The following is a 70,684-nucleotide window of genomic DNA, read 5'->3' on the forward strand; positions in this document are numbered from 1 at the left end:
AAATTAAAAGACAAATGTATTCAATACAATTCATGAATCTGAGCTATATCCCATGTCTGGACTACACAAGGTCCCATTTATGGGCTATGCCTGCTGTGATACATTTACATCAGATGACTGTGGCCACCTTCACTGACCATATTTCCCATGTGTGGGACTTCCCAGGCTATCAGCCTGAAAGGACATCTGAGAGGGAAGGATAAGGCTCCCAGCCAGTTCTTTTTCCCTGGCAGGAACTTCTGCACAACATTTTGCCCATCTAGGCTTTTATGTATTATCAAATTCATGTACTTGACTTGTTGAAAGAAGCACAGTGTCAGAGTGAACACCCTAAGGATACAACATACATGAGGACAGCTATTCTAGAAAAAAATTGGCTCCACTCTGGGGGATGCCTTCAAGAACCAGGTCCCTTTAACCAGTGACAATTTGGTTCAGAGCTGCTGTATGGTGAACGCAGTGTAGAGGTTTGGCATTTTTTTTCCAAACACTGCCTAAACACTGAGCTTACTGCCGGCTGGTTACAACAGTAAATCATTAACTGGGGCACCCAAAAGCAAGTTTTAGCTCACTGGACTGTTTGTAGCCAAAATGTGGTCAGTTCTTTTAAATTGTTTGTTGTAATTTTTTTGATTAAAAAAACCCAGAGGGGCTGTTGTGATTTTTTCATCTGGTTTCCTTATAACACAGCTTGTAAGACTTTGCTTAATTAATTCCTGCTAGAGCTGGGGCTTGTGTTTTAGACAAACATCTGGACCTGATTACTGTGTTGTGCATGTTTTGATCTCTTCCCTTAAAGACCAGCTGTTGATCAAATTCAGCAACCTGTATATAAAACCTCTTGGTTCAATGCCTGATCAGCAAATTCAGACCCAGGGTAGAGATAAAATTTGACTCTTACTCACATGTAAAATTACTGAGTTGAGGAGACACTTCTGAAATGGCTGTGAAAAAGAACCAATGTAAGTAGTCAGCCCCAGTTCATAACAGTTTCATGGATCAGGCCTTAAAATGTCGGCCAGCAGCATTTCAACTGGTCAGCCCCCACCTATATTTAGGCTGGAATTTTTTTAATTGCGTTGCTTTGACAGTTAATAGGATTTTCTTGGACTGTTTTATAAGGCAAAGCACAGTAATACAATAAATAACACTAACCACAAGTCATCTATTATTTCACCCAAACTTGATTTCTGCAAAATGTTCTATAACCTTAGTACTATAAATCCTGAAGAATTGCATTTGAATTTGTACACTGCATTTACCATGGCAGTAATGGTAATAATAAATACTTCATCTGTACCAATTAATTTGCAGCAGTAGATGTCAAATTGAACCACAATTTCCATTTTGCAGATGTGGAAAGTGAGACACAGAACAGATGGCTATTTTAAGCCTGGGGCCCACTTTGTGCTCATGCCATTGGCTGAAAGGTGGAAGGAATTGCCCAAGGACATAAGAAAACCACTGCTGACCCTGGGCCCAGACCTCAGCACCTCACCACCCCCTGTACCCACCTTACAGAACTATGCACCCCTGTTCTGCTCCAGGCAGCATGCTCAAAAGTGTGCTTTGGGTTGGCTCACACTTCCCTGGAGTAAAGGCAACATGACTTCTACTCCATCTGCTGAGATACAGTGGCTTCTCCACCCACCTCAGTTCTGCTGTCTGTCCTGGTGTGAGAAGGAGACTTTGGAGGCACAGGCCAGCTCTCTCCACCTCCTTTACGGTGTCCCATTTAAAGTGGTTTGCTCCTCAGAAGGGAGCAGGAGCCAACAGATATTGTAGTCCTCTCTTTACAGACAGAGTCTGTGAATGTTGAAGACCTTTCTGCTCCACCTCCTTCTCCGTGAACGAATCTGCAGAACAACTTGTTCAGCATTGGATTTCCTTCTTTATCTAGAGAGCCTGAGGTCTGACAAAGGCCAACTGCAGCTGATCAGTATGCACTGGGGAAGTTTCTCATACCACATATTTCTTTTATACAGCCAGCTCACAGAGAATTGGGTCATTTTGGTATGTGTCAATGGTCTTAGCAGTGCACTTGAGAAACAAAACCCTGTGAGGTGTGTTCCCACATGCTGAGCAGAGCACATTTGACAGGGCTTAGAATGCTGTGAGTCTGATGGTCAGTGCTTGAGCTTGTCTCCAGACACGCCTCAGCTAGGCTGGTCCGGGGCTGGCCATGAGGCAGCCATCTGCAAGAAGAGGGAAAAATTCCCAAACACAGGTAGGTAGCTACCCCTGTGGCCTCCCACCAAAGGCTGTACAAACCAGTCTGCTCATGAGAATGTGCTCATCTTAACCCTTCATGTCAGAACATAAAGTTCTCCAAGTGTTAGGGCTGTGTCTCAAGAGAACCAGGACTGAACCGTGTCCTTCTTTGCTGCCACTGGAAGAAGTATGATTTCCTCAGTCATAATTTGTTTCAATCTGAGTTTGTCCACTCTCATAAAAAAAAGATATATAGGATAGAGGGTCAGGCATCGCTTTTTATTATCATCTGCTTTACTGACAATATCCTTCCTGTCTATATCCTGTGTGAATTCCCCAGACAGGAAGATATTTCTCTCTCAAGACGTATACTTTGAACCAATGTGCTTCATTTGTACCACATCATCATTGTAGATAGTAAATATATTATGATTTAATCAGTTTAGGATTATGTCTGAGGCTCTGGATGCTCCTTTCTTGCTGTGCACAGCTCAGCTCAGTGAACAGCAGTGAGGGAGCTCCATGCTGCATCTGCTCTTGCTGTGCATGTGCATTGTTTCAGCACCAGTGGAAGTTCCATTGCTGATCAGGTCTTCTATGTCTTTTCAGTTTTCATATTTGCAACACTTTCTTCAACAATGTAAGATTGTTTTAAATTGTATTCTAGCCTTTGAAAAAGAAAGCCTTCTACTAATCCTGTTGAGAACATAATGTTTGCCCTCTGATGCAGGCGTTGGTCTGTCAGCCTGGAAACCACCAGCCTTCTAATGACTGGAGGGTTATGAATCTACTGCTGAGCATTTTCAGAAGTGCTCTTGTGGTTATAAAAGTGCCTCTTCATTCACCCATGGTGCCAGAAGGGCTCAGCATGGCTTTGTGAGTCTCTTGCCTCACAAGGGAGAATCTCACAGTAGTCAAAAACCTGCTGACCACCCCCAGCCTCCTCCTTTGCATGCACTGGGAGCTTCTTCCTTTGAAGAGAAGCACTCTCAGGTGGTTCAGCCCAACAAATAAGGACTGTTCCATTTTAAGTTTGCACAAATTTGATTTTAATATAATTTATCTGTCTATTAAAGTTAATAAGAGCCTCACCAATGACTTCAGCACAGTCAGGACTTTGCAAACTATCTTTAAGTAATGTATTAGCCGTAAGTTATTAGAATTTAAAATGTTTTAAATAAACTCTGTATTAAATAAGATTGTTGATGTATGATACCTTACACTCTATATATCTTATGGAAATCTTGGCGCTACTGAAGCAGACAGCAGAACTCACATTGATGCCCATGGGGCCAACATTTCACCAACAATTTCTTTTCCCAAATCTGCCAAGAGTTTTCAGTGACTCTGAAAAAATCAGAGTCTCAGCATTACCTACTGTGTAAGCCTGGGAATCATTTTTCTCTAGGTTACAGCAGTATTGTAGCACCCTTGATATCTCGAAAATGCAGGTTCAAACTGCTGTATCTGAACTAATTAATGACTATTGCTTATCATTTTCATGCTACAAATGCCTTATTCTGAAGGCAGGAATGGCAATGCCTACAAGGATAGTTACTCAACAGTTTCTGCTGTAAAATCTTATTTTCCATTGTGTTGCCAGAACTTAGCCATTCAAGTAGCACATACCAGACAACTGCCTTAATTTTAACTGCTGTGGTTTTTTATTTATTTTGAAGTTTCCAACACTGAGATAAGAACTCATAGTAAAATAACCAGACCTCTGAAGACTGGTGCCTGTGAGCAGCTCCAGCTTTCATGTAGACTGAAATTTGGCAGAGAACAGACTAAATCAAGTTAAATCTTTCACTTTTCTCAAGACAACCTGTCCAGATTTCTTTCACATTATAAACCTTAAACAGCTGTACACGGATAGTGTTTACTAGCACACGGTGTTTACTAGTGCATGGTATTTGATAACCGAAACGTCCAAAAATTCATTGAGCACACAGCAGAGCCTGAGAGGGCTTGGACTCCACCTGCTTCGTGCCAACAGGAGCAGGAGAAGCCACCGTGTCCCTGTAAATGCTCCTTTTGTCGGTCAGGGAGAGAGAGGACATTGAACGCAACCACAGCCTGGAGGGGAAAAGCTGCATGTTTCGAACACAGAAAAAGCAAAATGTGGGCAGAGGTGAAGACCTGAAGGGGCCAAAGGAAGGAAGAAGAAGCAACAAGAGAGATCTACAAGGATGCGTGTAGGCACACAGGAGTTTGCCCCCGCTGGCAGCACACACGCTGTGCCCGGCTGGGAGGTGCTGCCACACACACCTACGAGCACGGGGTGGTTTGGGTTGGAAGGGATCCTACAGACCATCTCGACTCAACCTCCCTGCCAGGGGCAGGGACACCTTCTCCAGCGCGCCCTCACCCGACCCCCACCATTCCCGGAGCTCGGGGGCCGGCCCCGCTCCGTGAGGCACCGCCCCGAACCCGCGCCTGCGCCCGCGGCCGGACTGCGGCTCCCGGCGTGCGCGCGGCGCAGGCGCGGGTCGGGCTGAGGGAGCTGCTCCGGCCGCCGCCCGGGTGAGCGGGGAGCGGCCGCGGGCACGGGACGGGACGGGGCGGTGGGTGCTGGCGGCCGCAGGGTGCCGGGGAGGGCCCGGGTGAGCGCTGCCCTCCGCCCGCTGCCGCGGCGCGGTGGGAACCCGGCGGGAGGGGCCGCGCCCGCGGCGGGAGGAGGAAAGACGGGGCTTTGTGGGCGCCCGGCCGGAGCCCGGCGGCCCCGGAGCCCCGCTGGTGTCTCGGAGGTCCGGGCTGTGGCAGGGCTTGGCAGCTGCACTATCGGTGGGCTCGGGTCTGAGAGGGGCCGGGCGGGGGGCGTGCCGGGGAGGGGGTGAGTGGTTGTTTAGCCGGCTCCCGACTTTGCCGCGGAACCCGAAAATGTGGCTTTGAGAGCTTTCGCCCGTGGGTCTGGTCAGCGTAACCCTTTGCGGTTCGCTCCGTGTGTTTTGCCCCGGTTGCCCGGCGCTCGGTGACGGAGGGATGCCTTTCCGGGGCGGGGTGCGCTCCCTGCACCGGCAGCGGGCCCCGGGCGGGGGGTGCCGCTCCCGGCGGCGCTCGGCCCGTCCCGCAGCGGGCACGGAGCTCTCGGGGGGCTGTTCCCAGCGCCTGTCAGCCCGTCTCTTTGTGGGTAGGCGCAGGTCCTGTTGAAAGTAATCGATGTTCTAGAGAGGTTGCTGTGTGCTTGGAGTTTGCTATAATGTACTGAATCAGTTAAAGTTTGGGGACTGTGTCAGGTGTACAGACCATGATGTAAGGGAGAACCTGAAACTGGCTCGTACTCAGAAGTTTTCCTGAAGTAACATAATGGGAATTAAATTAATTTCTTCTGCTGTCCTGTTCCAGGCTTGCAAGTTTCTCCACTTTTCTTCAATAGATAGAAATATCTGAATGTTTCTATAAACTTTCAGATAGCTTGCACCTGATGTTTCTTTTTGACTAAAACACCTGCAGGCAGTTCCTCCAGGAGGAGATACTGTGTATTAATGTCCATGGGCAGTAGATCTCTAATGAACATCCAGGTATTGTCTGAAAAAAAATGATGCCAAAACATCCTTCATCCTGGTTGGTCAGTAACTCCTGACTCAGTGGTGCTGCCCTGCATGTTGGGAGAGGGAATGGACAGCTGGAGTGGTGATTTCTGCCAGAGGAACTTCTCAGGGCGGGCAGTATCTGTGGTATCTGGGGTTTTTACCTTATCCTGGCCTTGTGTTTATTTGGGATCATAACAGCTGCCCTGCAGCAAGTTTGATGAGCGTGCCTGGAAGTGTCATGGAGATGGGTGTGCTGAACTGCTGCCACTTCTGTGCCCTGTGCAGCTTGCCAAGTACAGGCTTCAGGGCTCCTGGCCCTGTTTCCCTCGCCACTGCCTGGGCTGGGTGGGCATGTTCATGTAGCCCTGCAATGTGGGTGACTGCTTTTCAAAAACAGGCACACAGGAGTAAGTTTTTATTGGACAATGCCAGCTTGACAGCTTAGCCATGACTCAGAGCACCCTGCCTGCAAGACAGCTGTGCCTTAGTTCAGTGTCGTTGTATACAGGACATATAGAAGAGCAAAGTGGGCCTTGTCTGGTTCCAGGTGCCCTCTGATACAGAGGAGCTGGCAGGAAGTGCAAACACAGATGTGTTCAGATTTCCTTCATCATGAAAGCATCTTTGTGGTCCATGTAGCTCCTCTGCAGTAGCTGTCTGTCCCCATCCACTCCTTGGGTCACCTTGAGGACAAATGTGAAGTTGGGGAAGCCCCGTTTTCCGTGTGTAAAACTTTGTGAATTGTCTCTGTGAGCAGCATGAAGCCTCAGGCTTGCTTTTCTAGGAAAATAGCCCAGAATAGCTCTTCCTTTCTGCCTGGAAAATACAATTTACCCTGACGAAAAGCTTAGGCAAAGATGAGCTGCCACCTGCTGGCTCCATAAGGCTTTGGGCTGGGGGTTGTTTGCTGGTTCCCTGGGCAGGAGAACCTGGATCCTGTGCCCTACCCCAGGCTGGAGTTTTGGGAGGCTCAGGTGGGTTTTTGAGAGCTTTCTGCTAAGAAAAGCAGCATTGAGCTGTTCAACAGAGTTATCATAAGGCATTAGAAAAACATCCTAAGGAACCTTCTGGGATTACGGTAATATTTATATTTACTAATTGTTCTCCTAGCTCTGGTAAGTAAAGATAGCTCTTTCAAGTGCAGCACATTCTTCATGAACAGTTCTGTATAATCTCGCACACTGGAAAATAAAATTGTTGCCATCGTCGGGGTTCCCTGGGGAAATGCTCAGATTAGGCTCCTCCAAGGAGCTGGGATGGTCTGGGGCCCTGAGTGGTGCAGGAATGCTGACAGCCCTGTGGACCCCCCTGCTCTGGGCAGGGTTCATGCAGAGGCTGGGGGGAAGGAGGCTCGGGAGGAACAAATGAGATTAAAGTGAACTCTGTGAATGTGCTGGCCAAAACCAGCTCGGTTTGTTTTTCGTGATGTCGCTTCTATTTTAAAATCCAAGTCACGGAAACCATTTGCAGTGGACTTTAACAACCCTAGAGTTTCCTGTGGGCAGTTTGTTTCTAAAGAGTTTCTCCTGTTAGGGTCCAAAGAAATTGTGTTCTTAAATATCATAGAAATTGGGGGGAGTGGGAGTTTTTAAAAGATAATTGGAAGCTTGCTATTTTTAGAATCTTTTGGTTTTTAAAAATATACTTTCAGAGAGGAGAGGAGAAAACAAAAATATTTTAACTTAAGAGGTGTATGGAAGTTGCTTGACAGTCTTTCAGGGGATGATTCAGGTAATTATAAAATGGCCTAAATTAAAGTTACTGCTGTTTTCTCATTTCTTTAGTTCTTCATTAATTTCTCAGGTGAAGGAATCATGACAAGATTTTTGTCTCTGTGATGTCCAGCAGAATTTCTTCATTTTTGGTTTTTCAAGTTGTCTTCTGCATAACAAACAGAGAATTGAAATTTGATGGACTGGAAGTGATGGCTTTGTTTCCATTTCCCTAAATGTTTCTTATGTGTCTATGAAGTTGCTGAAGAACTTCCCCTTATGCTTATATCTCTGAAAAAGCCCTTTGGACTTTTAATATATGTAATGTTTTCATGGTAAAGCTAAGAAGGATACTTAGAAGAAAACTAGCTTGGCTCATCAAAAAAGGGCAAAGTATTTGCAAAGCCAAAATTGAGGGTTACAGTTTTGCCTGTGACTCTGCAGTAAGATCACACACATATATATATAATGTGCCACAAATATTCACAGGCTAAGTAAGTGCTCTTTCTAAAAGCTTGTAGTTTGTTCCCCATGTCTCTGTGCAGAACTGCTGCAGTGAGTGGTGAAGAACAAATAGAGTACCAAGTGTGTTTAATGGGAGGTGAAGGGCTTGTTTGATTAGATTAGGGCTTCAGCTGGCCTTTATGCCCTTTTATGCAATGAGAATTCCTAACACCATGTTTTAAAACCTGATTTTTAGTATGTTATATGCTAGTGTTTTATATGCTGTGATTTCTTTTGTAGGGAATGTTTCTGAAAGTCATTACCAAGCAACCTCTGTGTAGTATAGATGTGCTAGTCAGTTTTAAAGGTTTGTCACATTGTATGCTTTCATATTTTTTAAGAAAATTACCTTTGATAGGTATTAAAAAATATGTCCAAAACATAAATTTATATTTGGCAGGCCACATGTGGTTCTCTTCTTCTTGATGAAGTGAAGACTCAGCTACAGAGAGATAGGGCTTTTTGTTCTGCTTCTTTATGTTTCATTTTGTGTGTGTGTGTGTGTCTGAACACTGTAACTAAGGATTTGAAATGGCTACTTTGGTCTTATTGTAGAAACAGTGAGACCAAGGGCTGTGACCTGAACATTAATTACTGTATTACAAAAGATGAGTAGTTTTCCCATATGAAACATACCAGTGCAATAAATAAAAGGTAATTAATTCTGGATGGCAGCATTTTACAACAATTAATGGAGAGGAAATACAGCCTACGTGAAGTAATGTATGGTTATGCAGTGCTGCTCTCTGTCAGAGTAAGGGCAGCATTATTCTGCAGCCTGCTAACCATTCTGCTCCTTGTAATTACCTGTTAAAACTACACCTTTTAATATTTGAATGCAAATGGACATGCAGAAATGTGGTAAATAGCAGAGTCTTGATGTAGGGCTCAGGCAGTGCAGCCTGGTCACAAACAATGCCGTGTAATCAGCTGCAGGAAATGTTTTCTCTTATGATAGTGTGTAATGGCTTGAACTGTCAGGAAGGGCAAAACATTAAGGCTCTAGGAATGAGAAGTTCTCATGCAGATTGTGTGGCATCTGCTGTCATCAGCAAATTGTCCATCAGCTGCTGTGCACCTGAAGAAACAAAGGCATTAGACTATTACCACTAGACTATGGAGAATTGTGGGAGGTGGCTCTCGGCCACAGAGACACTCCTGAGTTACTTTTGGAACTTAGGAAAACATAGGTGTGCTGCTCTCTGCATTTTCTGCAGCCACCAAACTCGGATGCTCCTACCTCTGTAGCCTCTTGCAAAAGGTCCAGGCTCTTCCAACATGATTGGGTTTAGTTTGGAGGAGGCCAGACTGTGTTCTTTTTGATGGAATTTACCATGAAATTGGGAGTTCCTCCTGGTTTTTGTTATGTTCAAGAGAACTCTGTCTCAGCTGGTAGTTCAGCTTTGGAATTGTGTTCCATCGATGTCAGCTGTAGTTTACAAGTAAGCTCTAGTATTTATATCAGCAATATTTTTTAAAAAGAAGACATGCTGAAAATAGCTGTAAATATATTCCTCATTCAGCTGTAGGTGTTGGTAGGGACTGAAAATTCACCGTTCTGGCAATGGCAATTGTTAAAACTAGATTTACTTTACAGGTACACTTGACTGAATGGTATGGATGAAGCTTTATGTGCTCATGTCTGTTTAGTGTCTCTGAATTAAAATGTCACTGTATGTAACTGTGGCAGCCAGGGAGACCTTCCTTGGTGTAAACAACTGAGGTGAAGGAATCCTCTAAGCAGGATTCCATGGTACAGTGTGTATGTATATACAGTCCTTCTTTTCATTTTACTTAAGAGACAAAAGCTACATTGATCTGTTTTTGAAGGACATTGTAAGTGCAGGTTTGAAGTAATGCAGTTGTGTATGTGGTGTGAGCATCTGACCTGGAATGGGGCTGCTGGAGAAGAAATAACATTTGCTGTGTGTCTGGTCTGTGTTGAGTATTTCTGTAGAGCCAAGAAAGGATTTAAGGAGACTAATGAGTCTGAATGTATGGATTTAGCTTTTGCTCCCCAAATACCTTATGGACTCTCTTGCTTACCTACAGAGAGTCATTCAAGTTACCTTTTTTTGTCTGTGTGCTCAATCAACTTGAAGCAGGAATTTGGCTGAACAAAATGAGAATCCTGGAACTTCTTTCAGGAAAACGAGAGGAAACAACTTGTCTGCTTCAACACTGCTGTGATTAACTGGTTTTTTTCCAAGACAAATGCTAAAAAATTCTGAGCATTAGAAAAAAGGTTCCCTGCACTCTGCTTGTCCATGAGAAGTGCTATATAGACTGTACATCTTTTGAAGGACCCTGATTTTGTCCAAGTGTAATATTTAGAGAGCAGTTGCACAGTCCGTTCTTTACTTTTAATTTTTTAAAAAAATTTTAAATTTTTTTTTCATAGGATTGACTGGAGTGCTGCTGCTTAGGAGCTGTATTTCCTACGCTTTTCATCAAGGTATTTTGATTTTCCTTGTACAGAACAGAATGTTGCTTCAATGGTAGTTCTATAATTAACTCGGAGGCAAACTTCCTCTGTTTCTTCTGTAGGTAAAATGCAGGGATATGAGTCAGTAATCACCAATTAGCTTGTTTATAGAGTTCTCCTTAACTGCCCTCGAACTGCAGCAGCAGCAATAAATGAGGAGCATCTTAACTCTTCTTTTGGCTGCATTATCTGCAGTCAAAATAACCATCTGCATAAAAGCCACTGGTGTTAACTGGACTCATAAATACTAGGTATAGTTGGTATCTCCTCCCTCCTGTCCTACAACCTGCCCTGCTCTGTGGGAATTATGGCCTTGGAGTTCTCGTTGGGAAGACTGGGAACTGACTTTCATCTGGCAATAGATGTGGCTTAGTTACTGATGGAAAAGGGCATGGCAGGACAGGATTCTTGTCAGTGGAGAAGGAAGGTGTACACAGCTTCCATGTGCTCCTTGGCTGCTCTAGGGTAACAGATATGACTACTGGATGAAAAGCTTTCCTTTCAGAGATGTTTTTGGAGGTTGAAGATGCATTGCAGCTGGCATATTTACCTTAACTATGGTTATTTGTTTTTAAAAAATTTTTTTCATAGATCTGGTTAAGAATTAAGAGTTGGACTTTGAAGTATTTGAGCAACTTGCTACTGCCCAAGTCATGACGCTCCCATTTCGAAAGGACTTGGACAAGTACAAAGATCTCGATGAGGATGAAATTCTTGGCAAACTTTCAGAAGAAGAACTGAAACAACTGGAAACTGTTTTGGATGATCTTGACCCTGAGGTAGGCATTAGCCAAAAGAAGTTTTATTTTTTTCATTTGTTCCATAACTTGGGTAAAATAAGTTGAGACTTTGTATGATAAACTTTTGGACAGAGCTTTTAGCTAGTCTGCTGGTGATCTTACATATATATACATGTGTATAATGTTTATTTCCTGTTTACAGGGAACTGCAATAGAGGAGAATGGAAGAAAGGATAGTCAGGAGGAGCTTTCTGGGATTTATTTATAAATAAAAATTGCTCTTTGTCACGTTCTTGAAAAGAAAGTTTATTTAGAAAGGCTTGTTTAACTTTCCTGTTTCTAATAAACAGCCCTTTTCCATCCATTTTTATTTTACTGCTTCTGCTGTTAGAGTTTGATGGGAGAGGCAGGGTGCTAACCTCTTCTGAGGATTCCTGGTCCTGTATCTGGTAGTCTGTATTTGTCACTGTCCTCATGCTGACTTTGTAAAGAGAAGGTAAATAATTACTGAGCTCCTGAATGATTATGTCAGCATGGGGTATTGGAATATTGGGATATTAGAGCTTTCTGCTATAAAGAGCTGAGTTGTCCTCTGCTGATACTGCAGCTGATGTCAGACTCCAAGACTTGTGTTTTCACCTAGTGGTTCTCTGTTTTTCCTTTAAGATTAAGTTCAATCTTAATGTGTAGGGATCAGTTAAGAATATTATGATCACCTATTTTGTTGCACTGCAGGATATTATTGATATTTTAATTGCCTTTGGCTTTATGGGCATTTTAACAGGGGAGAACTGGCAAAAGAGATCGGTTGTCTTTTAAAAGAGTGTGAATTCCTATACATTCTGTTCTTTCCTTACTGATATCCTCTTTTTTTTCTCTTTAGTTAAAATACGTTGATCATATCAAAGAAACACCCCACTTTGAGTCAGGTCAAAAGGTAGCAATACTCTGTGTTAAATGCCAAACAATAGCAGAGTCAGTTGTCCTAAAGACTTAGAAACATATAAATAAATGATAGAGGAAGTAGGCTTTTACTGAATGTCTAAACTGGAAATAGCTGAGTTTTATTTCTTACTACTACTCATTTAAACAGTGCTCATTCTAGAAATGAAGTTCAAATTAACTAGCAAATCGAGTGCTGGGAGCTATTGTACTTAAAGAATTGCTTCAGTGCTATTCAGAGGGCAGTGTGCTGTATTTTACATTGCATTCTCTGTGTCTAAAGAACAGGTTACTTTGTGTCCTCCCGTGCCCCAAAAAACGGAAGTTGGCAAGGGATCAGAGTTTGCCTGAAAAGGATGATGTCTCAGGTTTGAACCTTGCGGAGAGGGAGAAGGAAGAGGGAAATGAAACTAAGCAGGTGTTCCCCCAGACTTTCTAAGCTGTCCTTGTTTGCTCCATTTGTTTTGCAGAACGCTCTCCTGCCCGCAGGCTTCCGGCAGAAGGACCAGACTGCAAAGAAGGCCTCAGGCCCCTTCGACCGGGAGCGGCTCCTGGCCTACTTGGAGAAGCAGGCGCTGGAGCACAAAGACAGGGAGGACTATGTGCCTTTTACGAGAGAAAAGAAAGGTAACACCACCCTTTCCGGTGCAAGTGGTTATGAAATCCCTGAAGTGGACCAGCCAGAACTGCTGTGAACCAAATTTTATTGGAGCACTGGCAGCTCTAATGCTTTTTAACTCGCGGCGTTCCCAAGTGAGTGCTGCTGTGCAGAGGCAGGAGGCTTCCTGTTCAGGCATTCTGTGCCTCTGGAGCTGGTGTGCTGTTTGTACGTAGCACAGGAAGGAAATAAGACTCAAAAATTTTATCATGAATTGCCAAGTTCTGATGGGGATGGGATCCTCAAAGTAAGAGCTAACCCTGATTTGCGTCAATAATAACAAATACTGTCACTGTGCCTGTGGCTTGTGCCTTGTGCTAAACACACACAGCAACCTTTGTAATACTGTGTTGAATTAGAAAAATAGCAGTTGAGAGGTGTCATGGGAGACACTCAGTAATGTTCAAAGATGCTGTAGGCTGACAAGGCCAGACAAGTGGTGTATGCAGTCATGTTGTTTTTCTAGTGTCCTTACTGAAAGGTTTAATAAGATTGCATAGTTAGTACTAACTAATTACACAGTTAACATCACAACAGGTTTTGAAATCTGGCAGTGGTTTGTGGTCTAAAAACCATGGACATGTTATTAAAGCCAGGGATTAGAAATTTTTACTTTAGATCTGGTATTCTCATTGACTTGATGGGAGCATTTGCCTTTTCAAGAGAAAATTAAATAATAATGTGCTTCTTAAATATTGTAAGAATAACTTCATATTTTTCCCATAAAACAAGAGTTCCCAAATCTGCTGTGCCTTACAAAGCAGTATTGGTAAGGACAGAAACTCCCAGAGCTGTGCTGGGTACATGTGCATAGGAGGAGGCCTTTAGGTGTCACCACAAGTGTTTGAGTGCTTATGAATCCGGGCTTGTCTGAACCTTCCCTAGCAGCAGGGGCAGATCTGCTGCACTAAGACTTCAGCAAATTGTTGCTAAGCTGTATTCCAGCTGCCCAAGATGAACAGGCTCCTCTTTTCTTAAGGGTTTGAAACCCTTTAATTCTACTTAATTCTCTGGCGTGAATCATAGCTTATTTCAGATTTGAGTCTTCATTCATCTGCTGAGTTTGTCTATAGATAGTGGTGTATATTTGGTGAAAATTTTCTTGGGCATATTTGCATTTTCTCTGCCTGTGCCAGGTACTTGACAATGCTGGTGTCTTCCTACTTTTTCCTTGAAGTAATAGAGGGATTATGACTTTACAATGTGCTGCACTCTGTGTATGATGTACTGTGTTTCATACACTGTGTTTTACCTTAGTTTGAAGTTTAACACCACTTAGGTTGAGATAACTTTGACACTTCTTTGCTGACAGGATCTGTAAGAGTAACTGAGATAAGGACATTGCAATGTATTGAATGCAGAAGGTACCCATAGCAGCAGGTGTGGTGCCTTATGGTTCAGATAGGTGGTTCTCTACAGTCAGCTTACATATACATGCACACAGCACAAGTATTTGTTTGGGTAGATAAAATCTGTGAGAATCGTGTAGAAAAACAGAAGGGACCAGCTGTAACGTAGATCTTGGTTAAGAAAGATCAAATGTCATTTCCTCTATGTAATAAAGTATTACTAAACAGCAGCGTGTCTGCATGTTGCAATGAGTCATACCAGTTTAGTTAGTAAAATTTCCTGTATCTCTTGGAAAAAAAAAAAAAAAGTTGCTGTTTAATAACTTTTTCCACCATTTATTTTAATGCCATAGAAGAAGAGAAAACAATACGAAACATGGAATGGAGCTTACTTTCATTAAAACTAAAAATGTGGAAACAAATGTTTTGTGTGGAAATTCATGCTCTGGTAAATGGGCAGGAGGCAAGAAGGCCAAGCTCATTTTGTAGTAGGTGATGGATAATCTTTTCTTTTCCCCTCATGGAAATATTATGGTTCAGCTGTGACTTGCTGCCATGTTTGTATCATTTTGCACAAATATGGCAAATCTATGTAACTTAATCTTTTAAATCAAGAAACCATTATATTTATCTAGATTTAGAACTTGGAAAGGGTATGAAGTAAAACTTAATACATGTGTAGGTCTTTTTTATCTAGAGGGAGCTTGTATCCTAATGTGCTTTTCTTTAATACTAAAAGAAAAAAATAACAACCAACTAGGCTGGATAATAATTTTTCTCTTTGGCTAGAAAAATGTATTATGGAAAAATGCTAAAAACATTGTAGAATAGGGGTAGGTGAAAATCTTGCCTGAGTCTCCTGTTAATTCAGAAGAAAACTGACAAATGCAACCTTCAGTTCCAGAGGTTTGGGGAGGAGAGAGATGGATTTGAACTGCAGCTGTTTTCTTGGTGCCATATTTTGGGTCAGGATTTGCTAAAACATTTCTGTGTGCCTGGCTGGTCTTGTTGCTCTAACTTGGCCTAATTATTCATTTCATGGAGTAAGAAGGGGCAAATCTATCCTTCTCTCTCCCTATTCTATTTTAGTAGAACTGATGTCCTGCATGGTGATTTGACCAGCAGATTTATCCAAGAAGCTTATCCTGGGTTAATTTTAGCCATCCTGGCTTGCTGCCGATCCTGGTAACCTTGTTTTCCTACTACAGTGTAAAGGAAAATCCTCTCTTCCAGGTGTTCCAAGTACCTCATTTTGGGGTAAGCATGTTATTAAAACACTGTTGCATCTCTTTCAGTGATAGAGGATGTGATTTCTCCCAAGTCTTTGGAACCTCTCTTTTATTTTGTGCTATGAAATGCAGAAGATCTGAAATAATGTACGGTGTCCTCCTGTAGTGAGATGAACAGTGCTAAAGTAATGTGAAGTTTAACAATCCCTAAATTATATCCTATTCCATTTTTCCAGTGCCTGATTTTGTTTCTAAAAGCATCAGTAAAGACTTACTTTGTTTTTAAACATGATTTAACAATTTAAGTCACATTCTGTTCCAATTAAGTGTTGAACCATACAGTAAAGCATTGTTCAACAGATTCATGAGAGCAATGTGGTAATAATTGCAACAAAACTAGCTTTGTCTTAATCTGTGCATGGAAGTATGTCATAAAGATTTTACAAGGCATACTGCAAGCAGAAGGATCTCTCCTGCAAACAGTAAAGGCTTTAGTGCTTTCCACTTGTCTGACCAATGCTCCCCACTTCTCTGGGAACAGCAAAAGAACTGAATTATTGCACCTGAGATAAAAACATATCTAAGATCAGTAATGTACTTTGTGCTGTATAACGGAAGGCATTAGCAAAGTATTATGTAAACTAAACTTTGCATTTCTAGCCTTTGCACTTTACTAATTGTAGCCTATTCTTCCAGCTTTCCCATTTCATTCCTGCTGGGCATGTTTGTTCTGGGTAAATTTGCAGGATTCGATGATCTCAGAGGTTTTTTCCAACCTAGCTGATTCTGTGATTCTCTGATTCTGCTTTAATGCTTGGGGCTTGTTGAAGTTTGAGGGGTTTGTTTGTTTGTTTTTTGTTTTGTTTTGATTTGTCTGTATCACCCAGAAAGTGTTGTTAGGCTCAAACTGGAGCTGGCCAGAGCTCTTTTGTTGCCACCCTGCTCAGTTTGTTGCTCAGGATCACCACTGCCTTCTGCTGCAGCAGGATTTGGGATGCTGTGTTCTCTGTTTGCCATTGAATCCCTGGTCTTTAAAGGAGTGTGTTACATGTTGTGAAGTGAAGCTAATATCCTGTAGGAGCTTTGCAGAAAGAGCTTGTGGGATTGACATTCTCCATACAAGAGCACTAGAACAAAGTAACATATGATACTCCAGCCTTAATGTAAACCAGTTTTTTTAACTCACTGCTCTGTGGTCTGTAATCAGATAACGAATAACAGTTCTGTTTCTGCAGTAAGGCACTGAGGAAGTCACTTGTATGTTGAATTTAAAAAAATTAGTATTAAATTGTGCTTACAAGTGAATTGATGAACTTTAGTCTCTCACATAGTAACAACTGGAGATGGATGAAGTGTGGATTATACAGATTTCTGAACTGAGGAGACTTTAAGGAACATAAGATGTAAGGAATATATCAGATGTTGCTCACTTTTCTTTGTGAAACCACTGATGAGAAAAACTTGTATTCAGTTGTCCTGAGGTAACACTTGATTCATTTCCACAAGTGGAGTACTGTAAAAGAGGATTTTAGACTTTCTTCTGCTGTGTAAAGTGTGGCTGCCTGCTGGAATGGGGGTAGGACTGTGGGATGTGTGAGAATAGTACCAGCAATATGCAGTACTGAACAGTCCTGATTTCTGCAACATGTTGAGCCCCACCTTGGATACTGTGAGTCTGTGTATGAAACATCCAGGGCACTTCAACAAACAGCATCCAGTGTTCCTGCCTTTTGAGCAATACAGTTGTGTTGGACTTGGGACTGCAAATTCATTCTGTAGCAGATAAAGCCTGTGACTTAATCCTGGGATGTGCATCATCTAACATTTTAGCTTAAAGGCATAGAAGACCTGAATATATAATTATTACAAAAATGATGTGAACATCCCTGAAATTTGCCTCTTTGTGTTGTATTGCTTAATCTTTGCAATATCCTTGTCGGCTGAGAAGGAGGATGTCATGTTCCTTCATGTAATCAAATCCCTGCTATTTGGAAATGTTCCACTTGAGGGCCAGGAAAGCTGTACATCTCATGGGCTGCACAGATGTGTAGTGGTTTCTGGTTTTTTTTTTTTTATTTAAAGCTTGCATTACTGAGGGAGGAAGGGAATTGCCAAACTATCTTGGCAGCAGGCCTTGAGTTAGATCATTGTCCCCAGAGACACAGGGGTCTTATCCCTTTTGAAGTAAGTTCATTACTAGAAGTGGGGAGTGGGGAAGGACCTGCTTTTGTGTGTGCATTGTAAACCTCTGAATTCTGGGCTAGGATGACATGAAGCCAAGAATGAGAGATTATGTACACAAGGGTGTGACCTGTTTTATAACAAAAACTGCTCCTGACTCAGTTCATATGACTGGAGTTGGCTGCAGTGATCATTTCTGGAGGGCAGTGGCTTTTAACAATTTTGCTTTATTAAAAACTGAATATACTTCTCACTCTTTTTAGATTTTCTTAAGAGTCAGGCACATATGTATAAATTTAGTCTTACTCTTAGAAAGCAAATGTTTAGAACCAGATGTTCCTAACCTATGAATTTAAGAATTACTTAAAAGCAACATCAGGAAAAGTAGCTCTTTTTTTGTGAGTACTGTGTGATGAAGCAGACAGAAAGCTGATCTAGGTTGAAATACATTTTTGCAAAGATGCTTTTAATTGAGATTGATTTCCTTCTTCTGCTCTCTGCCTGCTCCACTGATGCTGCAGAGAGGATGGCTGTTTATGGGTTAATGAAAACCTTGTCAAACATTCTTGTATCTCTTCTGAAAATTACAATTTAAGTTGAAAGTTATTTTCTCCTCAGTAGGTGATGCTGGTAAAATAAAATGGTAGAAACATACTGTATCAATTATATTAAAATAACCTGCAACATCTACTACCTAAGCCTTTACTTTATGAAAGTTTTCTTTTAATCCTGAATCACCACAAACAGTTTCTTTTGCACTGTCCATCAAAGCTGAGATATGGGTGGTAATACATGTCAGCTGCATTCAGCTACTGTTTGGAGTCATTACAGTTATGTAAGGAGTTTTATTTTCTGCTTCTAAATATGGATAATGACCATTTATACAAGTTTCCAAAGAGATAGCAACCCAGGAACAAAAATACTGTGTTGCTAGCAACAGATCTTGATCATCAGACTGTGTTGTCAGAGAAAAACCTGATGTACTTCTCTGTAATCTGTGCTAGAGGTAATGCATTAACTTCCTTTAAAAAGAAAATGAACCACAACTACTTTACTCTAGGATGGGAACTTGAAGAGAAAGAGAGGAGATGGATGGGTTTTGTGATGTCTGTGTCTACTGTGGGACACAGGACCTGGCTTCAGCATTGCTTCCCACCAGTGGTGAAACCAAAATCCCACTTCATTTCCCCTAAATAAAACTGAAACATCCCTATAAAGCTTTGTGTCACTGGGAGTTATTCAAAAATGCTAAACTTAGTCTTAGCCCAAGCATGTAACAAGACAAACTTGTGAGCAGTACGAGGGGGAAAAAATCTTAGTCTCTGGCTTCTGCCCAGGAGGTCTGTAATCATGGGATGAGCTAGGGTGGTTCCTGTGTGGAAATATTGTATAACTATGGAAGAGAGTGGGTTCCTGAATTAGAACTGAGACTTCATAGGAAGACTGTCAACACCACTTCCTACCCCAGGAAATAACAAAAGGAAGTTGGAACCCCTTTCCCATAGCTCTTTCTGCTGATAGCTCAGGCAACGTGGAAAGTCTGAAAAACTTTAATAATTGTTAAGATTTGATTCACGGTTGTCTAGTTGTGAATTACTTCTATCAAATGTATCAGTACCAGAGCTTTTACTTACCATGTTGATTTGCCCAGAGCCTAAGCACCCCTTACCTCTCCTGGGCTCTTACCCAGTGGTAGATTTCTGTGTTCTGAGAGGCCAATTCTAAACCATTCACAGCTGAACTGTTATCTTGCTTGTATTCTGATTTCCTACCCTAACGTTTCAGCTGAAGATATATGCAGGAATTATGGTAACTACACAGACCTCTACTTAAAATGCATGTCTTCTAAAATAACTTTTCTTATTACTTCCTGTAATAACTAAAAAGTTGGTGGTATTACTGTTGTTTCTTTTGCCGTGGAATCTTCCATGGCCTTTCTAAGTATCATTTCAGGAAACAATGTCATTGCCAGAGAAATCTGTTATATTGTTTTGTGCTGTTCACAAGCCATGGTTTTCTCAAGCATCTCGGCCATCTCTTTTTTTACTTCAGAACTGAGTTCACATCTGAAATTAGAAATTATCATGTATGCTGTAAAAACTGCACTGAGTATGCAGGTCTGTGATTTCAGGTAATTCTTTGATATACTCTCTCATTCAGATTAAAGTTCTGCTTGGGTCCCTTCCACCCTTGAGAGGATACTGGTCATTGTTCCCTAGTGATATTAAATCTTTTTAGACACTTTTTTTAGACTGTTTAAAAGGTATAATAGGGGCTTATATGTTACTTTTGAATCCTTAGGAGAATTAAATAAGATTGAAGTCATGATACAGACTCCTGAAAATTTATTCTCTTTGTACTCTTTCCTCATCTCTGACTTGCAAAAACAGAAGAAACCTCATTCCTTTTTGCTGTCTGTGGTGCTCTTCTCAGGATTTACTAAATATAATATGTATTCTTTAGATGCAGAACAATTTAAAGATAAGAAACTACATAACACAAAGTAACATCAGACTTTTCATTTTGTTTACTCCAGGGAAAATATTTATCCCCAAGCAAAAGCCTGTACAGTCTTTTGCAGAAGAAAAATTCTCTCTTGATCCAGAACTGGAGGAAGCCTTGACCAGTGCCACAGACACAGAATTAGGTGACCTTGCAGGTTAGTTTTTTTTTGAAGTATGAATGGGCTGGTGCATCTTTAGACATGAAAGATCTCTAATCAATGTGGTAGTGTATTTATCTGACCTCAGGAAGTTGTAGTTGTGATAGAAACTATATCATGTTATATGCCAGCTTCCTTGTAATGTTTCAACTTTGTTGATTTGTGATAATTTATAGGAAGGTAAATTATTTTGGCCTGCAAAAGATACCTGATTTTCAAACTCAAAACCTTTAAATCCATTCCTGAGACTTCCTGGGTTTTGTTGTGTAGGTGGCTGCTTTTTCTTGTGTATAAGAATGTGTTGTTATGTACCTGTGTTCCTAAAGCTTCATTTTGTGACTGAACAGCACTTTTAACTTTGAAGCTGGAACCTGGTGAGGTCAAATTTTTCTAAGATATGAAAACCAACTAAAAAGTCTACAATTAATTTTTTTTCTACGTTTTAAAATTATTAAGGTACTGAATGGCTTCTTGTACTGTTAACTGGATGTTGTACGGACATCAGTTTTTGTTATTTAAAGGAACCTTCATCTGAGCTGAATTAGTCAGGAACAATAAAAATGATTTTTTGCTGTTTCTCTTTTTCCTTTTACAGCTATACTGGGAATGTCCAACTTGATAACAAACAATCAGTTCTGTGATGTAGTAGGAAGCAGTAATGGGATTGACAAAGACAGCTTCTCAAGTAAGTGTTTGTATGTAAGTGCTGGAAAAATTAATTCTTTGTGCTGCACACAGTTACTATTGCATTAACTATTTTCTGTTGCACCAACATTCTTTTAGACTCTTTAGTCTTAGTCTGGAAATGTGTTGTCTATAACATTTGCTAATTGAGTTCTGGAATTACAATATATGTGCACTAAACTGCAGTTAAGTCACTTTTTGGTGACAAAAGTAGGCATAAACATGCATTGTGTGTGTTGCTTTTTAGGTTTTCTATTTGTGTTTGCAGTTCAACTTCTGTGTGCTTTCTGAAAAAAGCTGGTGTGCAATAAAAGCACAAAGGCTGTAAAGACCTTTGGAAAAGGATTGAACTTTATGAAAGTATTTCAGGAGAGGATGGTCTGCTTTTTGTGTGGGGGAGAGATTTAAAGACTGATGAAATGATCTTTAAATACAGTAAATATTTATTATATGTATCATTTATTCACAGTTAATGTATGCAACCTGTTTGATTACACTTAAATGCCTTACTTTTCAGATATAGTAAAAGGTGAAAAAATGTTACCTGTTTTTGATGAACCACCAAATCCCACAAATGTGGAGGAGACGCTGCAAAGGATTAAAGATAATGATTCTCGTCTTGTTGAAGTTAATCTAAATAACATTAAGGTAATTACCTGAAGCCTGCAATAAATATGCTGCTTTTTCTCAGTAGAAGACACTTTAAGCTGCAAAACTCTCTAAGAGAGCATGAGAGGCTTATTTTAAGTACAGCAGCCTTTTTGCTAAACGTTGCAGTGTGTATAAGCTCAGAAACCTGGAGCTAAACCGATAAGCCATCTTGGTTGCTTTTGCCAAATGTGTATTTAAAAAGTCTTAGACTTTCTTACTGCCAGCCCAGATTTCTGTTGCTGCCAAGTTGGCAGCAGTTCACTGTTGTGAACTACTTTTCTAAATCCTTTGTCCTTGATGGAGCAATGTGCTCTCAGTTACTGCAGTTGCAAACAAAGTTATATTTGTACCTGACCTGCTTCTGATTCTTGTACAAAAGAGCTGTTGGCCGTTAGGGCAGCTTCTGAGTGTAACAGTTGTGTTTTTAAATGTGACAAACTTTTGTATATTTGCTTGAAAGAAAACAGAACTATAGCACTGCTGACTTACAGTGCAGACAGCAGTGACAGCCTTGTCAGCAGCCAAGGCTACTTGTTTCACTTATTAAAGGAAGAAAATAAATTACTTGGTTTAAGAATAATCTAAAATTATTCCTTTTAAGCTTGGTTGATACTACCCTGTAAAAATTATTGCTTTATAGAATTAGTGACCCTTGTAGCCATTGCATCTTTACTGTGAGACTGCTCAAGACCAGTGATAGTTAATATTATAGGACATTTTGCTGTAAAAAGAATAAGATAATGAAAGAAGCTGGGGGGGGGAAACTTACATATCTCAAGAGAGTAAAATGCTATTTTTAATTCAAGAACATACCAATTCCAACGCTGAAAGAATTTGCAAAAGCCTTAGAAACCAACACACATGTGAAGAATTTTAGCCTGGCAGCCACCCGAAGCAATGATCCTGTTGCTGTTGTAAGTATCTTGATAATGTGCTAAAGTGGGGTGCAAGGGAAGTTAGGATGGAAAGGCAGTGGTAAGGAGTTGAATTTAATCCAGTTTAAATGATTAGGGATGAAAATGATTACGTTCTGTTACACTGTAAAGTATGTTTTCTTTAACAAACCTTTGTTGTATCAAAGTTGGTAAATGATTACAAGCAGACTAATATGCAGCAATGCATCACGTGTGAGATGAATGAGAATTCTTGTTTCCAGTCCCTTCCCCCTGATTTTTCATTTTGCTAATCTCTTTCTTGTTTTTCTTTCTTTCCTAATTGTTTAGTTCATTCCAGTAGCCAATAGTGTATTCAAAATTAATTTGCAAGAAGCACATTAGAGAACTGAAAAAGCTCATAATATTTTTTAGCTAACTAGAGTTTTAGTTGAAGAAAATTGTAAAATACCTGTTTCTGTGATCTCCCTGCTACCAAAGATTTGCTTAAAGCATATCAGCAAATAATATTAGTCAAGGTATATATAGCAAATAATATTAGTCAAGGTATCTAGTTTGATACAGTTTAAACTAATTTATCATCAGGTCTTGGTTTTTTCTATATTGAATCAAAAGCAGTGCCTTATTTATTTGCAGAGAAAGAGGTAAGAAAACAAAACTAATTGTTTTGACAGAACAATCCTTTGCATTTGTATTAATTTCAAATTAAAAAGGAATCTAGTTTAAAAGACAGCATTAAACAAGCAAATGAACATTTGAAAGCTTTGGTTTTGGGTCAATTAAAAAGTTCTTTTCAGCAGGAGTGAAACAGAATGTAATAAAAATCTGTAAGACTTCTCGGGTGTGGTTTTTGTTGGGTTTCTTTGCATTGTGACTGGATAGAAAAAAATGTACAGGGTATGATTTTTATGACAGTAAACCTCAGCAGTCAGCTATTCTTGTTTTCTTCCTTTCTCAGGAGTAGGATCAGGTATATTTCCATAAAAGTGCTTTTAGCTACATGCTGGTACTGTGCTTAGAGCTTTGAATTTTTACCTCTTCCTACCAAATCTGTAGGCACAAGCATTCTGAAAGTCAGATCTCCTGTTTACAAATTAACCATATCCAGTTCTTTCAGCTAACTAACCCCTTTCTTTGGCCTCCACTTAGCAGCTTGCATTACTCATTGTAGGCTGTGAAGACTTACAAAATGGAATTAATCCAATATGCTAATTTCAGACAATTTATATTCTGTGTAGCTTTTTAGTTTGTAACAAGAGAAAGACAGGCCTTTTCTTGACTCAATACTATTTAAAAAGGAAATGTAGATAATTGAATGGTTGAAGATTAGATGGTTGAAGATTCAGTTCAGTCTCAAGTGAAAGCTTGCAAAGTTACACCATGTATTGGTGAACTTGTTGCTCCTATGGAACTAGTTCCTATGGAAATGATTATTTCTGTGTCCGACTGTAGCAAATTCCAAAAGTTTAACGATACTTTCTTACATTCAAAGGCTCTTGCAGATATGTTGAGAGTAAACACAAAATTGAAAAGTTTAAACATAGAATCAAACTTCATCACTGGAGTTGGAATTCTGGCACTAGTTGATGCACTGAAAGACAATGAAACGTTGACAGAGATCAAAATTGATAATCAGGTAAGTGAGGTGGTGGTGGTGATATCAAAACTAAAACCAGCCAGTCCTAGTTGACTGAATATTATTGGAAGACTGCTTGTGATAAACTTTTCAAAATATTTTATGTTTAATTATCTTAACACCCTTCATAATTGCCCTTAAGATTCTCAGAAGCACACAGCTGAAGTTGATTCCAGGTCACTTCTGGGCTTCCTGGTGCTTTGAAGTGCACAAACATATTTTGTGACCTTCTGCCTATTCAATTAATCATAATGAAGCTGAGTGTTTATTGACTGATTTGGTTAAAGTATTCTGATCTCTTTTAGGATGAACACACATAAGCTCTGTTGTCTTTGTGTACCTTTTATTTTAATAGAGGCAGCAGCTGGGCACACTTGCAGAAGTAGAAATTGCCAAAATGCTTGAAGAAAACACCAAGATCCTCAAATTTGGATACCATTTCACACAACAGGGACCTCGAGCCAGGGCAGCTGCAGCTATCACAAAAAATAATGATTTGGGTAAGACCTGTCAGTAGAGACTGACTATTAACTGAATGTGTGTGTGCCACAGGCTTTAAAGGTGTCTGGTTATTCTGCTTCTCCCTTGACAAAACCAGGATAGCACAATGTTAGATCACTTTCAGGTTTCTCCTGTGCTGTACTCCTACTCTTTTGTTGCTGCTTGATGTTCTCTGTTTTGTTGCAGGGTGTTCAGGTGTTTGAGTTGAGGGTTTTTAACATAGTCTAGAACAAGAACATTCAAATTCCACGTGAGTTGTGGCAAAAGGAGTGGAAATAATAGTTTTGATTGTTCAGTTTTATTCAGATGAGATTCACTGCTTCTTTAAAAGCAGTACTGGAAATGAACAGTGTAGGATGCCCTGTTGAATGCCAGTACACCCAGTCTCAGCTCGAGTGCTTAAGCAAGGAAACCAAACATCCTCTCACATGCAGAGGCTGGGACTGGGTCACCTCTTCTGGTCATGCACAAGTACCATCCCTGCCTCTCTAGCTGGTAGCTGTGGCATCTTTATTTGCTGCAGTCAGTTTTGTTGGAGCTCATCTGTTAGAATCCTAACTAAATGGATCAGCAGAAAATCAGTTAATAATGTAGCACATGAATGGAAATCGTTTGTATAATGTCAAATACTTGTAGCACTCAACTACAAGATAATGTGGTCCATCTGTTTAAATAGAATTGCATTTTAAAACTATTTAATTAAATCTTCTGTCTTTAGATGCTTTGTGGTAAAGATTAAACGTCTCATCAGCATGAAAATGGGCCAGGCAGTTTAGTAGCAGTAGCAGTAGTTCAGGAATATATTAGAGGGAATGACATAGGAAATTGGAATTTGGTTTAAAGATCTGCTTCCCCTCTGAGTAAAGGTTAAAGTTGAGAACAGCTCTGAAAGATATGGAGGAGGAGTAACTAGAAAAGAGCACAGAGAGAGAAGAAAGGCACTCAGACACTCTATAACTGTTTCTCAAAATAGATTCTAAACCAGTTATTTGTCATAATGCTTCAGGTGTCTTTTTACTTTCTAAGGTTTCTCTTCTCACTAGTTCTCTTGTTAGTGCTTGACTGTTGTAAATCTATTTTTCTATTGATATCTTGCCTTTTTTTCTTTGCTTTCTTAGTCTGGAGTATGTGAGTAAAAGTTTCTGCAAATACCTTTTCATCTCTCCAGCCGTGAAGCTACAGAGACAGGTCACTGTGAATACCCAGCTGGGTATTCAGCACTGAAACTCAGATGTTCCAAGTCTCTCATCTCTGTCTTTGTACGTTTCTTCAAAAAAAATAGCCTGCATCTACATCTTCTTTCTCTCTTGCTTACACTGTGTTGTACCACTTCCCTGTTCTTTTTCTGAAACTGCACCTGTTGCTTTTAACTGCGTGACTGGAGAAGTCTAAGGTTGGAAATTCTTTCCTCTGTTCTTGCAATTTGATGAAAGCAGGTGTGAATAACTTCTGTCACCTACTTTCCAATGAGTGGCTTTGAGAACAGAATTACATGGAGATGCCCTATATAATTTGTAAGACCCGTAGCCTTGTTTATGTCTGCACAGAAAAGGAAAACATAATTTGATAGGGTGAAAAAAAATAGCAAAAATAATACAAATATTGAGGAAAACTCCAGTCATTCAGTCAATCTTGCATATTCTCAAGTCTAAATAGCATGTGAGCTTTTAGTGATTTTATTCACAAATTTTTATTGCTCTTGCATTTTCTAACAATTAAATGTTTTATTAATAAACGGAATGTTTTAGGCTATTGAATGTAATATCTTCTGTGTGTGTATAAATTGTGTTAGATATACTGTGAAACTCTTGCATTGTTTCCTTTGAAACCATATAAACTTAATTTAGCACTAGAAAACTGCAATGAAAAAAAAGAGTGCTGGCTAAATCTGCTTACCAGACATAATATGATTAATGTTTCCCACAAGTCTTTCCTTGCAAGTGTTTGCAACTGTTTGTGAATAAGGCAAAAAGCCTTGCTGAAGCATAAGCTTAAAATGATGGATTACTCTAAGTGTTCATTACCTTAAGTTGTACTGTGTGAAACCTCAGGTGGCAAATAAATGTTCACGTTGTAGAAATACAAAAAACAGTTACCATGATAAAATAGCAACACTTTTTTTTTTTGTCTCTCTTGTTGCAGTTCGCAAGAGAAGGGTTGAAGGAGACAATTAGCAATCCTACTGTCAAAACTCGGTGGAGTCATCACGGTCAGCAGCGTGGGCTTTGGCAATCGTGGACTACATTGACCTGGCTTAGAAGGGAAAAGACTGGAAACCCCATTCCTTTTAAAGCAAAGCTATATAATCTGCTGGTATGCATCACGTTTTTCATGGAGACACAGTAACTGCACCAGTCTCTGTACCATGGTTTTTGACTGGTTTTTTTTTTTTTTAAAGAACTTTTTTTGTATTTCAAGACTTCGGCTGAGCTTTCTACTTAAAATATAATTGCAAATCAATGGTATAATTGTCTGTAGTCAAAGAATGGGACATTTAAGGTCATTAAGAAGATAATGACCCAATTAAAATGTTTGTTAGAAAATCCGGGGGTGCTTATTTACGAGGAGGGCTGTGTCTATTCCTGAAAACAATGGGTTAGTGATAAGGGATTCTTCTCCCAACAGCTGGACTCATTGTGTAGAGCTGTTCAGCTTTGTTCATATGCACTGAAGAGAAATCTTTCACAGCAATGTTATTTGTAATTCTACTGTTTTATTTTTTATTAGTTCTTGATACTGTGAGTAAGTTTAAAGACATCCCTTTAAGGCAAACAAAAATAAACGGGCTAAGGACTTCTCCCAAGAGATTTGAGGGACTCATACAAAAGACTTGCAAAAAAAAAAAAATTAGGAGCCTTGCAAAATGACAGGGTTTTTTTATTACATCTAAATCCTTTAAGTCTTTTTCAAAAGTGTGTCTTGCTCTGTATCTAAACTGGATATATTTTTAGGCTGATTTCATGTGTTCATCAACATTATTTAGTTTATATTCTTTGTTTAAAAATCTTTATCTACGTTCACAAGTATCAATTTCTCTAGAAGTAGTGGACATGCATATTTTAAATTCTGCATAACTGTACAGGAAGAGCAACCTTAAGTGTAAAACCACTGACTTAAATTGCTGGCAAATGAAAAATCCTTTATTTGAAGTTGTTGTATTAAGCTATTTGTACTTCATATACATCTATCATTTTTTAATACTGAAGTAACACTTTTGAGAAAGGATTTTTCTATTTTACTTATGTCTCGATGTTGGAACACTACCTAAGACATGCAAAAATTAATCAATCTGTAGTGTCAGATCTGTATGATGTAGTAATTATTAAAGTATTTAAAGTTGTTTAAGCAAACTAATAAGGCAACAAGAATCACTTCAACTTCTGCACATAACCACAATACACTTCTTTGAAATAATATAAAAACCTAGAGGCTTTTTGGTTAGGTCTGCTTGGACTATCCTGTACTAGTTTGCTTTGAGGTCACAAAAATGTTCTAAAGGACTGCTTGGCTATATTTATAACAACAGAGAATTCAACTGACAACTCTTTTCATTCAGAGATCTTAATGTGGTGAGCTTTTATGTATAGAAAACATATTTACATGGAGGGGACTGAGATGTTTGCATCAGTTTGTATATACTATAAGAACCAAACAGAGCAAGTCTCTGACACTGTGCCCACATTGTAATTTGCTGCAAATCTTGTTTTGGATCTTTAAAGACAGACTTTATTCCAGAGGTGACTTCGAATTTTACTGCAACAGTGAATATTAAACTATAGTGCCTTCAATGAGGATGTATATAACTGGTTTATACATGTGGAAGAACTTTTTTTTTCCTATTTCAAAATCAGCCTTTTATTAGAATTACAAATAAATATGTGCTCTTCAAAACAACTTGGAATTAATTCTGTTAAAACCAAAGACTATACTTACTATAACCTTGAAAAAACTAGGAGTGATCTGATGAGTAACAAAAAGGGCTTCCTTTGGTTTTCGCTTTCATAAATTTCCAAGAACTTTATAGATTTTGATAAGCTCCTATACAGTGTGCATAAAGTCACATTTAAGTGTCTTTTTTTACAGATAGTGCTGTATAAAGATGGCCAAAGCATGTCATGTGCTGAGTTGCCTAAAGCTGTACTTTACTTTTTATTTGCTAGGCACCATAATGATTTTGTGTCAAAAAACAGGCTGTGATGTCTTCCTTCATTTGTTGAAGGGCTGCCATATTCAGAGAATCTGTTCACGTATTGTGATTCTATGATGACTTATTTTATCATTATCTAACAAGATTAGACAGTTATCTCCTACTTGAAAATTAAGGACAAAATTGAAAGGCTGGATTATGGAAATGATAGCCCAAATCCCTTCCTTCCTTTTGTTAAATCAAGTTTAGCTGTTTAATTATTTACATCCTAATCAAAGGCAGGGGCTTTTAAGCTGCAGCTCTCAGGTGTCCTGTCACCGGTGATAGTAGTGGACCTTAATAATTGGTTTAGCTCTGTAGACAGCAGGTAAGAATTTGACTTTGTCAGCACTTTAAGGACAGGTATCTGACAGACTGGGCATAGAAAACTTTGTTGTTTTGGCATGGTGCATGGAACAATTAACAACAACCACTTTTGTGCCTGCAGTGTGTATCCTGTTTGGAATAAATGAGGGAATTCAGTCTGTAGCCAGGAATCATACACAGTCTCAACAAACCGAGTGGATGCTCTGATGTCGTGCTGTCAGGTGTGGTGAGATCCTGTGTATGACTTCATTGATTCTGAGTGAAAGAGTGGTATAGCTTTGATAACCACTTACCAGAGACACAAGGTCTTTTTTCTAAGAGATGATATTTTTTCATATGGATTGTTTTTCAGCCTTAATGAAGAAGTCAAATGACTGCATATATTGATTCTGTTGGTTCCCAGCTAAGCATGGAAACATAGCCTATAATTCAAAGCAATTATCTATTACTGTTGTATTTTAAAGAAATAGCCTCATTCTCTCTACAGCTTGAGTAATCTTGTGTTTGTAAGCTACAAACAAGCAAGTGTTCAATTTAAATTTCCATTGAGGAAACATGCATTGAGTTTTTTAGCCTATCAGCACTATATGCTGTCAGATTGTAAACCAGTAAACGCTGTGGATGATTAAAGTACTGTATTCTTGTTGTGGTTTTGGGGGTTTGTTTGTTTGCTTATTTAAATAGTACACTGACTTGCTTAAAACTGACCCATGTGTTTATGTTGTGTCAAAGCAACACCTTTCCTTCTCCAGGAGGAAAGTGAGTGGAGTGACGGTGGTGGAATGAAGGGCTGGTGCTGTGGAGCGGGATTTCACTCCGAACAAGTGGGCCCTGAGGGCTGTGGCGGGGCGTGAGGCTGCTTTGTGCAGCTGTGTTTCAGCCGCAGCGGGCGGTGCAGAGCGGAGGTGCAGACGGGCAAACACGATCCCTTTCTGTGACCCCGGGGGAGTTCTCGCCTCCCTCAGGCGCCGGAGCCCACACGGACACGGCCCCTTTAAGAGGCGGCGCCTCAGCCCTGGGGCGGGGCCGCGCTCGCGGCGCTCGCCGTGACGTGTCCGCGCGCGCCGGCGGGGCCGCGCTGCCGCCATGGCCGACATGGCGGATCTGTTCGGCAGCGACGCGGACTCGGAGCCCGAGCACAAAGGTGCGGGTTTGTCGCCTCCCTGTCATCCCTCCATCCCGCACGGGCGGGCCGCGCCGCCCGCCCGCCCCGTATCGCCCCTCTCGCATCACCTGGGCTCGGGCAGGAGGGAGGGAGCGGCCCGCGGGAGGAGCGGAGCCGCGGGCCGAGGGGTCTGTGCCTGCAGGGGAGGGAATGAGGGAGCACCTCCCGGCTTCAGTCCTTAGCGTGTTTTCAAAGAACTTGTCTCCATTCTTGTAAATCGCTTTTCGAGGCAGATGTTCTTTTATTTTCCTGCTCGAAACGGCGTTCACCATCTTCAGCATTGACGAGTAGCTCCAATGGCACAAACGTGCCCGGCTACATGATTTAGGTTAAACACATGGTGACTTTTGAATTTGTAGGATATTGTAAGCCACGTACATGTAGTTACTTGTTTAGGCCTTCGGTATTTTAATAATCTTATTTACCTTTGTGTAATTCCTTATTCCTTCTACAATTTTAGAGTCTTAGATCTTGTGGCGTGAAACTTCATGTGGCATAATTTTTTATTGTGTCTTTCTTCGGCTGTGCCTTTATTAGCAGACATTCTATTTTACTGTAACTTTTGTCAGTCCTTCTTACAGTTCTCTGTAGGTTCTCTCTCTGGGGTTTGGGTTGGTTTTGAGGGGGGGTTTAGTGTTAAGCAATGCCCATCATCTTATGTGCATCCTGTAGGGACATCTTGACTTTTGAAAGGGTGATGTTTGTTTTGCAGATTCTGATTCTGGATCTGATTCGGATTCCGACCAGGAAAACGCTGGTTCTGGTAGCAACGCCTCTGGAAGCGACAGTGACCAGGACGATGACAGGGAGGCAGTAAAACCCAGTAATAAGGAGCTATTTGGAGATGACAGCGAGGATGAAGGAGCATCCCATCACTCAGGGAGCGACAACCACTCTGAAAGGTCCTACAATCGCTCTGAGGCCTCGGGGCACTCCGAGCACGAGGACAACGAGCAGTCGGACGGGGACCAGCACAGCGCCTCAGAAGCTGCTCATGACGACGACGAGGATGATCGTGATCACGGCTCAGATGAAGGCAGTCACCACTCAGAGGGAGATGGTTCTGAAAAAGCACATTCAGAGGACGAGAAGTGGGGCAAGGAGGACAAAAGTGATCAGTCGGATGATGAGGAGAGGCAGCAGAACTCTGATGATGAGGAGAGACAGCAGAACTCCGACGATGAGGAGAAAGCGCAGAACTCAGATGAGGATGAAAGGCCACAGGTGTCTGATGATGAGGAAAGACTCCAGAACTCGGATGAGGAGAAAATGCAGAACTCGGATGATGAGGAGAGGCCACAGGCCTCAGATGAGGAGAAGATGCAGAACTCAGATGATGATGAAAGGGCCCAGCGTTCTGATGAGGAGAAGATGCAGAACTCTGATGATGAGGAAAGGGCCCAGCACTCTGATGAGGAGGAGCAAGAGCACAAATCCGGTAGGACTGAGTACAGAAGTAATGATTTGCTGCTGGTTTGGTCTCTATTGTTTTGTTTACGTTGACCTGAAAAGATTCAGACTTCAGTGTAAAGGCATTAATTGTGTAGCTTTCGACTGTAGTCATCTTTGTAATGCTTTTTTTATGCAGCACTTTTAAAATTCCTTTTAATCTGAATCAGTTTATTAATACAAAGGCATTTTAAAATTTGTGGAGCAAAGTTTTTAATTTGCTGAGTATAATTGTGCTCCTTGGTAGAGTCTGCAAGGGGCAGCGACAGCGAAGATGAGGTTCTGCGAATGAAGCGAAAGAAACCAATTGCATCAGATTCAGAAGTGGAGAGTGATACAGAAGGGCAGAAAGGTAAATAGTGGTGTTGTTCTGTGGGGGTTTGATTCCTTTAATCATCATCTTGAGGTGCCATTCATCTGCTCCAGGATAGAATTGGTAGCACTTGCTGCACATGTGACTGTAGTGGCATGGAAATAATGAAACAGCAGTAATTCTGTGGGGGGGGATACATGCTGTGCTTCTGATTCTCTCTGCTTAGTTCTGTCAACTTTTCAGCTTCCTCCATCAACTTTTTTTCTGTCAATGTTCTTTCATATGTTTTTATTGAAAGATGTTAGGAAATGGTTCCTTTAATCAGAGCAGCCCAGGGAACGTGTACTGGTTTTTGTGATGGGTTAGCTGGCTGAGAAAGAAGTGTTGATTTTCTGAGAAGTAAAACTTCCAAAATGTGTAATGAAGTTGCTGTTACTTATATTCAAGTTACTTGAATAAGGATTATTTTACATTCTTCCATTACCATTTTTCAACTAGATTCCCTTATTTGATAAAACCTTCCCAGGAAAACATACCTTGAATCCTTAGCTTAAAAATACATGGAAAAACTGTTTTTCAGGATAAGGGAATAATGTGGGCTTCATAAACATCTGAAATTTTTAACCTCTGTAGGTGATTTTAAGTGTTAATAAGAGTGAGGAATTTGTTAACCTTTTTTTTTTCTGTGAGTGTTCTTGCATTAGGGCTGTGTGTGCACATATATGTGTGTTTTAAAATAGCACTTTTTCTGCTCAAGAGCATGCAGATGTCATGGATCTGTTTGGAGGTGCAGATGACATTTCCTCAGGGAGTGATGGAGAAGACAAACCACCGACCCCAGGACAACCCATTGTGAGTAGACTTGACTTTTGAGATAATGGACACACCATTCCACTCTGAAATGCAGAACACCCATTTAGTTTAATAATATTTGAGTGAAAAAGAATAATGACATGAAGTAAGCATTACAGATAATTTTGCCCCAGCTGAAAGAATTATTAAAGTTTTATACATAACTATCATATTCATTTGTCTGCCTTCCCCCATCCCTGTTCTGCTTTTTGAATAGTTTTGATTGACATAAAATAACATACAAAGCCATAGCTGTCTTTGGTACCTTATTACAGCTATTTCAGAAATATTTTTTATTTTTATGATAAATTTTTATTTCTTGTTGATAATACAGAAAAATATCCTTTTTAATCTGGGAGTTGTTGCCAATTTAGTGTCTGGTACTTAACTGAAAACTGTAGATCAGCTTCTGTGCTGTTCTCTACTGCCTGTCATCTCTGGAGTTTGCAGTGGTATTTGAAGTCACTTTAAGTGGCACATGAAAATGCTGAATTGAATTGCTTTCAATGAAAATGTGTGACTTCTTTTTTTTTACCCCATCTCTCTCTGTGCATGTGGATGACATTTCTTTAAGGAAAATGTACTTATTAGAGCAGCAGTAGCCAGATAGACTTCTTTTCATTTATGCTCCTATCCTCCATTTTTTCATTAGGATGAGAATGGACTGAGTCAAGAACAGCAGGAAGAAGAGCCTATTCCAGAGACCAGAATAGAGGTAGAAATACCAAAAGTGAACACAGACTTGGGTAATGATTTATATTTCGTGAAGCTCCCCAACTTCCTCAGTGTGGAGCCCAGGTAATTGCACATTAAATACATGACTGATAAGGGTTTTTGGTGTTTCCCTGTATTGCTCTTATTTAGTAATACAACTAAATGCCTTTGCCCTGTTTAAAGTGGTTGACATTAAGATGAAAACTTGTGGCTGTGATTAATCAATTGTAATATCTATTGTTATGTAATCAGGTGCTGAGTAACTTTGAGCTTGTGTTTCAGCTTGATTGAATAACTTGTCTGCAAAAAGCAAAAATGTGATTTAATTGAAATCCCATACTATCGGTTCAATTTTAAACATAGAATCAGGCTCTCAGGGATTTAAAAGGCAAATGCACAGGATCTTTATGCACTTTTGAATGATTAAAAACAACATTTTGAATTTTAGAAGAAGGCCTTTTTTATCTGTATATGCTAAATGTACTGCTTGACTGTGAAGAGGCTGGTTACTCCTTTTCATGTTTACCTAACCCAAACTGAAGACATTGCTGGAATTCATATGTGAAACAAAATAATTGGAGTTTGTGATGTTAGGTTTGGCCTTACAGGTCTGGTTCAGCACTTGTAGCAAATTGCTGTTAAATCTGTCTCTTTGAGTGTTTTGTTAAGCAACTTTACTGGAAGTTCAGTAGGTGCCCTGTTAGGTGGCAGCACAGCCTTGTTTCTGTCATAGCTCAGTGAAACCATTCTTTCTGGCCTCTGGCTCTAGGCTGCTTCTGGAGAGAAATGGTAAGAATCCTGTTAGTGGCTGTAATCACTGAGATAAGTCCTGGTGATCACTGGGGGTCAGACTGGACTGAAAATAGAATTGCACCGTAGCAGAGTCTGTTTATCACTTTTTTCCCTTGCAGCAGCCTGGAAATTATTAGGAAGGAGGTTAGGGAAAGTGTTCCCCCACCCACTCCCATCCCAGTCATCAGAGAGGAAAAACAATGTCATCTTCCTTTCTCTTTGGCTGGTTTTGAGGTTGAAATTAAAAAAAAATACAAAGATTGTGCTCTTAGAAAATTTCCAATTCACCTCATTTATAAGATGATTTTTTTTTTTCATTTTATTCTCTCTGTACAATGTTGTATGTATTTTGTTCCAGACTTAACCCTCACCCCATCATCCTGATACTAAAGAAACAGTATTTTCTGAGGCAGACTTGCTTTTTTCAGCTAGAACCATTTGGAGGGTGTGAATGTTACCGTGGCTGTAATCACTGGTAGTGAGGACACTTGGGTTGGGCCCCTGAGGTGGGGAATCAATGCAGTGATTCCTTGCTGCAGGAATGGCTGTCTCACTGCAGTGCCTGCTGTTGTGGACAGGTTATAATTTAAAATTTAAATTTTCAAGAACCTGTTATTTTGCACAACTCTACAATAATCTGGATTAATCTTGTAGAAGAATAAAGAATGTATTTTAAAATTCATTGCAGACCCTTTGATCCTCAGTATTACGAAGATGAATTTGAAGATGAGGAGATGCTTGATGAAGAGGGTAGAACTAGGTTAAAACTCAAGGTATGATTTTAAGTTTCTTTTTCTCTTTTACACTTACCTAGCCACATTTCTTCAAAGTCTGTTTCAGATATCTTGGAATGGTTTTGAATTTGTGATTCAGATTAAGAAAGTATGGGCCAGTTCAGCACTGAGGACAGTTGATTAGTTTTAGTAATAAATTTTTAAAAAGCTCAACATCTGCCTTCCAGATATAAAAGCAATCCTTTCCACCTTTGTTTTTTTGCATCATGCAGCAAATTATCAAGCCTTTCTAACTGCAATTCTTGACCTATATAGAGTATATTTTACCACAGTATTCCTTACTATGAGTTAGAAAGCATGGTTTGCGTTTTTTCCCCACAGGTAGAAAACACAATACGATGGCGGATGCGACGAGATGAGGAAGGGAATGAGATCAGAGAAAGTAATGCACGGATAGTCAAATGGTCAGATGGAAGGTTAGTTTGGACTTTTTGCCATTGAAGGAATGCAGGTGTTCTTACAGTGACGTGCCATGACATGCAAAGTGGAAGGTCAACAAACTTTGACGTCAGTTCTGCGCAGCACAAATTATTTTAGTCTCGGTGCTTTGAAAAGTTTATACTCTGCTTAGTTTGGATTGAAATATAATTATTGGCCATATATAAAAAGGAAACATGAAGGCTTTCTTCATTTAGAAATTAGACAAAAAAATAGACTGCAGTGGCTTTATCAAATAATTCATCTGTGAATCTCCTTTAAGCATGTCTCTCCACTTGGGCAATGAGGTCTTTGACGTGTACAAGGCGCCGCTGCAGGGAGATCACAACCATTTGTTCATCAGACAAGGGACAGGTCTACAAGGACAGGCTGTTTTCAAGACAAAGTTAACCTTCAGGTAAACATGCTATTCTATATCAAATGTTGATACTATTTTTGCAATTAAGTGTTGTAACTAGTATATAAAGATTAGAGATACCAGTTTGTGAACCTTCAGACCTTAACTGTTCAATAAGAATGTGTTATTTTCCAAAGGTTAGTCCTAAATTAGGTGTCCAAACTGGAAAGGTTAATGTGCTATTCAACTGTAATATGTATGCTACATGTAATTTTTTTATACATGTGTTTTAAAAATGGATGATGCTTTTACTTTTGTGCAGATGAATCTTTGAAATCTTAACTGTGCTGGTCCTACCGTTGTCCTTTGAAAATGGATGCATTTTTTTAAGAGGTATTTAACCTATAGCAATCTTTTACCAGGCCACACTCTACAGACAGTGCCACTCACAGGAAGATGACTCTATCTCTGGCAGACAGATGTTCAAAGACCCAGAAAATCCGTATTTTGCCTATGGCAGGTCGTGATCCAGAGTCTCAGCGCACAGAAATGATTAAGGTATTGTGGCATGGAACTCACGCACATAAAATCTTCTGATTTAATCTAAAAAATCACAACTGTAATGTAGCTGAACATTTTTAAACATTCTATGATTTATGAAAAACAGTATGTTTTGGAGTTTTAGGCAAGAGTTGTAAGCTGTGGGTGTGGTTTGCTTAACATTAGAGGTGACAAAACTGACAATATTTACAGTCTTTACACTGCTGTGAAATTATTACAAAAGCTGCAGTAGAATACAAAGGGCACTCGAGACGGTTTGTTTGGGTTTTTTTATCCATCAATCTTAATATGTTACTTCTTTCTTTGGACAGAAAGAAGAGGAGAGATTAAGAGCTTCCATTCGCAGAGAATCCCAGCAGCGCCGGATGCGGGAGAAGCAGCACCAGCGTGGTCTGAGTGCGAGTTACCTGGAACCCGATCGCTACGATGAGGAGGATGAGGGAGATGATGCAATCAGTCTGGCAGCTATCAAAAACAGATACAAAGGTGGCATCAGAGGTAATCATAAACCTTGACAGCACGTTATTAGGGCCTGGGTGGTTCAGATAGATTAATTTCATAGGACAGTCCTGATAAGGCAGTATTTTGCCAGTTGATACGTGAGGAGACATTAATTCAGTTTGTGTAAGTTTATTTTGTTTACTCTGGACTTAGATTCTGTGGGACTTCAGCATTTTGTAGGACTAAATGTAAGACAATTATTTTTAATATTCTCTCTTCCTCACCATTTTCAGATAAATATTTGTCTTTTTATTTTTCTCTGCAGAGGAGCGTGCTAGAATCTACTCTTCAGACAGTGATGAGGGCTCAGATGAAGATAAAACCCAAAGACTACTCAAGGCAAAGAAACTTAATAGTGATGAGGTAAGAAAGGGACTTTGTTCTTTAGCTGCTCATTCTCGATGAGGAAAATTTCAGCGCTAAATCTGATTTTTAAAGCTGAGACTTTGGTAGTTTTCATTAATGCCATGATAAATGTATTATTTTGACTTGGCATGCTTTCCATGGTAATTAATCACCAATTTCTTATACACTGCATTGTTTCACAGACATGAGTGGTTCCCAAAGGAGGTCCCTATTGTTATTGCTGATTTCAAGATGGAGAAATTTATGCAGAGTTATGTAAAATGACTTTATGCAACGAGTAAGAGGGTTTAATATTAGAATCCTAGTGCAGTGTTGTCCAAGCTACATGGTCCTCTCCTGTTTATTATGGAAGTAGTGGAAGCATTTATTATGGAAGTAGTGGAAGTATTTCTACTCTTTTTAAATAGAGGAGTTAAAAAACTGAGTTAAAAAGACTTAATGTCTGTTGCTAAAAAGACATTATCCATCACCTAAGTATCATCATGATCAAGGTAACTGCAGCTACAGCAGTAGTGCTATTTCCTCATCTAAATTTGTGTTTTATTAGTTTGTAGTTTATCCCTGCTGGGTATTATCAGATGAGTCCTTTTTAGTTCAGGTAGTGTCACTGCTGGTGCAGCACTGCAGTGTTACACAAGGAGGAAGCTTGCTCTCATTTTCACTTCCATACTGTGCTTCCTGTAAACTCCCCATGAGGAATCCCTCACTTCCCAGCCTCTGGGTGTTTGCTGCATTCTGAATGAATGTTCTTGCTACTGGGACACTCCTGTTACACTGTCACCTGAGTATTTGCACTAATAGGTGTTGTAATGTGAAGCAGGAGTAAAAATTAGATTTTTCTTTGAAAGACATAGATTCTGGCTTTTTATTATACATTAAGAAATGTTAATGTTTCAGAAAATATGACCACAGTCCTGGAGACCACAGTAGTGAGCCGTGTAGACAAAACTGTAATTTTGTGAGCTCTGTGAATGTTTGTAGAAATTGAATTGTTTATTTGTAAGACACTACCAGGTGTTAGTTCATGATACCGCGATGTCAGGACTCTGCAATTCCCTTCTCTCAGAAGAAAAAGTCTAGTCAACAGCACTTCTCTGCTGCTTGAGGAACAATAGCCTCCATTTTAAAATGCCATGACTTGAAGGTAATGTTCCTGTCAGGCCATGGAGGGGTGCTACAGTGTTACAGAAAACCCAGCCATGTGTAAGTACTTATTTCAGGGCGACAGAGGAACTGTGATATTTGTAATACATATCCACATATGTGAAACACTGAGTTCCTTGTACACACACATGGTTTTATGTGCTGTCAGTCAACAACACAGCACAAAGCTTTGTCCTGATAACAATTTGTTGCTATTACTGTAAATGTCAATCTGTGATTAATACACTTTATCACCACACAGCAAGTAGTTTCACTGTTAATGGGGGTATTCTGCTGAACAGGAAGATGACTCATTGAACAATAGCCCAGCTAGATTACAAGAGAATGCTTGTTTTGAGGAAGAGGCTATCACTGAGATTCCCACCCCTACTAATTTCTGGTTTCCATCCTTAAAATTCCTTCCTAACTGACATTCTCATGGTACTAACTTCATGCATTAATACAAAATAAAATGCTTTTGGATAAATAATTACTCATTAGAGTTCTGAAGCTTTAATTAATGTTCTGAAACTCAGTCTTTGATCCTTTCTTAAAATCCAAGCAAGTTACTTTAAAAAAACAAACCAAACCAAAAAAATCCCTCCACTTCCAAAACCGACAAATGGAAAAAGGGATGAGATTACTTAGACATGAGAGTATTTTTAAAGATACTCATCTTTTTAAGCAATAATTGAGTTACCACTTGTTCTTCACGTCACAATTGATGAGTTTTTCATGAATATCATGGCTAGGCTTGGCGAACAAAGATTTGGGAAGGGCTCTACCCACATTTGCTCAGGCGTGCTGGTGGCTAAAGAGGCCAATGTGAGATAGACAAGATTGGTTGCAAAAGGCACAGCAGAAAGACTCCTTGGATGGTATTGGCAGGATATGATTCTTTCTGTGTTGTCTTTTCTCTTCGATGGTGATCCTGCGGGTGTTCTCAAAGGAAGCAGTAGTGTTATGGATTGTGTGTCTCCAGACCTCCCAATTGGAGGCCAGGGTAGACCAGCGATGAAGATCAGTGTGGCCAAGGCTGAGATGTTGTTTCAGGGAGTCCTTGTATCTTCTCTTCAGGGCTCCTCTCTTGCAGCAGCCAGTGGCAAGTTCACCATAAAGCAGGATCTTAGGGAGGTGGTGGTCCTTCATCCTGGAGACGTGCCCTGCCCAACACAACTGTGTTCTCATCAACATGGCCTCAATACTTGTGACTGCTGCTTGTTCTAGAACAGATGTATTGGTCACATAATCTGACCAGTGGATGTTCAGGATTGTGCAGAGGCAGCGTTGATGGAGTGTTCTAGGAGACGCAGGTGGTGGCGGTAACTGACCCATAATTCAGATCCATATAAGAGAGCCCACAGCACAATGGCTCTGTAAACACTGATCTTTGTACTTTTCTTCAGGTGTTTATTTCATGAATAACTAGTGATTTAAAACATTGTTTGGAAGGATGATTCAAACTGAAGTGGTGTAAACGTACGTGAAGTAAAAAATCAACCTGTTAACTTTATATTCAGGGACTGAAAATGGAACATCCAGTCTATAAAAGTCATTGTGTTATTACTTGCAAACAGGTAATTAACTCAGTGATTTGAGTTCCTTTGACCAGCCCTTTGACACCTCATAAACTGTTATATTTCTTGGACTGTAAACTGGTGTTGATTCTGAGTACAAGTGGTTTCTCAGAGTGGTTTTGGTTTTGTAATGAACAAAATGCCTACCCACTTACAGGATTTCTTCTTTGCTTCAGTAGTTCTGATTTAGGGCATGTAAGTATAAATAGTCTGAAAACTTAGCAAAGCTACGACGGCTGCCTAAGGGGAATGTGTGTGTTTCTTGGAAAATTCACTGCAAATTTGAGGAGTTACCCAAGTTACCCATGCTTGTAAGACTGGCTGAGAATGATATTGCACATTATAAATCCAGATTATGACAGAGACTGCCCATGCCATAGCTCAGACTGAGGCAGATGTGGTTGCAGGTCCATTGAGGTGAACGGAGCTGGAGAGGTGGGGGCTTTGACACTGGTACAGTGCTGGCTGAACTTGAGTATTTCAGTTACCAAAATGGAAAACCTAGAACTAGTAATTTTGCTTTTCTTACAAGAATGGCTTTGAGGTCTTTTTGTTGTTCTTCTGAGTTTGTTTTTTTATTTTAGCTTCAAGTATGGTGGTTTATTTTTGTCCTTTTTTGCCTTTAGGAGGGTGAACCTTCTGGAAAGAGAAAAGCAGATGATGATGACAAAGCAAGTAAGAAGCATAAGAAATACGTGATCAGCGATGAAGAGGAAGAAGATGATGATTAATATTAAGGAAGAACAGCAGTTGATTTTTTGTTGTTGTTTTTTATACATATATTTATATATATATTGTACAGTTCTCTTAGGGCAAAGTTGTAAGTAACCATAATGGGGTTATTTTGATAAAGGAAAATTCCAAAGTCTGCGTTTTTGATGTAAATGAAGTTTTTTGATTTCCTTTTACTTTATAAGATTTTTCTCTTATTGCAGCATGTGTTGCACCAGGGATCATCACAGTGCTGGTTTTTATCTTGCACAGCACATTTAAGTTTTGAAAATTGTAGTAACTGGTTATTCAAGTGAATGGGTCAATAACTTTACTGAGTTCACTGGGAGAAGCCATGCTAAGCTCTGTAAAATGCTTAAATGATAAATTTGTCTGACTAGGGTATGGTGATTTAGCTGTCTGTGTGGAAGGGTTGGAAGAACATACAGTGGTACAGTACAAGTCTGGTTTTTTCCCTAGATATTCCTTACTTCCTGTTTACAGTGGACAGCACATTACTATGCTGGTATATTTTGCTAACTAAAAATATTTCTTGCTGCGTTTGAGTAAACTGTGAAGTTCATGCAGTTAGAATAGTCAACTGATCACAGAAGACATTTATTTTTCATGCATTGAAGCCCAGAATGAAAATCTGCATCTTGCCTGAGCATTAATAATAATTAACAACAAAAATAATAATAATTGCCACATGCTAGTGATGTAAACATCAGAGTAAAAGCACTCCTTTCATCAAGACTCAGTAATTTCTGCCAGGAGAGATGAAAGTATCCTTTAAAAGGGGAGATGAACCACAATGCAAAAATACAACCTAGTAATAGTGTCTCAGAATCTCATTCTTATGGTGCTATTTCCTATTGTTGCTGGTTGGTTTTATAAATGGATTTTTTAAGCTGGGAAGTCACAGGAGGAGAATGTCCATTGCTGCTTTTACACTGTTTCTAAACTCCTTATTGGATGATCAAATACCAGTTGTGAAGTGGGGAAACGCTGGAAGAAATACCTGAACTTTTCCACACTTTCTTTCCAGGATGACATATCCCATATGTGTTTTCTGTGGTTGGTGAAGGAGCATTCGTACATTCTCTGTGTTGCCTTTTTGACTGACTTTTCACACAGTCCTGCAGAGCCTGGATATGACTTGAAGAAGTTGAGAAAATGGAAGTAGCTGAACACCTCTTTAAAACAAAATCATTGACTGATGCTGTGCAAAGTTGATTATGTGGATTTGTGTTATGTAAGCTGAAATAAAATAGCTGGTAGTTATTGAAGGACTGTTCCCCATCTCTCTCCTGCCCAGCTGAATTCTGCTTTTTTATAAAACAGTAGAAGGGTGAAAGTCTCATAGTGAGTGCTTTGCTCATGATATTCCCTGGTTCTTTGAGTTAGAGCTTTCAACCTGGACATCTTGCTTTTGTCCTCTTTAATTAGGACAGTTGTTTGTCCCAATATTCTACCTCCACTTCTCCTGCCTGGAAGGTATGGGAAGCGTTCTGGCTGCAGTAGGACAGAGCTCTGCATGTGTTAATATGTTCTGCTGAGCAGCTGACTGCAGTTTAGTCATTTGCAAGTAAGAAAACAAAGTGAAAAATTTCAACTTGCAAGTCTGAGTGCCTGAGAAACTATTCCTTTTTTCTATAATTAAATTGTTATCTAAGAATTTCTGTGCCTCTTTAATGTGCAGATAAAACCTTTCTCCATCTGCTAGAATTTTGACCCTGTAATCCTCTTAGTTTAGACCTCTGCTGGGAGACTGGTTCCTTACATGAGGTTACCTGCTCTCCATTTGTAACCTTCTCAGGAAGAAGCCAGCTGTTTAGGAGGGGACTCATTATGGGTGTAATATGCTGTACTTTAACTTAAAAGCTTTCCAGATACCTCTTAAACAACAAATTTGGCATATGGAAACAGCACCATTTCACTGGTAATGTGTTTGCTTCTATGTCAGTTTAATGAAGATGTTGGCTATTTTTATTTTTACTACACTCCTAAGAGTGAAAATGTTTTAATCACTTTCATAAGTTTGATGCTGACTAAGCCTTTACTAAGTGAGTGGTCCACTTTAGCTTCCAAAAATGAGGCTTTCTGTGGATTACGAAGATGAAAAGAAGTAATTTTTTACACTCTTGTCTTTTGTAAATTGCTCTTTTAAAGTCTTATTTAAATGTGGACTTTTAGAAAGTGTTTTCTCAGCTTAAATTAGTTTAACGATCATCTTGTAATTAAAGTCACTTAAATGAACTTAGCCTTATCCACAGTATTTTTTTAGTTGTGGGTCTAATGTATAGTTTTATTTCACTCAAGGACAGTTTTTGCTATCCCTTTTCCAAGTATATAAAAATCTGTGTGTTCATCTAATGAGGGTGTATAAAGGGTGTGTTGTACAGTGGCAGCACCAGCTCAGCCCTGACCTCTCATTGTCTGACTGGGCATTGCTAGAAAACCAAAACACTTGCTTCAGGTAAGAGGAGGATCAGATTCCCTGAGAAAATAACTTTTTTTTAAGTAGGATGTGCAAATGAAGCATGCTAGGGAAGAAAAAGATAAGTATCTTCAGTGGAAAATACAGGAATTTATTACAATGTGTTCTCTAAAGTTACCAGCACAAACTGGTCTTCATCTCAGCACCCAGTGAAGCATCCAGTTCACAGGCTGTGCCTGGTCACAGTCAGTGTTCACTTCAGGTCTGTACTGAAACTCATTGCAAAAATTAGCCAAACAAGCCAGGAATCAGCAATGCAGCTGCCATACGGGCAGGTTTGAATAGGGCCCTCTGAGCCCAGGGTGAGGAATTCAGCCCTGTCCAAGGGAGCCAGCTCTGACACTGGGATGTTCCACGAGCTTCTGGAACCTTCAGGTCAGGGAAGAGGCCCAGCTGAGCACTGCACCCTTAAGGCATTGCTATCCACTGACTCCAAGTATTCCATTATGGCATTATATCTCCAGCTAAACGCAAAACACCTTCTCTTGCAGTTGTGTTTAGTCTTGGATAGTGGGAATACATAAGGAATATATTGACTTTTACCTTGCCAGCCAGCTGACTTATCTGGCTGCCCTTACTCTATAGGCATGCTGGATAGGATGTTCCTGTAAATAAAAGTATTTGGTGGATATTGAAATATCCATGTTTGATTTAAAATATGCTTAATGCCAGTGGGATGAAAAAATTATGGGGCAGGGGAATGAATATTCAAAGAGCAGAAACTGTCCTGTAGTGGCTGAGTGAGCTCTAGAATTTTCTGCAGCTCTAACTGCCCTCATTCTTATCCCAGAAGTAACATCTGTGCATCTCTTTAGGTTATTATGGTGCTTGTCTGGTTGATAATTAAGTTTGTGTATACTGTAACCAGTTAGGTAATGTTTTCCCAAGATCCCCACTGGCAAGTGGCTCATTTTTGCTTTTGGAATAGTGTGGTAGAAAACTCCTTCAGAAGGGTTCCTTTGTGCCCTTCAGGTCAGAAGTGGTTTGATGCTGCAGTCAACTCAGTCCACTGAACTGTGTTTTCCCATGATCTAAGGGGGCTACATTTTCTTTTGGAAGCAGTTGGTTCACAGTTGCCTTGGGTGAAGGCTTTTCTGTTGTGAGTTGAATGAATGATACTGGTATTTTCATAGTAGTGGCAGAGTACAAAGAATTAAGAGCAAAGACTTGGAAGTTTCGTAGCTAAGGAACCTTGTTAAGGACCTTGTCAACAATGAGCTCTGGGAAGCTCTACAAAACAGGTAATTGCTGCAGGTATGGTTTGACATATGGAATCATAGGATATCTCAAGCTGGAAAGGAGCCATAAGGATTGTCGAGTCCAACTTGCTGCTCCTCTCAGGACTACTTAAAACTAAACCCTAGGACTAAGAGCATTGTCCAAGTGCTTCTTGAACTCTGTCAGGGTTGGTGCAGTGACCAGTTCCCTGGGGAATCTGTTCCAGTGATCAACCACTCTGCATGAAGAACCTTTTCCTGCTGTCCAGCCTGAGCTTCCCCTGACACAGCTTTGCTCCATTTCCTCATGTCCCGTGACTGGTCACCAGAGGGATCAGCCCCTCTCACCCACTGTCCTCCTCCAAGCAGTTGTGGGCTGCAGTGAGAGCACCCCTCTATGGCTGTGCTGGCTGTGAGGCAGTGCATCAGGGCATTATCTTAAGTTCATTATGAATTAATTGTAGATAATATCAGCACAGACTTTGTCTAAACAACTGATAATTTGATAGTATCCTTACATTTTTTCTCCTGAAGAAAACTTTGTTTAGAAAAGTTGATTACTAGAGCATATTGATGGGCTGTTCTGTGCTGAGAAAGAGATGCTGTGCTCTGTTGATGTGTTCCCTTAGTTGATAGTACATATGGCTGTGGAAGAACCTTCCTGTATGAGTGAGTGAGTCAAAATTCATGAGGGGTAGATAAGGAGGGATTGGTGTTTTATGGATACCACTCCTGGTTTTTTTCATATATATCCATATATATGAATGTGTATTTTCCCTGTAATTCTCGTGTCTCTGGACATGAGTAAAAATTTTCCTTACATCTACAGATGAAAATACTCTCTGAACATGATTGCAAAGTGACCACGTTTAAACTGAGAACATTTCACTAATCTGTGGATATGTTACCCTTTTACAAATCCTGTTTGATCTCTTGGAACTAAATAGGATTATTCTGACTCTCAGACTTTTTCAAACACTAAACCTGGAGTAGCTGCTGCCATGTAGCAGGCAGCTCCATGTATCTGGTTGTCTGTCTTAAGGTTTAGTCCTGCCATAGCATGACATTACTAGATATAGGGGAAAATAAATCTATGCATGCTGCACTGCCAGTTTGAAGACTTGAGTCACTCTGTAATTTGGCACTTTACTGAACTTCAGGGCTGCTGTTTTCCGTAGCTGTGTACTACCTCTGCTCCTGGTTTTTCTTAGGACAACTTTCCCTTTGGTTAGCCAGCAAAGTTTCTGAGTAAGCAGGATTATCTGAGCTTTTTCATGTCATTTAAATGTCCTTAATACATGTGCAATGACATTTATTAAAGGCAGTTCTGGATTTACATCATGGGAATTATATAAATGTGCACTGCATTGTGATTGCAGTATGTTCCCTAGAAATACTTACACCTCTGCATAAGTCACACAGTCGTGTAGAGCAGTGTTTTAAAATTATTTCTGTCTCTGAACTTACTTGCAAGGGATCCACACCATCTAAGAAAAGCTGGAAGGTTGGGAACAGGCTTCTGTTGGATGTGCAGAAGAGTTCATGCTGCGTATTAAAAAAGGCTGAGAGCTGACCTGGGTGCTTGGGACAGTTCATAGTTTTGGATGTAGCACTGGATATCACAGTAGTTTGCATCTGACATACAGTTGACTGCATAGAAAAGCAATTCCCACATAAGCTGGAAGGAAGCTTTTTTCAGAGAAAGAAATTATTCTGAGGCATGTTTTGTGAACTCCTTTTCAGCCTCTCTTTATCCCCCTCTTTTTTTTTTTTGCCTTCCTTTCACAATATCTTATTAAATCTCTTCAGACCTTCCTAGGCCTAACAGGTTTTTGTTGTTACACAACATCATCCAAGGTGTGCTGGCAGATCAGCTCTATTGCCAGGGATCTAGAAATGAGGGCTCAAGCTTCTTGACACAGTTAAGAAGGTGTCACATTTGAGCCCGGGGATCTCTGGGAGTGGTTGAAGACTGATGTGGGGCTGAACTCTGAGCAAACACATTTTTTTCAGCACACTGTGACTGTAAAATTGAAAAAGTATACAGCTTTCCAAGGTTATTAGAGATTTTAGGTAAACTGGCTTTTTGAAGGCCTTTGATCTTGAAGGTGTCCAGCTTTTAGGTGTTTCTTACATCAGGTCGTATGAGTGTTTCAAAATCCTGAAAAGCTTTAAAATTAAAGGAAGTCTGAAATTAAATAGAGGGGGAAAAAATGTTGGGGTTTTGTTGTTTTTTTTTGAAGCAGGGAAATGCAGAACTCCTAGCAGGTGTTTAATCCAGCAGAGGGGCTTTTTTGGATGAAGCTGGGGCTGTCTGAATCTGCAGCTGCCTGTCTGCAGGAAGCCACCTGCCCTGGGGCAGAGCTGAGCAGGACCGTGCAAAGGAGGTGCACAGAAGGTGTGGGAGGGAATGAAGACATGAGTCACAGCCTTTTGTAGTGTGTGCTGTATCTTGGCCTCATGCTCAGGGGGTTGTTGCAGCTGAGTTCAAGAGAGGCAGAATGTTATTTCTTGCTCTTTGGGAAATACGGCAATTAATGAAGAGTGGGCTCACAAATAAAAAAACCCAGGCGTGCCCTGGCTTTCTATAAAGACACACTAATTACTCAGAAGTACACAAGTTGTCTGCCAGAAGGATGTGTTTTTCAAATGGTGGTTCCAGATGGCCCCTTCTAAACCATATAAATATATGTGCTTTTAAACCAGTAACAAAGAAGGCTGTAAGATAAACTGAAAACTTGCATTAAAAAGAAAAAAAAAGTTAGAGTACACACTAATGCAATTTAGGCTGAAAAAATATTAATATTCAACAACAGCAGCAGGAGATACTTCAAGTATCTCCACACACACACACACGTCTGCTGTGCCTTTGCACTGCCCAAGCTGTGCAGCTCCCCAGGCACAGAAGGATAACCTGTGCTGGGGCAGGAGGCTCCTCGTGCCCCACTGGCCCGTGCAGGTCCCACACGTGCGAGTCCTCCCCTGTCAGTCACTTGTTTATCGCTCCATCTGACGGCTCAGCTCTCGCCTTGTGTTTCTGCTCTTGCAAGGCAGGACTGCACTTCTCCACGTACGAAACGCTTGGCTGTTGCATAAGTTATGGTCTGTTAAGTGTTTTTCAGACAAGGTGCGGTTTTATTCCGCTCCAAGATGGTTTATGGGAAGGGTCCTGTGAGCGTGTGAAAGTGCTGGGGTTTAGCCTGTGTGTGAAGCCTCTCTGAAACCCAGACTGTGGCATGGTAGGGCTGGTGTTAGATGGGAGCATGGCTTACAAACCCTATAAAGAGTTTACACAAAGGTTTAGAGAGCAGGAAAATGTTTGCTGAGATGTAGAGTAGCAAATCTCTAAAGCCAAAATTCTGCAGTACATAATACTGAGGGCTTTAGTCCTTGGGTTCTTGCCATGAAACACCAGTGGGTTTAAGTTCATAGGAAAATACATTTGCACATGGACCTCCATGCTCAAAGACAGGGTAAAGTTCTTGTAAGCCTTTCTGACAGATTTTAACCTGTAAGTTCACAGTGATGATTGTGCTGCTTAGCTGTGCCCAGTTTTCCAAAGGTTTTCTGAGTCTCAGCTCACCTTTTGCTAGTTTCAGTCAGTACATTTTCTAATCTTTGTAGACGAGGACAAGCTGCAATTTTCATAGCTGCTTTTTGAGCATTTTTCTAAATGTGGTGGTGTCTCTCTCATTCAGTTGTGGACCACCAAGTAAGTCTTGTCAGCTCCCATTTTGCTTGGACTCATGGATTATTCCCTCTTCTGGAAAAAAAATTAAAGGTACCCTAAGGCCTTAAACTTAAAGTTTTGTTGGCTGTCTGTATGTGGGGAGTCTGTTTTGTGAAGAGGCTGCACATTGCTTGAGGTCATTTGGAGGTGGGAGGTGAAATATCCTTGTGCTTTGGTGTGACCTTGATGATGCATTGGCAGAGCTTTGATGTGAAAAGCTGAGAGTGCTGCTTTGGGCCAGCTGTAACTAGTCCATGTCGCCGTTCATCAGTTTTAGGGTTTCAGAAGGGAACAGTGCAGATTAGGAGAGAGCAGCACACAAGATTCTTGTCACTGGGCAGCTTTTTGGTTCTTGTGACCAGTTTCCATAGCAGAAAAATACGCAGCTTTGGTTAAACCTGTTATGTGTGACTTTGTTGTTGTGCTCTAAAATGATTCCTGTATTTAACAGCAGCGTTGAGCGGTGTAAAATCTGCTGTTGCCAGATAGAGAGTGGGTGTTGTGCCAGAGTGTTTGTGCAGATAGGAGCTGCTCCGGCAGCTGAAGGGCAGCTGGCAGCTCTCCTGCCTCGTCATGCGCGCTGGCAGGCTCTGGGCAGCCCGGTGAACTGATTCACCACACCAAAATAACCTGCTGGGCCGGGCTGTTCTTGTGAACCCTCGTGCACCTTGGCGTGATCAAGGATAGACAATGAGATTCTCTTCTGGGAGTTGGGAGTTTGTGTGTTATTAACACCAGAAAGGAGTGGGATTTGTGTTTTGAGCTGAAGATCGCAGCGTGTGCTGGGATTCCTCTTGTCCAAATCCACACACCTTTGGGAAAACAAGCAGTGACTTCTTTTTGCCAGATCTGCAAGGTGATCCCACAGATGTGCTTCCACAGAGTTGCGTGCAAGTATGGGGGCTTGCCTACTAGGCAAACTCTTCCACTAGCAAAAGGAGTCTCATAATCTCAGTGCTGGTGGCATTGTCATCTGTCCCACAGCAGTGATTCATGGCGGTTTTTCTTTCTTTTTCTGAAAATCTGCCAACTCTATATGAGAAGAAGAGTGGTCCCCAGCTGCCATTTAGAGAAAGGTGGTGGCAGGGAAGGATTTCAGATTCTGTAGAAGTGAGGGGTATCCCTGGGGAATGTTTGTAGTAAAAACCTGATCATTTTACCCCAGCAAATCCCAGGCACTACTTTCTGAAGTGAAGGGTTAGCTCACTGAAATTCCATCCTGTGTGCATGTGGGCAGCCCTTGTGCCACTGCAGCTCTCTGAACAGCCTTAGGAAGGTACCAGGGCAGTTGTGCAGAGCAATCTCTTGCCAGGGTCTTTTCTGTGCTTACTGCAGTCCCCTCCTTTGCTTTGGGTCCTCTGATTGCTCTACAGAAATCAGTACTGCAGTCCTCATTCTGTTTGTGGAAAATTCTGAAATGAAGTGCATATTTAGCAATGGTTTTAATCTCTCTAAAAATTGCTGTCATGTTTGTTTCTGTTTTCAAGAGCACCTAAATACCTTTTTTTTCTCCAGCCTCCTTGCACTTCCCCAGGCTGCCAAGGTGCAGAATTGCTCCTTTTAACTGACAATAGTTAATCACCACCTTTTGCAAAATGGCCTGCAATGTATTTTCTTTCTGTTGCTCTTCTGCCAGCCCACTCTGTTCTCCTTCATTTTGATTTATGGCTGTACATGTGGGTATGTTAATGGAAAACCTTGGAGGGACAGATTGTGTATGCTCAGACACCGCTTCGGGAGGCGCGTGCATTTGGCTGCCTGGATTTCTGTGTGTGTGCTGCGTTATGGCTCAGCAGAGCGAGCAGGGTGTGCATTTAATTTAGTAAATGTCTCTCCTAACCCGTCACAGCACTGCTTGTTTTTGCTGGAGCATATGCTCTGATGGGGGCTGTTGATTCAGCAAAAGTAATGGTAGCCGGTAGAGCTGATCAAATGCTCCAGAAATAGTTTATCACATAAATTATTCAGCGGCTGTTGGTGTTTCTTATCACATAATGTGTTTGACCACTTGGAGGTTGGTGTGCTCCAGTGCACAAGCTTGCTGAGGGGGCTTTTCTGCTTCACTCACCTTTGGTGCAGGTACAAAGGTTTCCTGTGCTCCTTGCTGGCAGTACAAGAGGGGAGGTGAGAGCCCATGAGGTTTGTTAAAGGCTTAAAGTCTTCTTAAAAAAATTCACAGTTGGAGCAAGGCCATAGAGAGCCCCAAAGAGCCACTAACTGTGTGTGTTAAAGATGTTATCCTTCATTCAACACTGCCACAGTTGTACCAGTAAAAGGGATAACTGAATGGTCCCCTGGGTGCTGACCTCAGGTAACCCATCTGTCTGTGCCCAAAGCTGAGCTAGCACAACCTTTGGGGCTGATGGAGCTGTGGGAGTGGCAGGCAACCTCCAGCAGAAGCCAGCAGGCCTGCTAACTGTTTGGAGAGTGGGTGTCTGGCTGTGTTGCAGCATAGGACTGCACACGGCTCTGCCAGCAACAAACCAGTTTAAACTCTTTTTGTTTGGTTGAAGAGCTTGTGTGTCTCATGTTTCTCTACAGAAAGTTTGACTGCCATCTGATCTGACACATCTATACTTGTATCAGTGCTTGTAAGGTTTGGTTATTTTTTTGTTTTCTGGAGCAGGTAAGTTAGTCGCTTAATGCTTAGCTTAATTACATGAGTATAAACCTTCTAGGATACACATAAGTGGTTTAGATACCAAATACTGAGGGTACTGTGTAAAACTGCACCTGAGGAACATCCTTTGTTATCTTCCACCTGCAGTTGTCCCTGTCACCTGCCTGACTTGACTGAGTCTCATCATGTAGCAGCCATTTCCCATCCACAGTACTGGAGTCAATTTTGGACATGCAATATCAAAACACCTTCTTATGGTGGCTTGAGTCTTGACAGGTAAGTTGGGAGTGGCAGGGGTACCCCCAAGACTCTGGATTTTTTTCCCAGAGATGCCTTTGTTGAATTGCATTTGCAATAGTTGTCTGATCCCTCCTCTAGTAGTTGTTTGCTGGGCAGTGCTTTTACCGTATGAACATCGATGGTGAGAATCCCAGTTTCCCTTTCAGAAGTGAAAGAAGATCAGGCCTGCAAGTCTGTCTGGGACTATAACTTGCCTGTGCACAGTCAATTTGCATTGCAGATGTGGTTTCTTCACAAGCCAGGGGCTGGAAGGCAGGCTGTTCTCCACAGACATCCCACAGTCCCCATGCCCATCCTTGCCTGTTGGGCACTGTCTTGTCCCTCAAGCACTACAGCTTCTCCAGCAACCTCTGCAGTATTTTAACAACCTGGGGCTTGTTGGGATGGTGAGTGGCCAAAGCAACCAGTTAACCCCTGCTCCATCAGCCCAGCACCCTCCCCTTGGTGTTGAGATGCCTCCTGCGTGGTGTCTGGTGGAAATGTTGTTTTCTGTGGTATTTTAGATGAACCCACTCTTGCATCCTGCTTGAAACAGTTCATAAGGAGATGTGAGTCTCCTCAGATCCATGAAAGTTGTGATGAGCAGAGAATGTGAAGCTGTAATCCTGGCTGTGCTCCAGGATGCTGTCCATGTGTGGAGCTTTTAGGAGGCACCATCAACACATCAACAGCATCACCTCCTGTAATACTGTTCTTTTCCATGGTCACCTATTTCACATGGAAGAACAGGGCAGGGGAGGCTTCCCTTGAAGGGGGTCTAGGATGCACTGAGGTCTGAAGGCTCTGCTTCACTGCCCTGCTTGGGAGGGCTCTCATTCAGCTGCTCCTCAGGCTGGTCAATACTGCTGCTGCTGGCACGGTGGTTCACTGGGGTTTTGGGGGTAGGACAGGGCTGTTCTGACGGTGGGCTGGTGTGGGTGTAGTTTCATGGCACAGGCACCTTGGTGACAATGTTCCTCACTCCACCCTTGGCTTCTTGTCCTGGGTTCTGGAACTGAGTGAACCTCCCCTCATGGTGACACAACTGCAAGGTGTGACTTTGTGCCAAGCACGTCTGCATTTAAAGGAAACACAAACCTGATTTTATCTTACCTGCTTTTAATATTATTACTTTTAAGACCTGAATCTGTTCCTCAGTTAGTGAAGCCCCATCAAAAGTTGCTGACAGCCCAGGGGGCAGCCAGGTGTGGGGTGAGAAGGAGGTGCCAGACACTTCTGCTGCAGAACTAGGCAGGACTTTTATCTGCTTGTAGAAAGATCATCCCTAGGTTACGTGGGCCTCATGGTAGGTAGAACTCACAGTGAGAGTTTCTGTGGGAATTTACGCTGCTCATACCACCTTGAACACCAAGAATTCCACTGATTATCTGGAGAGGGAAGGATTTAAAAGTCACAAATCACGAGCCAAATGTCTCCTAAGCTACCTCAGTGCCTGTAAGCTACCTCAGTGCCTGTAATCACCACCCCTCGTGTGCCTCCTGGCTCTTCGTGGAGTGGGAGTCGGCCAGCTCGTCCTACATTGGTCTGTGCAGGGAGAGCAAGGGGGATCTGCAGCCTGTGGGAGTATTTCATGTACTAAAACGTGACTCAAGGTGCAGCTCAGTGCCATGTTTTCTTTAGCAACAAAACAAACCAAATCCACTTAACCAAACTATTCCTGCTTCAACAGCCTGGGCTTTTCCTCATGCCACTGACCTACCTGTGGGGTCAGAGTGTAAGGGAGTACTGAAATAACCAGAGATTAGTTTAAAAAAATATCCGTTTAAACAGAAGAAAATTTGTTCCTGAATTAAGCTCTTTCATTTATGAGCTGTTTGGTCTTTCAGCATCTGATAACATTGTAAAGCAGTAGAGCGTGTGACTGGCCTTGTAAGTGTGTGTCTGAGGAATCTGTCTCCACCCTGAAACCAGGGGAAGGAGAGGAGGCACTCTATTTTCAGCGAAGGTTACTTTGTGTATTTACATTTTCTGCTGAGACCAGTTACCTCTAATGTCCAAATCTGAGTGATTCAGTTAGTTTGGGAGGGGTTTCCCCTTCTGCCTTGTGGTAGCTCTGCAGTGCTGCACAGGGATGCAGATCTGAGGCCGTTCAAATATTACTTAGTTTTTCAGTTTATCACAATCCTTCTTGATCTTTCCTCCTGGCTGTTATGTGGTGAGCACTGGAGTTCATTGTTAAGGTCAATTTGTTGTTAATAGGAGAGGAGACCATGCTGGACTACCTCAGCATCCTCAGGGCAGTGGCACTAACTGTGTTGGGAGGCACCACTGCAGACATCCAAATCATGCTCCAGAAGGTATGCTGTTATTCTGATTTGCAATTTACTTCCAAGATGTTCCTGTGACCAGGATTTAAATTCTCTTTTATTTTAGTAGCTGAATGAACATTCTTCTCTCATGAGAACACACTGTACTAGGCAGAAAGGAGTTACCTCTCTGGAGTGATACTATTTTGGGCAGTGCCAGGCTTTTCATTGTCATGGCAAAGTGTCTCATGTAGCATTAAAGTAAAATGGAAAATGCTACCTTCTCCATCAGCAAGTTCAGCAGTAAATGCAGCTTCCACCAGGGACTGTGAGTCCTGGCATTAGTTCTGAGAAAAGCAGTGATGCTGTGGGGCTGGACTGGATCAGTTACACACAGGTAACGTGACCCAGACATAGTAAGGGAAAGTGGCTTGAACACGAGAAGGTCATGTTGTGTTGCTTCTCTGGTTTCCCAAGTTAAGGCCCACTGTGTGTCCCTGAAAGACCTAGGTAAAGCTAAAATTAAGTCAGTCAGATAAATATTTATAGTAGATATGTTAGGATATAATCCTCAAGGGGTCTGATTGCTCTCTCTTTACTCCGAAATGTACAAAAGGGAAAATAATAATGCTATAAATACAGTCATGTTTAGCTAGGTCATTACAATGGAGTGTTTCTGGTCCTTCTCTGGGGATTGGAATTACAGCAGTGAAAAAATTAGTAGGGAAATGAAAAACCAGTAGAGGGTGATCCCTTTGCCAAGGATACTTTGGTTGCAAGGCCTCAGTTATGCAATGATTCATCATTACAGTAGCAATCAGGTTTAAAGTCCTTGTATGTGCAAGTCATGGCAAAACTGGGGCAGCCCTTGTACAGGCTGGTCAGACCATTTTGTTGCAGATTTCTTTGGAGAAGCCTCACCCATCAGATCTTTTGGGTTGTTCATGGTGGGTTTTTTCTAGTTTCTTTTTGCCTTGTGTTAGAAAATAGGACAGTGCACAAGATTTGAGGATTCAGGCAAAAATAATAAAATTATTATGGTATTTTTCAACTGCAAATTTCTTACAACAATTTACAGAGATATCTTCCAAAGTATTTAATATTTGTACACAGACGAAGTGCAACTTTCTATAGTAAAGGAGTTTCTTTGATTTGGTTTTGTTCTTTCCCTTTATAGGAGCAAGACTCGGTGCTGCTGAGCATGTGCTTCCCCTGGGCCAGGCTGCTCCAATTTCAGTAATACTGTCGGTAGAATTTGCAAGAATTAAAACTGGCTTGCTCAGAAAGTGAAAGGACCCAGCTTTCATAAACCCACGATCCCCAGCTCCTGTGGGAAAGACTCTGAGGTTGGTGTGGTGCTCCCTTTAACCATGAAGTTCCTGGTATATGAAAGTCTTGCTGGGAAATGTTTAGTTTGTAATTTGTTCTAGATCCCCCCACGGAGGAGGGGAGGCTGGGAATGTGGGGGTGTGCCTCCTGCCTGCGGCTGCACGAGCCTTTCTGCTTGCGTGTTGGGAAGCAGCTCCAGGAGAGTCAGGAGGGAGCTGTGCAAAGCAATGCTTGCCTTATTTTCCAAGGGGAAAGCCAGCATACGTGCAGAAACTCTTTATCCATCCTTTTTGCTGTCTGGTAACTTGATTCCAGGTTATTCTCCTTAATGCCGTTGTGTTTGTACTCATTAGACCTTAGGAACCTTGCTGCTTTAATTCCTATTGCTCTGTGGTTGACTCTGAGTTTGTGCAGCACAGCAGCCTGTGTAGGAGTGTAGCAGTTTTGGATAAGCACGCATTGGTTATCCTGCACATGACACCAGTGCTACCATAAATCTGTCTAGCTGGTGCACGCCAAGTGTTTTACTCCATGCAGAGTGTCCATGGGGTATATTTAGGGTCAGGACTATATTTAGTACATTGTTCTGAAACGTCTGACAGCCAGAGGGTCTGGGTTGTGGGTGCCTTGGCGTTTGAGTGCCAATAGTGAGCTGGAACTTTCTCCTGTGTCATCGGTGTTTGGGCTACGCAACCAGCAAAGAATTGGTTTACTTGAATTCGTGTCGTCACTCTGTGGCTGATTTTCAGCTATTCTGTGACAGTAGGATCTCTGAAAGAGAAGGAGTAAAATCCCTCTCCTTTGCTGAATGTGGTAGCAATGATGTGCAAGAAGGAAGTGGAAAAAGTGTGGTGTGAGCTGTGTTCTGGCCTGGGGTTCCTGGGGTCTTCAGCCAGTTGTCCCAGTGTATCTGGGTGTGTGTAGACCTGTGACTGTCAGTGTGATGGAGAAGTAACCTGTAACAGGGACCAATCAATTTGCTCTTACCCAGGCAGAGAATTTAATATCTCTACTGTAAATCATGTTTGGCACAAGTTTCACCTAGTGTCATCATTCATCTTCACACCTAACTTCCCACTCTCTTTTTCCCTTGACCGCTGTTTCGAACTCCTCTCTTGTGGTTGTGTAGTGTTGTGTTGAATGGGCAGCTGTAGTCACTCCCCAAACACCTGCTGAGCTCTGGAAATTTTATCACACGTCAGTCAGCATCATGTGCTGGGACTAGATTATACTGAAACAAAATCCTCTCTTCTTTTTTTTCCCCTCCCCCAGGTGGATAGCTGAAAACGTCCTCGTTCAGACAGACCTCCCACAGAAGCCTGTATGAGTCTGGCAGACACTAGAGCTTGAATAGGGTTCATGAGTTCGTTTTGACTTAATAGTTCATATGAGCATTTGAAAAAAAAAGTAGCTCTGCCTCTTCTCCACTGAAGATCTTTCAGCTTTGTGCTTGACAACTGCATTTATCTGATCGTGTACAAGAAGACTGATTTTCAGGTGATTTCCTTGTAATGTCAAGCCATAAAGCAGCCTGGAGTCTGATCCCAGAGGACCTTACCCAGCACTGTCTGCTGTCTGCAGCCAACAGTCATTTCTTGCAAATAATTAAACCCCTGTGGAGCATCAATAGCTGAGTTGCTGATATTGCATTTAGATAAGGAGGATCTGTTGGTGATGCAGGAGAATTACTCTGAAGCATTTTCTAACAGAAAGCAGATGTCTATCAAATCCTCCTCTTGCCAATTAAATTTAGGGCTGAAATTGCTGCTTCTGTAGAGCTTCAGGAGGTCCAGCCCTCACAAGCACATCAGCTTGTTGCTCCATTTGTGTTCTGGATGAGTGCAGACGAAGGCTGTGATCAGACATGTCCCAAAGCACCCCAGATCTGGCACTCTCTCCCCACTCCTGGCTGCCTTTAACTGCAGGTACCAGAGCAAGATCTGGAATCAAACCTTTCTTAGCAGGTGCAGCCTGTTGCCATCCCTGCTCAGGGCAGCCCCATGGACACGGTCACAGGCTTCCCCAAGCACGTAGCTGCACTTGCCCCTCACATGGGAAGCTCACTGACACGAGTGGAAGCTCACTGACTGCATCTTGAGCCTTCAGTGAGAGCCAGGGTGTGTACCCCCCTCCCCTCATCAAACTGTTGATTCAGAAGAGCTAAACACTCACAGCTCCTGCCACAGATAATGGGAGCTGCAGTAAAAGCTCAGCAATCATGAAAATCAAGCCTTCAGTAGCACTCTTGGGAAAGGAGATGGCCTATCCTGCCACAAACCTTTAAAAGCCCTGGTAGTGCAGTGAAAGTGGTTTGTAATAGCAGGAATTCATTTGTTAATAAATTTCCCCTTTCTTGTCCTGTCACTAATTCAGTGCACTTCAGCTGCAAGGTGGCTGGTGCTCATGCTGGGGAAAGGCAACTCAGGGCTCAAGGGATCTTGGCAGGGTCACGTTTTGAGAAAAGCTTCCTGGCTCATTTTGGTGTACATGGGCTCACAAATGTACCTCTTTACTAGCTTGGTCAGCAGCTGCTTTCCTTCTGGAGTATATGCTGTACATAAAGAATAGCAACTGAAATAATTCTAGGAGAGTAAGTTTAAAGAAAATACATGGGAAAGAGGGATTGACCACGTAAAACACTAACAAGAGACAGTCTTGCACTGGCAGTGAGAAGAAAGATGTTTTAATGGGCTTCCCTGATTACCACTACTGACTTAGTAGAACCTTCTACCCTCCTTAATGAGAATAGCTGAACTCTCCTAACTTTAGGAGTGACCTCTGTATGACACCTTTGCTTGAGGCTGGAGCCAGTCTGGTGTTCCTGGAAGAGGTGGGAGTACTCAGTTATTTATGGCTAAGTCTTTTGAAAGAAAGAAAATTGTGCTGTACCAGAATAACTCACTGCATCTCACCTGGTATTTATCCTGTCCTGAAAATAGGAAGTTAAACATGTAATCGGAAATTTCAGAAGTGTTGTTTCTTTTCTTAGTTTGTTTTGAGTAAGTGTTGCTCTTAAAAACTAGAGAGGGTTAGGAGACTGGTGGTGTTTTCAGAATGGTTTGTCCATTTGCAGTCTGGAGAGGTGCTGTGGAGCCTCTCTGACAGGCAGTGGATCCCTCTGTGAAAGGCAGGCAAAGCAGAGGCACTGCCATTGAAGCCTCGTGCTGTGCCTTCCTCACAAGTGGAAATCAAGTAAGTTTCAGCAGTGGAAAAAAAATTGAATTGTCTGCAGGCCCTTATCATGCCCAACACTTAACAAGCCTCGTGGCCCTGGGTCCTTTACAAGGTGAAGTAAGAGGGCCTTCTATGTCCTCTGTGGCTGGAAGGAAACACCAGCATGTTTTGTCCATGTGGTTTGAGAAAGTCCAAAGCTTCTCATCTTGGAGTAAATGTAAGAGCTCTTGTGCTTTATGCAGAAGCCCATTCTTGGAACAATATGCTGCTTCCTGATACTCCTGGAAAACAGTTTCCTGCCTTGAGATAACCAGAAGTTGTTAACCTTAGCTAGGATTTATCCAGATATCTGATTTACTAGCAGTACCCACACCAGAGCTGTGGAAACTGATGAGGTTGTTGATGTGCCAAATTCTTCCATGGGGCTCTTCCAGCCAGGGCAGGTGAGGCAGTCTCTGATTAGCTCACTTTTTTTGAGGGAAGAGAGGAGGAAGAGGGGGAAGAGAAAATGCAAAATCTGTCTTTTCTTTCCTTCATTTGCATGTATTTTCTGGATGGATTTTCCTGCTCTGACTCAACATCAGTAAGCCCCTGGTGCCCAGTGTGTGATTGTTCTCTGCTGATGGAGGAGGAAGGAGGCTGTCGTCATGTGCTGTTGGTGAAATGGCCCCTGACATTTCTCTTAACTTGTTTAAACAAATACATCTCAAAACCAGTTCTGTTTGAGAGGGCAGTGCACAGAGGTTAACTCTGTGTGTGCTAGTGAGTCCTTGGATGTGATGCTCTACTTTTTCAAGGAGCTATAGGTATATTTTCCTAGAGCTCAAATTGCTGACAGCACCTAATTCTGGGTAGTTTAACAATATGTAGCTCCATTGCAAACATGATGCATTTTCTGCTGGTTGTGGAGTTTATCTTGCTCTTTAGATTAATATAATGAAAATACTAATGAAAAGCCTATCCAGACTTCCAGGTATTTTCATAAGTGTGGTCCTGTTTGCGAAACTGCTAAGATTACATAATAATATTTTCTGGGTTTTAAGAGGGCTATGACATAGTGCTATTGTGAATGGACCAAAATTACCAAAGAAGCCCATGAAAGTGTGTGCAGGCATTACTGCAGGCATGTAGTTTGCTTTCTGCCAACTAAGTCATGGCTTCCTTTGATAAATCTCTTGAACTTCACATGTTTTAGTCTTGTGTTCATGCATGTCTCGGAGAGTAAAGGAAGTGTAGTCTGTGAAGAAGTAGCTCAAAAGCAGGAGGGATGTTATGAGTTTTCTGTCATTTTTGTTTTACTGACCAGTTCCAGTCCACTCAAGGGAGTTGCTGCCACCTCTCCAGGACCACATAAAATCTGGATGTGAGGAGCACCTCGCTCTGACTGAAGCCCCCGGTTTTCAATGCCTCTGGGACAATGTGTTGAGGTTCCAGATGATGGGTAAAAGATTTCAAAGTGAAATAATGCCCAGGCTTGTTCTGTTCCTGACATCAACCCCCCCAGTTCTCACTCTGGCATCTCAGGCATTCTGTGAAGCTCAGAAGCTTGTTCTGTGCCATGTGTGCAGCAGGTTTGCCAAGGGCTCTTGGAAAGTCCCTGACAAAGACCTTCCTTGGTATGCTGAGATACAGAAGTCTTTTAAGGATTGGGGTTAGCTAAATTGTGATAAGCTGCCGGAAGAGATTTTTGGGAGCTCAAGGGAAAAAACTTTAATCCACAAATCATATCCTGCTGAAGGAGGTATTTTTTTTTTGCATAGCTGGTCAAATAGCAGTTTGCCTATGTTTTCATTTCTGTTTGTAGCTTAGAAAAACACTGGCCTATTTAAGCCCTGGAAAGGGTTGTGCAGAGACTTACAAAAGGAAAGATCTTCTCCCTTAGCACAAGGAGCCACCGGAGTTGGAGCTGTGTTGTGTGAAGGACAAAAAATGACCCAATAAGGGTGTGAATTCAGCTAATTAATTGGGACCTGGAAAATAGAACAGTGTGAAGAGCTGCTGGTGATAGATGGCAGTGTCCTTAGGCCGTCACCTCTCTGCTGAGGCCACCAGTCTGTGAACCCAGAGTGCTGGTGGCTGTGTGACACGCTGAGTAGGTCTTGGACAGGTTGTGGTCAGCCTGTGGGTCCTACCTTGTGTTTTTGCAAACGTTTTGCATTTAGTAGCTGTGTTTGTGCCCATGGGATCAATTTATGTAAAGTGTTAGCATGCTTTGCTCCTGTAGGAATCTACCTCTTGACTCCTCTTCCGTGCCCATCGGCATAACAGGAGAACCTTTCCAAGGATCTCCTTGCCTTACCATTATTTTTAGTGCTGAATTGCACTTTCTTCTCTGCCAGTTCAGTAATCCTTCCCAAAATGCATCCTCGTCCTTGCTTCTATTTTTTCCCCACGTAAACATGACCTGCAAGCTCTCTAGCAAGCACACATAACCCGCGTGGCTTCAGATGACCTTGGCATCAGAAGCAAGTGCTGGTGTTGCTGATTGTCTTGCACATAAGCGCTTGACACAGTTAGTTGTTCAGATGTTTGAGGTTAGAAGAAATCCTGGCAGTGGAGCCTTTGCAGACACAGTCTGGATGAATTCACTCCCTCCAGGGAGCTGCCTGGGGGAGCAAAGCACACCTGCAGAGACCTCTTCACCTTCCATGGTGCACCTGAACTGACGAGCGCAGGGCAGGAGCGATGGTGCTGTGCCAGCTCCTGGCTGCACGGCCTCACACAGGCACCTGGGGCTGAGTATGTTTTGCCACCTGAGTACATTTCCACAGTTCAAACCTACCTCAGTTGCTATGAACAGACTTCATGTTCCATGTGTCTTTCCACTCCCAACATGACCTCTGTCCCAGGGTTGGGAGAACCACCCTCGGGAAAACTGGCTGTCAGCTGACAATCCTCCCTTCAGACCAGTGGTGAAGATCAGCCCCTCTTTGAAGCAATATGACCCCATAAAGATTAGATGAGGAACAGCTGGCCAGAGGGAGCTAGGTAGTGTGCTCCTCATGGACATGTGAGGAGGTGTACTCCTGTCAAGGCTGGGAATGGCAGTTTTGGGGGTCTAAAGGAGCTCAAAAAGCCCTGGTTGCTGTTGGGGAAGCTGTTGTGGAGGAGTAGTTGCAGGCCGTACCCCAAGGGCTGCTTGGCAGCCCTGATAACAGAAATAAGGCAGCAGAGCTTCAGGGATTAAACGTACCACCTTCCAAGTGAGAGGAGCACAGTGCAGTAAATGCCACTTGCTGGCTCTTCTGCTGAAACTGCACTTCAGGAATATTTTTTCTGAGACTTGACCTGCAAACAGCTTTGCACTGGTGTAGCTGAAGAGGTGGTTTTAAACCAAGGCAGCGCCAATCCTCTCTGGTCACTCCATCTCTGGAGAACTGGTATACTTCTGTTTGGCTTGGCCTGGGAGGGGCTTGGACAAACGCCTTCTTCCAGCTCCTGCCTTCATAGCAGAACCATCTGCTTTTACAGAGGTTCCCTCAGATCTGCCACTGGAGCTCCACAACCTCCTTCAGTCAAAATGAATTAGTTTTGGAGCTACTGTTTATATTTTTATAGCTATAACTTCTGTGTACAGCTGGACTTGCAAAGTTTACAGCAGCTGTTTTCGTATAAATGCTGCTTGCAAGCTACTCTTACAAAGACCAGCCCTAGACAAGTGTTTCACAGCCCCCTAATCATATCACAGCTTGGAGGGCCATATGTTGGAGGCCTCTCCTGTGGTAGCAGGTTTTGTAATTTGTGCTTTAGCGCCTCGTTTCCGGTCGCTGGAGTGAGGTTTCCTGCTCGGTGCCTGCAGGAACAATCACAGCTTGTGCTCGATCCGCAGTTCAAAGCCAGCCTTGCGCCTCCAGCCCTGCTGGTGCCACAGAGCAGCTCAGGAGTCCTGCTCTGGCACCCACCTCCACCCAAGAGCTGCGGGTGTGCCTGCTGCAGACATCTGCAGTGGGGGCATCTTCAAGTGCTATGCAGCTGGCAAAACATTGTTTAAGGGAGTTGTCCAGTTTGGGAGGAGGGTTGTCAGCATGGCTTTTCCTTTGTTGTCTTTGGGTCTCAGCATGTACTGGGGAGCTCCGCTCTTGCCAGGAGAAGGGTCACTGTTTTCAGTAGATGGCCTTGGGGAAGAGACGTTGGGACTCCGTGTTCTGGTTTCCCTTTCTCTCAAATAGGGTTCATGGTGCCTCCCTTGCTGTCACACTGAATCCCTCTGGTAGATAATGACGTGCTTTGAGGCAACAGTAAGTACAGTCTGTCATTGTGGGATGGAGTCACATGGAGCTCTTCAGGAAAATTGAAAGAAAAGGGAAATCACTTAATCTCTGACTTCTCCATTGTGAGCAATCTTTTTAGATAATATATGAAGTAAGGAGCTTTGCACTGAGATTACAGAGTAGTCTTTTGTCCCAGGTATTACTAAGTTTCTTCTTTTGCTGTTATAGCCCCATCTGAAGTGGTATGAAATGCAGCAAGTCACTTAAAACATGTCTGAGCAGGCAAAAGAAATAAAAGGACTGGTACTGTGGTAAGCCAACAGCTGTGAAGTCTGTCAGGTAAGTATGTCAGGCTTAGCTCAGCTGGCTCTGTGCTGGTCAGTGCAGGTAAGGCAGCACTCCAGTTCATCAGGACACCACAGGCTACGGGCACTGGCCAAATGAATACACACACAGTCCATGGCCAGACCTTATGTTGCTTCAGGTGAATTTGTGGGGTAAGCCCAGCAGCTGTGCTTCGTTTCGAGGTGTCAGCACTGTCAGTGAGCTCTACTGCATCATGGCCTGTAAAACGTATTTTGAGACTGCTGCTCTTGCAGTTAGTTGCCTTTGCATCCAGTTATACTGGTGCCCTAGAATATTCTCTAGCAACTCTGATTCATTCACTATGGTTTTTTCCTGGTAGCTGTTTTAAATTTTTTTTTTCTTATTTTAACTGTGTTTAAGCAGAAAACCTCTCACTGTGAGAGGTAAAAGTACAAAATAAGAAAGTTTATTTTTCCTGTCCTAGCTAGCCAACCGTTAGCCTGCTCAGTCAGCCCTCCCAGCCACAACTGGATCCAGCCCAAGGCTCCCACCCCAGGACATCCAGCCCAAGGACATCCACATCACTCCCAGCTAATTGCTTTCTCCCATACAGAAGCCGACTTCCTTTGAACTACAGTATAATGTGACACCAGGCATCACGTTTCCTCCTGCCTCATTCTCCTGTGGCCTGTAGCAACCTGATACAGCTATGACCAAGATAAATGCTGTTAAAGTCAACACAAATTTCCAGTGTTTTGTGTGAGAGCACTGAATAGAGAAATGCTGATGTGATGTGGCCTCACACGAGCCTTGACTATTCTCTGAATTAACTAGGCTGCTCTTCCTCCCTACTTTCAGGCAAGCTAAGCTGTATTATTCACTTTATAAATACAGTGCAATTGGGTAGGTTTTCTGTAGGCTTAGAAACACATGAGAAAAAGCAGTGTAAATCTTAGTCTAAAGCTAAGACTTCATCTGAGCTTTAACTGGGCTGACTGGTTTCTGTTGCAGGCAGCTGGCTTTGGTTCTCTGCCTTACCTCTGTAACCTGTTAACTCCCAGGCTTTGTCTCTCTCCCCTCCGGTTCCCTGTGGAGATGGACACTCAGTGGTGAGGCTCTCTCTGGACTTTCAAGTCTTTACATATCCAAGTCATCCTTGAGTAACTCTTCCCTCTGCCTGCTTTCACTACCCTCCTAGTCCCTCGCTTGGCTGCAGCATGTAACGATGTAAATGAATATCCAGTTGTCCAGCACTTTCCTTGGGCTCTGGTGCTGTATTTGCAATGTGAAAACAGCTGGAGCGTTCAGAGTTCCTCCCAGCAGCAAACCTTGCCCCACCATGGCACTGTGTTGTGAGCCAGTGCTGTCCTGTCTGTGTTCCAGCCTGCTCTGGCATGCACAGGTGAGATTAGAGTGTTTTCATTGTAGGTCCTGGTTTGGTGGGCTTTTGGTTTTGTTTTTAAGGAATATTTCACAGGGTTATTACATGGTTGTACTGTGTACGTGTTTGTTCTCGCCAGAAAAGCAAACGCTGCTGCAAGTCACTCTCTCCACAGGGTAAGTAACTTGCAGATGGGCCCACAGTCCTTCAGGATCCATTTGCATCTCACAGCTCACATGGCATACAACAATAGCTGGAATTCCTGTTTCTCCCTAGCTCTGTGCCTTTTCTGGGTCTCTGCAAATCCATGACTCTACTCTCCAGTTGGAGATGTTCTGGGAATTCCCTGGTGTGCTTTAGGTGACTCACAGCAAATTTTTCAATTCGGTATTGCTTTCCTTTTAGACTGGGGTTGTGGGGCAGAAAAAAGCAGAAATAAATTTGCCCCATTTTATGTGAAATGAGAGTAGCAGTGGGTGTTCCTTACATAAGTTCTTCCTCATAAGGATTAATTTGGATGCACAGAATAATGTTTCACCACTTGGGTAGGGAGTGACTGGACAATATCTTCAGTGGAATATGAGTACCAAGCATCCTTAACCTTGTGAATGAAATTAAAAAAACAAGAAGGAACCTGTGTTTCTGTAGTACTATCAGCCTTCTCCTAGGCCATTCTGGGTCATCAGGTCTGGGCAGCATTTTCTTCTCCAGCCTCTACAAGACAACCTGGTTCCACAGCTTCCGCTCTACACTCTTCTAGGGCTAGTTGTATGGAAGTTCTTGCTCAGCTGTGTGTTGTCTGCCCAGCTGGATGTGTCTGATTTTAAGATATGCTGTGCTAGGGTTTGGTGTTCCTGGTGCTTTCAGATACCAGCAGATTATTGTTAGGGTCCTCATTCTGTATCCTAGTACATATATGCACTTCTATTCAGGATTTACACTGTATTAAATTAATTTCATTGGGAATGATTCCCAAGTGCTTCAATATCTCACATGGAAGTTGATTTGAAAGCAAAAATGGATTAATATCTTCAGCGGGATGGAAATTAAGACAAGTAACATGTTGATTTAGGAGTATTTACCAAGGAACCAAGATACAAAGGTATAGTCCTGTTTGATGTCAATTTGTTGTGTCACTTCATTTAAATTGAGTTTCTGATATTTCTGTTTCCTTCTGTGTTGATTCTGGGACACTGTTATTGCTGTGACTCCAGAAAAGCCCTGCTGGGCTGGATGGCATTACCTGGTGAGAAGGTTGTCAGAAACAGTTAAGTCCCATATGCAGTAGTAACCTAACACACATCACCACACAAAAATTGGGGCATGTTGGTGGAAAGGATTTGTTGGGTCCTGTTTATGTGTGTAATGTGTGTGCTTGAACGTGACAGAGCAGCAGAAAGCTTGTGCTTTTCATAGAGCTGTGTGTCATCAACCAAACTGCCAGCTCAATGTTGATTCCTGATTGTGGATGGTCAGGGCTGAAGTCAGAATAAATGGAAGACCTTCTGTCTTCCCCCAGTGCAGGTTCCCACATGTTGCAGCAAATAACTCCCCTAAAGGAGTTATCTCGGGGAAAATACTGTACTCAATAGCTATAGCTGGCATTGTGTTTCTTCAGGAAAGCCTTGACCACAGGACAAAGGGAGTTTCACAGCGTAAGATCCTTGATCTGCATACAAAGAATACAAAATGCCTTATGAACTTGGCCAGGGATCCTGTTAGCTGTCCCCCAGTGGTGCTCTTTGATGTAAGATATCTGACCATGCAGGTGGAACCTCTACCATAAGGTCTCTTTGCCCATTATAAAAATATCCAAATGTCAGCATTTGACATTATCCTTTTTGCTCAGTGAGCAAGTGAAAGAGATCCAGTTTTAAATGTTAAGCTTTCCATGGAAAGCCTTTAGGACAGCTTACCCAGCCAACCTAGCCTGTCTGATGCCACCCAGCCTCAGAGAGTGGGCATCTGCTGTAAGGCCTGGTTACAATTTAAGTGCTGAAGATAAATGGGCATGCAAGTTTGAACCTTCAAACTGAAACTGTGAAGCAAGTCCTGTGGCCTGGAGAAATCAAGGTGTATGACCACAGAGGGCTCTTACACTCCCATCGTCTGTGGAAGCAACGTTGATTTTGGCTTCAAGATACGGCCAGGGCTATGTGGCAGTCTTAAAATTATGGAAATACTCTGCAGCTGTCAATCAGATTGGTTAAATTGAGTCTTTGTGAATGGATTTGGGTTTTTTTTCTGTTGAGAAACATTAATGTGTTGTTCTTACTGAATACTAAAATCAGCCTATAAGTATGTGTCAGTTACCAACAACAAAAACAAATAGAAATGTGGTCCAGAGAGAGGGGCAGTTCTGGGTTGAAGTTTAAGAACAAATAAAAAAGCTTTTATCTGGAACTTCATAATTTTTCACAATCTTAGCTAGTTAGATTTCTAACACTTCCCTCATCTGTAGGTGTGCTACATGTGATATATTTGTAGGTACCTTTATTGTGAAGCTGATGCATTTGGGGGAAATGGGTCTCTTGCAGTGTGCTTCGTGAGCCATACCTGGTGAAGAGTGAGGGGGTTGGGAGACAAGAGATGTGGTAGTCAATGGCAAATGGTTCAGGCAGACAAGGCTCTCCAGCTCTTGCTGCCTTCTGGAGGTTTTTAAGCCAAAATAGAGAGGACTGGGACTCCTGTGTGGCTGGTGATGTGGCTTTTGCATTTGATTCAAGAAGAAGCTATTTCAAGATGGGCATATATAGATGTTGATGGATGGGATCTGGGACAATGGCTGGTGGTGAAGGGGCTGCTCCTGCTTGGTGGGTGTGTGGGAGGACACTGGTGTCAAATTTAAAGCTGCTTTTGATCCCTTATAATGAATTTTTGTGATGTTAGATATTTAGTGGTTTTCTTTTTTAAAAATTCTTTTTTTTTCCCAGCTTTGAAATATCATAGTGTTTTAATGTTCTGCTATGTAACTGGGTATATACAACAGTGATTAGTTTGGGAATTTCTTCAGATCTTTAGGGATGCCACAGTTTCTTCTTTGACAATATAATAATATATGAGAGCCCATCTTGGCTGCAGACTGTGGTAATTAGCTAGTTTTGCTATAAAGTTGTTCTAACAGCACTTTGAAGCTCTGCCAGCTGACAGAGCCCTTCAGCTCAGCAAGGGCCATGCGAGATGCTGAGAGCTGCAGGTTCCTGTTACTGATGTGAGTCTCTAAAACTACGTATGGCAAATGTCACAGACAGCAGACACCCAGCTGGATTCTGTGGGTTCAAAGACTGTATCAAGAAGCCCTGTGTAAACACTGCATTTTTGCAAAAATATTCCAGATTAGTCTTCTTCCAGAAGGCAATATGAGTGAATAAGTGAGGCAACAAGGGTCTACATAAAAAAGTGATAAAACTCATCTGTCCAGTGATGTGAGAATGTGAGGTTGATTCTTACCTTGATCAGACATTGACAGGCTCTGATTTTATTTTTTTTTAACTATAACTGCTCCTGCGATGATCAAAAAAGCTGGATTATCTCCAAAAGCATAGAGCTTTCAGAGGCTTTGAATGGTTACCTGAAGATTATTTTTAAAGAAATACAGAAGAATACTGCTCGAAAAGACACTTAACATAGAAAATATTATACTTGAAAAGGCAGTGAAGAGGAGGTTAGGAGCCAAATCTTATGAAAAGTCTGAGAATAGGATTCCTGAATTTTTTGTCCATATTCTACTTCTAAGAGTCTTCCAGAAATGACTTCAAGATCTAAGCCCTTTCTCTTGTAGCAATGCAAGTTTTGCTGACAGTCCAGTTGTATTTCCTTTATTTATTATTTTTAACATATGGCTTTCTTTAATATGCATGCTTTCTCCTTTTAAGCAAGTAACACCTCATAAGCATTCAAGATTATATCTTTAAATGAATGTATAATATCCTCTGTTTGTCCTAAAGAACAAACATAGCACAGCATATTATTTACCTCTCTGAGTTTGAGACAAAGCTGCAAAAGAGCTCTGATGTTCAACAGTAACTACAGTTGAATACAAGTAGTTTTTAAGACTGATGTTTTCTTCTCTTTTCACAGAATCATAGAATGCTTTGGGTTGGAAGGAACCTTAAAGATCATCTAGTTCTAATGCCCTGCCATGAGGGCTGCTATTTTATGACTGCTTATCTTTTTTTTATGTTGTTTCTTCAGAAAAGTTTGACTTTAATAGCCAGCATTCATCTCTTCAAAATGTTTTAAAGGTACCTACCAGCTCCTTCTCACACCAGTGATGTAGAAGCTGTTACTTTTTAGGAACCCCATCAGTCACTAGCTGAACTGGTACAGAGATCTTCACCCACAAGCCTGTAGGATGACAGTGAGAGATTGCCGTGGCTGTTTTTCATTATGTTTGACCACACCACAAGCTCCAGTGAGGCTACAGCTTGCATGAGATCAGCTTATTGAGGAAAACCAGCTGCCAAGGCAGATGAAGAGCATTTCTGGGGACAGAAGAAAGCACTCTAAAGAGTCTTATGACAAGGTGTGGTGTCCTTGGTTGAAAGTACAAAGCTATAATTGCCCAATTCCATCTGCAGTTTAAGAGTACTGTTGGATTTCACAGTGCTCCCAAGATTTCCCACAGTAGCACTCACTTGTCACTCTTCTCAGTACCTCAGACTGGCTTGAAGTCTTGTGTCATATCATCACTTTGTCAAAACTTTTCCAGAAATGGGCAGAGAGCTCTGAGGTCATATTGTTCAATGTCTGATTCAGGTCTAATAACAAGATTCCAACCTGCTCCAAGCAGGAGACCTTCTCTAGACCTGTCCTTTCTTCCACCTACAGGTCTTATCCAAGGGGAAGTTGGACATCTTGCACATTTGTTGGGAATCCTGGATGTCTGGAAATCCTGGTTATGTGAGGGCTTACCTGGGTTTCAGTGTTTTCTGGGTGCTTTGGATCTCTTGCAGAGACAGGCTATAGCTATTGAACCTGATGCATTTGATATGTCAGGCACTGGGCCCCTCCCAAACACACTGGTGCTTTGAGGCCAGTTGTGTCTCAAAGAGACAAGGAAAGCGAGCTGCAGGTGCCTTGCTGTCTGTGGAAAAAAGAGGACTGGATACAGGCAAGGTGGAAATGGAGGATTTTACTACCTCCACTACCTCCACAGAGGAGTGTTCTGCTGTGTACCTTCATCTATGGGCCAGTCCTGGTCTTCTCCATTATCCTCAAGTGAATGAAGAAACATGCCACTGAATTCCTCCCGATTTCACCCTCTTCTGCTCTTTTTTTGATGTCCTGTATTGGCCAGTGGCAGGAACAGGGTTAGGACAGACTGACTGTCGGCCTGATCCAGCCTGACCCACTGTGGTGATTCTCCTTACAGAGTGCTGTGAAGACCATAAGCCTTTGCTCTTGTGCTGGAAGTCCTTGCTCGTTAGCATTGTATCACTTGAGCGCTGGAAGGACTTGAGGTTGTTTTTTTTCTCTAATGTGAACCTAACCCTGCAGAAAGTAATGGGTGAGAGTGGCCCCACAGAGCAAGCAGACATGAGGGCTGCTGGAAGGGCAGAGCAACAGGAATGAGAGTTTGCCTGGTATAACAGCACTGGGCAGCAGACACTGCCTGGTTTTGAGATTCGGGTCTCAAAGCCTACTGCTATAGGAGGTCCTCTCAATTATGTAATATACTGCCTTTGAGCTTCAGGAAAAAAACCAGGATTCTCTTAATACCTTTCTGTTACACTTTTCCTACTGTCTCCTGTCAAGCAAAACTTATCCAGCTAGAGCTGGGCAGGCACTGCTATTCCAGCTTTCCCATCTCTGCCGCTTCAGTGTGAGCGTTCCTGACTTGCTCTGCCATGTGGGTTTTGCACAGAGCTCCAGGGCTGTTTGCTGGCTCTTGACCTGCTTCACAGTGGAAAATTCTTCCACAAGTGTTACTTACAGGAAGCAAATGAATATCCCCTCTAAATGGTCTGGCTGAGGAAATGGGTCATTTGGTGAAGTACACTGTTTACTGGATAGCCAATGGCCCATCTCCAAAATATATACTTAGTCTGAAGGAAGAAAAATATCTGAGGTGATTCACTTTATATGCCAGTGTTTAAATATTATGTAGTTCATAGCTAAAATTAAAAATGTGCGTTTTCATGCGGACTAAAAACTTCCTATCCTGTTCCAGAAAATTGGTAAAACCAAGTTTCTAATTTCTTTCAGTAAAAAATCCTGCGTCTGTATGACTTGTTGAGTTTTGAGTTGGTTTTTTTTACTGTGTCATGGTTCTCCACATACTGTAACACTTTATAGCTTTGTTATAATGGCTTGTGGTAGGGGTACTGTCTCCCAGTGATACTGATAAATTTTGTACTTCTTTTATACAGTAATTCTAACACAGCAGCCAGCTCAAGTCTGGAGGATGATCCCAGTTTTATGCAGGGCTGGTTTTGTGATGTCTTCATTTATAATTACAGTTTCTGCTAGTGCCCCTTTGGTATTTCTGGTCTGGCCTCAGGTTGAAGGGAAAGTGCTGCATTCCCTAACCCAGGAGACATGAGTAAGTGTGTTGACATGGATTCACTGGAAGATTAATGCTGCCTTGGCTTCAGATTATCTGTTCTGTAATGTGATACTCATCCTTCAAAACATCATAATCTGGCAAAACCAAAATGCACCCAAACAGTGTTTAATGAGGAGCTAAGGCCAATTTTTTGCCATGGCATGGGTACTGCACAGTTGCCAGGGAAGGCAACAACAAGTGATCACATGTGCAAAAGTGCAGCATCAGGCTGTAGGTGTGCTTTCAGGGAAACTGCAGTACAGAAATGCCTGTTAACATTCATTACATGGGTGCTTTTGAAAACTGTCAAATGTGAAAGAAAATAG

At 41.8% G+C, this 70,684-nt stretch overlaps 2 protein-coding genes and 1 long non-coding RNA gene across 6 annotated transcripts; all 3 read left to right on the forward strand.

Annotated features, from left to right (window-relative positions):
* The first annotated feature begins 4,662 nt into the window (after window positions 1-4,662).
* Window positions 4,663-29,739, forward strand: LOC113947605 (tropomodulin-3). Of its 4 annotated transcripts, XR_003527819.1 has the most exons (12): window positions 4,663-4,734; window positions 10,362-10,415; window positions 11,037-11,224; window positions 12,598-12,754; window positions 20,081-20,203; window positions 20,802-20,891; window positions 21,408-21,538; window positions 22,348-22,455; window positions 23,927-24,070; window positions 24,426-24,570; window positions 25,690-25,830; window positions 26,714-29,739. XR_003527819.1 is itself a non-coding variant. In XM_027644342.1 (11 exons), the coding sequence occupies exons 3-11, from the start codon at window positions 11,099-11,101 to the stop codon at window positions 26,743-26,745; spliced, it is 1,056 nt and encodes a 351-aa protein (XP_027500143.1). In that variant the 5' UTR covers window positions 4,663-4,734; window positions 10,362-10,415; window positions 11,037-11,098; the 3' UTR covers window positions 26,746-29,739. The 4 variants fall into 4 exon arrangements, 3 of the variants coding, with proteins under 3 accessions (XP_027500143.1, XP_027500144.1, XP_027500145.1); XM_027644342.1 differs by lacking the exon at window positions 25,690-25,830; XM_027644343.1 differs by lacking the exons at window positions 10,362-10,415; window positions 25,690-25,830 and having other exon boundaries at window positions 4,675-4,734.
* Window positions 29,740-30,134: 395 nt separating this feature from the next.
* On the forward strand, window positions 30,135-42,475 carry LEO1 (LEO1 homolog, Paf1/RNA polymerase II complex component). The gene is made up of 12 exons (XM_027644534.1): window positions 30,135-30,228; window positions 30,962-31,687; window positions 31,946-32,050; window positions 32,769-32,863; window positions 33,516-33,661; window positions 35,058-35,142; window positions 35,485-35,579; window positions 35,864-35,998; window positions 36,361-36,496; window positions 36,811-36,997; window positions 37,266-37,363; window positions 40,713-42,475. The coding sequence occupies exons 1-12, from the start codon at window positions 30,171-30,173 to the stop codon at window positions 40,815-40,817; spliced, it is 1,971 nt and encodes a 656-aa protein (XP_027500335.1). The 5' UTR covers window positions 30,135-30,170; the 3' UTR covers window positions 40,818-42,475.
* Window positions 42,476-50,694: 8,219 nt separating this feature from the next.
* LOC113947694 lies at window positions 50,695-53,440 on the forward strand. The gene is made up of 3 exons (XR_003527837.1): window positions 50,695-50,870; window positions 51,012-51,140; window positions 53,364-53,440. It is a non-coding gene; the product is annotated as an uncharacterized LOC113947694 (long non-coding RNA).
* The last annotated feature ends 17,244 nt before the right edge of the window (window positions 53,441-70,684 follow it).

The sequence above is a fragment of the Corapipo altera genome, unplaced genomic scaffold (assembly GCF_003945725.1).
Source record: "Corapipo altera isolate COAL_440 unplaced genomic scaffold, ASM394572v1 50, whole genome shotgun sequence".
NCBI lineage: Eukaryota > Metazoa > Chordata > Aves > Passeriformes > Pipridae > Corapipo > Corapipo altera.

Bases quoted from the DNA above. Each gene is read 5' to 3' on its own strand.
- LOC113947605 (XM_027644342.1), top strand. From the start codon at position 11,099: ATGACGCTCCCATTTCGAAAGGACTTGGACAAGTACAAAGATCTCGAT. The intron at 11,225-12,597 runs GTAGGCATTAGC...TTTGTTTTGCAG, and splicing joins TGGATGATCTTGACCCTGAG to AACGCTCTCCTGCCCGCAGG. The intron at 24,571-26,713 runs GTAAGACCTGTC...CTCTTGTTGCAG, and splicing joins CACAAAAAATAATGATTTGG to TTCGCAAGAGAAGGGTTGAA.
- LEO1 (XM_027644534.1), top strand. From the start codon at position 30,171: ATGGCCGACATGGCGGATCTGTTCGGCAGCGACGCGGACTCGGAGCCC. The intron at 30,229-30,961 runs GTGCGGGTTTGT...TTTGTTTTGCAG, and splicing joins CTCGGAGCCCGAGCACAAAG to ATTCTGATTCTGGATCTGAT. The intron at 32,051-32,768 runs GTAAATAGTGGT...TTTCTGCTCAAG, and splicing joins TGATACAGAAGGGCAGAAAG to AGCATGCAGATGTCATGGAT.